We start from the raw sequence: 72089 nt of genomic DNA, 5'->3' as shown, positions 1-72089 counted from the left end.
GTTTACCCAATATCTATCCACAAACGCAGCCCTACAAAGGATAATAGGAGGAAAACACCAATACAAGGAGGGAAAATTCACCCTGGAAAAGGCAAGATAGTAACCTTTCATCAAACCCAAAAGAAGTTAAGCAATCAAATTTAAAAAATAACGTCAAAAATGATAGGAAGTAACAATCACTATTCCTTAATATCTCTTAACATTAATGGACTTAATGTCCCAATAAAAAGACACAGACTAACTGACTGGATACGTAAACAGGACCCTACATTTTGCTGCTTACAGGAAACACACCTCAGGGTCAAAGACAAACACTACCTTAGAGTAAAAGGCTGGAAGACAATTTTACAAGCAAATGGTCTCAGGAAACAAGCTGGAGTAGCCATTTTAATATCAGATAAAATTGATTTTCAACCCAAAGTCATCAAAAGAAACTCTGAGGGACACTTCTTGCTGGTCAAAGGAAAAATACAACAAGAAGAACTCTCAATCCTGAACATCTATGCTCCAAATGCAAGGGCACCCTCTTTCGTAAAAGAAACTTTATTAAAACTCAAAGCACACATTGCACCTAACACAATAATTGTGGGTGACTTCAACACTGCACTTTCCTCAATGGACCGATCAGGAAAACAGAAACTAAACAGGGACACAATGAAACTAATTGAAACTTTGGACCAATTAGATTTAACAGATATATATAGAACATTCTATCCTAAAGCAAAAGAATATACCTTTTTCTCAGCACCTCATGGTACCTTCTCCAAAATCAACCATATAATTGGTCACAAGACAGACCTCAACAAATATAAGAAGATGAAACTAATCCCATGCCTCCTATCAGATCACTATGGAGTAAAAGTGGTCTTCAATAGCAACAAAAACAACAGAAAACCCACATACACGTGGAAACTGAACAATATTCTACTCAATGATACCTTGGTCAAGGAAGAAATAAAGAAAGAAATTAAAGACTTTTTAGAACACAATGAAAATGAAGACACAACATACCCAAATCTATGGGACACAATGAAAGCAGTGCTAAGTGGAAAACTCATAGCCCTGAGTGTCTCCGAAAGAAAATGGAGAGAGCATACATTACCAGCTTAATGACACACCTGAAAGCCCTGGAACAAAAAGAAGCTATTTCACTCAGGAGGAGTAGAAGGCAGGAAATCATCAAACTCAGGGCTAAAATCAATCAAGTAGAAACAAAGAGAACCATACAAAGAATCAACAAAACCAGGAACTGGTTCTTTGAGAAAATCAACAAGATAGATAAACCCTTAGCCAGACTGACCAAAGGGCACAGAGAAAGTAAGGCACTGAGGAAATCCAAAAAATCATCAGATCCTACTACAAGAGCCTGTACTCAACACAACTGGAGAATCTGGAGGAAATGGACAATTTCCTTGACAGATACCAAATACCAAAATTAAATCAGGACCAACTAGACCATCTAAACAGTCCCATAACGCCTAAACAAATAGAAGGAGTCATAGAAGGTCTTCCAACCAAAAAAAGCACAGGACCAGATGGTTTCAGTGCAGAATTCTCTCAGGCCTTCAAAGAAGAGTTAACACCAATACTCTTCAAACTATTCCACAAAATAGAAACAGAAGGAACACTACCCAATTCCTTCTACGAAGCCACAATTACGCTGATACCAAAACCACACAAAGATCCAACAAAGAAAGAGAACTTCAGACCAATTTCCCTACTGAACATCGATTCAAAAATACTCAATAAAATTCTTGCCAACCAAATCAAAGAACACATCAAAACGATCATCCACCATGATCAAGTAGGCTTTACCCCGGGAATGCAGGGTTGGTTCAATATACGGAAAACCATCAATGCAATCCACTACATAAAGAAACTCAAAGAACAAAACCACATGGTCATTTCATTGGATGCTGAAAAAGTATTTCACAAAATTCAGCATCCTTTCATGCTTAAAGTCTTGGAGAGAACAGGAATTCAAGGCCCATACCTGAACATAGTAAAAGCAATATACAGCAAACCGGTGGCCAGCATCAAACTAAATGGAGAGAAACTTGAAGCAATCCCACTGAAATCAGGGACCAGACAAGGCTTCCCCCTTTCTCCGTATCTTTTCAATATTGTACTTGAGGTACTAGCTTGGGCAATTCGACAACATAAGGAGGTCAAAGGGATACAAACTGGAAAGGAAGAAGTCAAACTATCATTATTTGCAGACGACATGATAGTCTACCTAAATGACCCAAAAAACTCCACTAGAGAGCTCCTACAGCTGATAAACAACTTCAGCAAAGTGGCAGGTTATAAAATCAACTCAAGCAAATCAGTGGCCTTCCTATACTCAAAGGATAAGCAGGCTGGGAAAGAAATTAGGGAAATGACCCCCTTCACAATAGCCACAAACAGTATAAAGTATCTTGGAGAGACTCTTACCAAACATGTGAAAGATCTGTATGACAAGAACTTCAAGACTCTGAAGAAGGAAATGGAAGAAGACCTCAAAAAATGGGAAAACCTCCCATGCTCATGGATCGGTAGAATCAATATAGTTAAAATGGCCATTTTGCCAAAAGCAATATACAGATTCAATGCAAAATCCCAACTCAATTCTTCACAGAGTTAGAAAGAGCAACTATCAAATTCATCTGGAACAACAAAAAACCCAAGATAGCTAAAACTATTCTCAGCAACCAAAGAAAGTCTGGGGGAATCAGTATCCCTGACCTCAAGCAATACTACAGAGCAATAGTGTTAAAAACTGCATGGTATTGGTACAGTGACAGGCAGGAGGATCAATGGAACAGGATTGAAGATCCAGAAACGAACCCACACACCTATGGCCACTTGATCCTCGACAAAGAGGCTGAAAACATCCAATGGAAAAAAGATAGCCTTTTCAACAAATGGTGCTGGTTCAACTGGAGGTCAGCATGCAGAAGAATGCGAATTGATCCATCCTTGTCTCCTTGTACTAAGCTCAAATCCAAATGGATCAAGGACCTCCACATAAAGCCAGACACTCTAAAGCTAATAGAAAACAAACTGGGGAAGACCCTTGAGGACATCGGTACAGGGAGAAAGTTTCTGAACAGAACACCAATAGCATATGCTCTAAGAGCAAGAATTGACAAATGGGACCTCATAAAATTACAAAGTTTCTGTAAGGCAAAGGACACCATCAAGAGGACAAATTGGCAACCAACAAATTGGGAAAAGATCTTCACCAATCCTACATCAGACAGAGGGCTAATACCCAATATATATAAAGAACTCAAGAAGTTAGACTCCAGAAAACCAAACAACCCTACTAAAAAAAAAATGGGGTACAGAGGTAAACAACGAATTCTCACCTGAAGAACTTCGGATGGTGGAGAAGCATCTTAAAAAATGCTCAGCTTCATTAGTCATTAGGGAAATGCAAATCAAAACAACCCTGAGATTTCATCTTACACCAGTCAGAATGGCTAAGATTAAAAATTCAGGAGACAGCAGGTGTTGGAGAGGGTGTGGAGAAAGAGGAACACTCCTCCACTGCTGGTGGGGTTGCAAATTGGTACAACCACTCTGGAAATCAGTCTGGCGGTTCCTCCGAAATCTGGGCACCTCACTTCCAGAAGATCCTGCTATACCACTCCTGGGCATATACCCAGAGGATTCCCCACCATGTAATAAGGATACATGCTCTACTATGTTCATAGCAGCCCTATTTATAATTGCCAGATGCTGGAAAGAACCCAGGTATCCCTCAACAGAAGAGTGGATGCAAAAAATGTGGTATATCTACACAATATAGTAATTCAGCCATTAGAAACAATGAATTCATGAAATTCTTAGGCAAATGGATGGAGCTAGAGAACATCATACTAAGTGAGGTAACCCAGACTCAAAAGGTGAATCATGGTATGCACTCACTAATAAGTGGATATTAACCTAGAAAACTGGAATACCCAAAACATAATCCACACATCAAATGAGGTACAAGAAGAAAGGAGGAGTGGCCCCTGGTTCTGGAAAGACTCAGTGAAGCAGTATTCGGCAAAACCAGAATGGGGAAGTGGGAAGGGGTGGGTGGGAGGACAGGGGAAGAGAAGGGGGCTTACGGGACTTTCGGGGAGTGGGGGGCTAGAAAAGGGGAAATCATTTGAAATGTAAATAAAAAATTATATCGAATAAAAAAATAGTAGCCAATAAGGAGGAAATGCAAAAATCACTTAAAGAAATACAGGACAACTTTGATCAATAGGCAGAAGTCATGAAAGAGGAAACAGAAAAATCTCTTAAAGTATTACAAGAAAACCCAAACAAGCAAGTGAAGGAACTGAGCAAAAACATCCAGGATCTAAAAATAGAAGTAGAAACAACTAAGGAATCACAAAGGGAGACAACTTTGGAGACAGAAAACCTTGGGAAGAAATCTGGGGCCATAAGTACAAATATCAACAACAGAATACAAGAGATGGAAGAAAGAATCTCAGATGCTGAAGATACCATAGAAACCATGGACTCAATGGTCAAAGAAAATGCAAAATGTAAAAAGCTTGTAACCCAAAACATCCAGGAAATCCAGGACACAATGAGAAGGCCAAACCTATGGATTATAGGCATAGATGAGAGTGAAGATTTACAACTTAAAGATCCAGCAAATATCTTCAATAAAATTATGGAAGAAAACTTCCCTAACCTAAAGAGAGAGAGATGCCCATGAATATACAAGAAGCCTACAGAACTCCAAACAGACTGAACCAGAACAGAAATACCTCCCGTCACATAATAATCAAAACACCAAATGTACTAAACAAAGAAAGTATATTAAAGGCAGTAAGAGAAAAGGTCCAAGTAACATATAAAGGAAGACCTATCAGAATCACAGCAGACTTTTCAGCTGAGACTATGAAAGCTAGAAGATCCTGGGCAGATCTCATGCAGACTCTAAGAGAACACAAATGCCAGCCAAAACTACTATACCCAGCAAAACTCTCAATCACCATAGATGAAGAAACTAAGATATTCCATGACAAAACCAAGTTTACCCAATATCTATCCACAAACCCAGCCCTACAAAGGATAATAGGAGGAAAACACCAATACAAGGAGGGAAACTTCACCCTGGGAAAAGCAAATGGACCAGACAGAAAGGCACCTGAATTGCACCTGACTTCTCAATGGAGACATTAAAATCCAGAAAAAACTGAATATATATGGTAGTCTCTAAGAGAACATAGATGCCCATCCAGACTACTGCACCCAACAAAATTTTAATCATCATAGAGTAAAAAAAATAGGATATTCTGTGAAGACAGCAAATTTAAACAATATATGCCTACAAATACAGCCTTGAATAACATACTACAAGGAAAACTCCCAAACAAAAGAGATCAATTATAGCCATGAAAATATAGGGAATAAATAATCTCAGACCAGCAAAACCAAAAGAGGGAAACAGAGAGAAAGAGACAGACAGACAGACAGACAGAGACAGACACAGAGAGACACAGAGACAGAGAGATGGAGAGACAGATGCAAAGAAACAGAGACAGAGAGACAGACAGAGACAGAGGAGACCCTGTCCACTACCATCACTACCTCTAAAATAACAGAAACCAACAATCATTAGTCATTGATATTTCACAATATCAATTGTCTCAATTCCCAAATAAAAAGACAGAGACTAAAATGATGGATAAAAAGTAGGATCAATCCTTCTGCTGCATCAAAGAAATACATATCAACATCAAGGATATACATCAACTCACAGTGAAGGCTGAAAAAGTGATATTTCAAGAAAAAGCATCTAAGAAGTAAACTGGTGTAGCCATTTTAATGTCTTATAAAATAGACCTTCAACCAAAATTAATCAAAAGAGCTGGATAGAAAACGTTATATGCATTGAAGAAAAAAATTTACCAAGATGATATTTGAATCCTTAATATCTATGCCCTACATGCTAGGGTACCCACTTTTGTAAAAGAACCACTACAGCTTAAAACACATATTGATCTTGACACACTGATAGTGGCAGACTTCAATACTCTACTTTCATCAACAGACAGGACATTCAGACAAAAACTAAACAGATAAATGCTAGAGCTAAAAGATGTTATAAAGCAAATGAACCTAACATATTTAGAGAACAATTCACTCAAACGCAAAAGAATATACCTTCTTCTCAGCATATTATGTCACTTTCTCCAAGATTGAGCACATACTTGAACACAAAGCCAGTCCTGTATCTATCTACAAATTTACCCCGAAAAAGATACCAGAGAGAAAACTCAAACCAAAACAAGATAAATACAACTATGAAAACACAGGGAATAAATACTCTCATACCAGCAAGATACAGGCAAATTGAAACAACATCCTGGCATCCTATCAGACAACTAAGGATTAAAACTGAACATCAACAGCAGAAACAATAGAAAGCTTACAAATGCATCAAAATGGAACAACTCTCTACTGAATGCAAAATGGGTCAAAAAGAAATAAAGAAATTAAAGACTTTCTAGAATTCAATGAAAATGAATGCACAGCATATCCAAGTTTATGGAACACGATAAATGTGATGCTAAAAGGAAAGTTCATAGCAGTAAGTACCTACATAAAACAACAAAGAGATCTTCTAGTAACCTAACAGCATACCTTAAAAACTCTAAATTAAAAAAGAAGAAAAGTTACCATACCTAAGAGGAGTAGAGGCCAAGAAATAATCAAATGGAGGACTGAAATCAATAATACAGGAACAAAAAGAACAATTTGATAACTCAGTGAAGCAAGGAGCTGGTACATTGAAAAAGCCAACAAGATAGGTAAATCTTTATCTAAACTAATTAATAAATGAAGGGAGAATATCGAAACTAACAAAATCAGAAATGAAAAGGGGGCATAACAACAGACATAAAGGAAATCTAGAGAACTATAAGGATATACATTTAAAACATGGTACTTCACCAAATTAGAAAATGAAAAAGAAATGAATAATTCTCTCAATAGGTACCCCTTAACAAATTTAAATAAAGATCAAATATAGCCCCTTGTGAAATAAAAGCAGTCAGCAACACTCTTCCAAAGAAAAAAGCCTAGGGCTGGATAATTTTAGCATAAAATTCTACCAGACTTCAAAACTATATTTAATACAAATACTGCTCAAAATAGAAACATAAGGAACATGTGTGGAACAATACTCCACAAAATAAAAACAGAAAGAAATTTGCCAAATCCATTTTAAGAGGCTGCAGTGACATGGAGAGCAAAGTACAAAAAGATTCAAAAAAGAAAAGATTTATAGACTAATTTCTTTATGAATATAGATGCAAAATTGCTCAATAAAATACTTGCAAACCAAATCCAAGCACACAATTAAAAAAATCACTCAAATCATCTTAAATACTATTTTGAATAAATATGCAGAATGAGGACAATCTTGTATTATTCCTTATTTTAGTGGAATTGTTTGGGATTTTTAGTCATTGTATTTGATGTTGGCTATAAGCTTGTTGTAAGTTCCCTTTATTATGTTTATGTATGTTCCTTGTATCTCTAATCTCCTCAGGACTTTTACATGAAGGGGTGTTGGATTTTGTCAAAGCCATTTTATGTATCTAGTGCTATGATCATATTAAATTTACCCTCTTTTGTACATTGAACCATTCCTATGTCTGTAAGATGAAGCAGATGGTATGATAATATTCATAAGTGACCCTAAAATTTTTACCAGGGAACTCTTACAGCTGATAAACATTTTCTTTTTTTTTTTATTCGATATAATTTATTTACATTTCAAATGATTTCCCCTTTTCTAGCCCCCCACTCCCCGAAAGTCCCGTAAGCCCCCTTCTCTTCCCCTGTCCTCCCACCCACCCCCTCCCACTTCCCCGTTCTGGTTTTGCTGAATACTGTTTCACTGAGTCTTTCCAGAACCAGGGGCCACTCCTCCTTTCTTCTTGTACCTCATTTGATGTGTGGATTATGTTTTGGGTATTCCAGTTTTCTAGGTTAATATCCACTTATTAGTGAGTGCATACCATGATACACCTTTTGAGTCTGGGTTACCTCACTTAGTATGATATTCTCTAGCTCCATCCATTTGCCTAAGAATTTCATGAATTCATTGTTTCTAATGGCTGAATAGTACTCCATTGTGTATATATACCACATTTTTTGCATCCACTCTTCTGTTGAGGGATACCTGGGTTCTTTCCAGCATCTGGCAATTATAAATTAAAATGGCCATTTTGCCTAAAGCACTATACAGATTCAATGCAATACCCATCAAAATCCCAACTCAATTCTTCACAGAGTTAGAAAGAGCAATTATCAAATTCATCTGGAACAACAAAAAAACCAGGATAGCTAAAACTATTCTCAGCAACAAAAGAAAATCTGGGGGAATCAGTATCCCTAACCTCAAGCAATACTACAGAGCAATAGTGTTAAAAACTGCATGGTATTGGTACAGTGACAGGCAGGAGGATCAATGGAACAGGATTGAAGATCCAGAAACGAACCCACACACCTATGGCCACTTGATCCTCGACAAAGAGGCTGAAAACATCCAATGGAAAAAAGATAGCCTTTTCAACAAATGGTGCTGGTTCAACTGGAGGTCAGCATGCAGAAGAATGCGAATTGATCCATCCTTGTCTCCTTGTACTAAGCTCAAATCCAAATGGATCAAGGACCTCCACATAAAGCCAGACACTCTAAAGCTAATAGAAAAGAAACTGGGGAAGACCCTTGAGGACATCGGTACAGGGAGAAAGTTTCTGAACAGAACACCAATAGCGTATGCTCTAAGAGCAAGAATTGACAAATGGGACCTCATAAAATTACAAAGTTTCTGTAAGGCAAAGGACACCATCAAGAGGACAAATCGGCAACCAACAAATTGGGAAAAGATCTTCACCAATCCTACATCAGATAGAGGGCTAATATCCAATATATATAAAGAACTCAAGAAGTTAGACTCCAGAAAACCAAACAACCCTATTAAAAAATGGGGTACAGAGTTAAACAAAGAATTCACACCTGAAGAACTTCGGATGGCGGAGAAGCATCTTAAAAAATGCTCAACTTCATTAGTCATTAGGGAAATGCAAATCAAAACAACCCTAAGATTTCATCTTACACCAGTCAGAATGGCTAAGATTAAAAATTCAGGAGACAGCAGGTGTTGGAGAGGGTGTGGAGAAAGAGGAACACTCCTCCACTGCTGGTGGGGTTGCAAATTGGTACAACCACTCTGGAAATCAGTCTGGCGGTTCCTCCGAAAACTGGGCACCTCACTTCCAGAAGATCCTGCTATATCACTCCTGGGCATATACCCAGAAGACTCCCCACCATGTAATAAGGATACATGTTCTACTATGTTCATAGCAGCCCTATTTATAATTGATAAACATTTTCATTCAAGTAGCTGGATACAAGATTAACTCAAAAAATCAGTATACAAAATAAATGTACAAAAAAAATCAGTATACAAAAAAAATCCTATATACAAATGACAAATGGACTAAAATCAGGAAAATAACAATTTTCCCAGTAGTTTCAAATAGCATAAAATATCACAGAGTAACTCTAAGTAACAAGTCTTTAAAGAAAGAGAACTGAATATGGTATCAGAATATGGAGAAGTATCCTATACTCATGGATTGGTAGGATTAACATAGTAAAAGTGGTTATCCTACCAAAAAAATTCTCTACAGACTCAATGCAAACTCCATCAAAATTCTAAAACAATTCTTTGCAGACCTTGTAAGGACAAGTCTCAACTTGAAATGGATAAACCAAAGATACAGGATAGCTAAAACAATCCTGAACAGTAAAATAACTGCTGGATGTATCACCAACCATGAATTCAAGTTGTATTACAGAACTATAGTAGTAAAAACGACATGGTATTGGCATAGAAATAGATACGTCAACCAATGAAATTGAATTGAAGACCTAGTCATAAATCTTTATATCTGTGGACACCTGATTTTTCATAAAGCCAGAAATACACACTGGAAATCATACAGCATCTTCAAAAACTGGTACTCATCAACTGACTGGCTGCATATAGAGGAATGCAAATACATCCATACTTATCACCCTGAAGAATATGCAAGTTCACCAAAGACCTCAGCATAATGCCAGATACACAGAACCTGATAGATGTGGTAGTGGGAAATGGCCTTAAATGCTAACCTTTTTTTTAAATTAGATATATTTTTTATTTACATTTCAAATGATTTCCCCTTTCCTAGCCCCCCCACTCCCAGAAAGTCCTGTAAGCCCCCTTCTCTCCCCCTGTCCTCCCACCCACCCCTTCCCACTTCCCCATTCTGGTTTTGCTGAATACTGCTTCATTGAGTCTTTCCAGAACAAGGGGCCACTCTTCCTTTCTTCTTGTACCTCATTTGATGTGTGGATTATGTTTTGGGTAATCCAGGTTTCTAGGTTAATATCCACTTATTAGTGAGTGCATACCATGATTCATCTTTTGGGTCTGGATTACCTCACTTAGTATGATGTTCTCGAGCTCCATCCATTTGCCTAAGAATTTCATGAATTCATTGTTTCTAATGGCTGAATAGTACTCCATTGTGTAGATATACCACATTTTTTGCATCCACTCTTCTGTTGAGGGATACCTGGGTTCTTTCCAGCATCTGGCAATTATAAATAGGGCTGCTATGAACATAGTAGAGCATGTATCCTTATTACATGGTGGGGAATCCTCTGGGTATATGCCCAGGAGTGGTATAGCAGGATCTTCTGGAAGTGAGGTGCCCAGTTTTCGGAGGAACCTCCAGACTGCTTAAATGCTAACCTTAAATGCACTGGCAGAGATGAAGACTTTCTGAATGGAACACTGATAGTGTAGGCACTACGGTCAACTATGTGTAAATGGGAACCCATGAAACTGAAAATCTTCTGTAAGGCAAAGGACACTGAATATTAGACAAAAGACACTTTCAACCAGACAAAGTGGAAGCCTACAGAATGGCAAGAGATGTTTTCCAACTCCGCTTATGATAGATGACTGGCATCTAAAATACATAAAACCTCAAGAAGCTATATATCAAATAAAAACAATCCAATTAAATTATGGGATGCAGATTCAAATAAAATTCTCAATAATTTCAAATGACTGAGAAACAAAGAAATTTTCAACATTCTTAACCATCAGGGAAATGCAAATCAAAACTTCTTTGAGATTCCACCTTACAACTGTCAGATGGCCAAGATCAATAACACAAGAGACAGTTCATATAATCAAGAATGTGGAACAGGGGGAAGACTCCTCAATTGCTATTGGGAATGCAAGTTTGTACAGACATGATCAAAATCAGTATGTTAGTTCCACAGAAAATAGGGTATCCATCTGCCTCCAAACCACTCCTTGGCATATACCCAAATATTACACCATCCTACCACAAAGACATTCACTCAACTATGCTCACTAGTTTTATTCATAATCCCCAGAATCAGAAAATCTAGGTATTCCTCAACCAAAGAATGTTTTAAAAAAACAAATCATGAAATTTACATACAAATAGGTATAACTAGAAAAATATCATCCTGAATGAGAAATATGTCCCATACAAATATGGTATATAATCATCTAAAAGTGCGTAATACCAATTAAGTAATTGATAACCAAGTGATAAGCAAAAGACTCAGAGAGGATAGGTAAAGAGGGAGGTCTATGGAGGACACATGGATCTCCCTTGTAAGGCAAATAGAATAAATTTGTGTGTGGATTGAGGGAGGGAGATGGGGATGAGAGTGGGAAGGATCAGGTGTGGGAGGGAGACACACTGGAGGGAGAGAGCTTGGAGAAAGTGGTTGGTGTTTGTGAGCATTTGGGGGATGGTGTGGAAACCTAGTGCAGTAGAAACTTCCTGGATGATGTTAGTGAGGAGTCATAGTAACTGGGGATATGGAGTATGAAATAGCCATCTCTTGTAGCCTGGCAAGGCTCCCAGTGGCAGTGCTGGGTTGCACTCATTTGCATTGTTGGCTGAAAGGGTCCCATGAGATCTCCAAGCAAACCAGATGCTAGAACAGTATGGCCACAAGGACAATATCCTCACAAATCATTGAACAGGAAGAGGTAAATCTGGTGCCTGCATGGAGCCTTCACCTCTAAGTTATACTCTCCTTGGTGCAGAGAGGTACTCTGGAGGCTACCAAAAGAGAGACATAGACACCAAGACAGACCCAAAACTTATGGCCTACTATCTGTCCTGCCTACAAAATGTACTGGAGCAGTCTAAATTGGAAGACTCTATTGGCTTCCTCTCCTAGGAATCCCACTGACAAGGGGGCATAAAGATTATAGGAGTCAGAGCCAATGGAGTGTACCAAGAAAATACAGTCCACTGAGTCAACTAAGTAGGGCACATATGGGCTCACTGGGACTGAAGCAATAGATATGAAGCACACGGCATGCAGGGATCTACACCAGATCTGTATCTATGTTGTGGCTGCTAGCTTGGCTTTCTGTGGTGCTGCTACTTGTGGAAGCAGGTTCATCTTTCACTCATTTGCCAGCTCTTGGGACTCCTTTCCTCTTGTTAGGTTGCCTTGTTCAGCCTTGGTATGAGAACTTTGCCTTGTCTTATTGTATTTTGTTTTGTTATGTTTGGCTGTTCCCTTAGAGGCCTACTCTTTTCTGAAGGGAGATGGAAGAGGAGTGGATGCAGGGGAGATGGGAGGAGTAGAAGGAAGGGAATGCATGAGAGAAGAATCTATTTTCAAAAATTTACAAAAGATGTACTGGGTGAGGAAAGAATAAACTTTCAATAAAACAGGATGGAAAAAATGGGAAAAAAAGTTTGCTATTTATGCTCTAGTATTTTCAAACCCATGTTATAAGTGAAGGAATTATGATATTTTACATAATGATCCATCTACTAATAAAAGCATTATATTTAATTATAAATAACCTATTCATGTATAATATAAATGAGTACAATTATTTTGCATGATTTAAGATATTAAACATATCTGTTAGGCTTAAAAGCATAAACAAATCCTTGCAAAGCTTTCAAAACAGATGAATTTATGGCTATATATCAATTCAAAGATAATGTTAAATCAGAATATCTAATGCTTTGTAGGAAGCATTCTGAAGTTCTCTTTCACATATCCTTGTTGGCTATATGTCCTGAGCGTTATGAGACAAGAGAGCAGTATGCTCTGTGTGCACAAGCTTAGTGTGACACAAATTAGCACAGCACCAGGAGCCATCTAACAAATCTCCTGCCAAGTGTCAAGTCTTTACAGAGGCCCTTAAAGCACACTGTTCACATGACTAGATGAACACCTCAGTCCAAGAGGTATTTTTTTTTTTTGTATTTCAAATTACACAGAGAACTTTTCTTTAGAAACAGAAAAGGAACTAGACATAAAGTGGGCAGATGAATTTTTGAGACAATTTCCTTAGGGGAAGAATGAAACGTGTGTTAGGTGCTCACTGGCTATTTCTAGGAGGTTTCCAGCTCAGTAGACCAATTGTACATTTTAAGTAAATTCCCAAGTATTACTTATATACAGTATATTTTTCAATATACAAGATAAGTACTGATAAATCATATACAAAAAATTTATTTAAATAATCTACCTATTGTTTTTTTTTCTTGACTTTGAGTGACCTTTGGTTCTTTTGTACCTATAGAATGTTAACTTGACCTAGATGCTAAATTGAAAACTGGTAAGAGTTTTCTTGTGAGAATTCTAAACATGGAAAGTAAACAAGATAAAGTATTTTAAAAAATGGAAACACACACAAAAAAATGAGAACAAAGAAGGTTTGGGAGTACCTGGAAATACTGCTGGGAAAAGTGCTCAGCATAACATTTTTATAAAGTTCTATGCATGTTTTATGACAGTGTGCTGTGTATACCTCCAGAAAAGACATGAATTGCATGTGTATACTGCACTGTATTCAGAGAGATTTGGGCATATGTTAATTAGTTGATTGTGTATTCTTTTTATGCTGAGACTCTGTAATGGCAAAATATTTCCCCAAATTCTTCCCCTGAATCTTGTTTTAGGCAAAGTAGAAGAATAATAAAACCTAAGAGACAGAGAAGGTAACTTTCTGCCTGGAGAGTGCCTTGTAGTGCTTATAAGCATCCTAGCCTCCTGAATAAGTTGGAGCCAATGACAGACACAATGAAATCAATTTGTACCAGGGAAGAAATCTGATCCTCAACCTTCATTTCCACTCAGGCCCTAGCATTTCCTCTGACATTCTTGTGTTCTGTAATGACTAGTTCCTCTGTCTTTCTTTTTCCTCTCATCTGTTCTCTGTCCTTCCAATCCCATTCATATTTTGTGTCAGAGATAAACCTCGGACATTACATTCCATAATCAATCTCTGATTTTCTTTACTCCTTCTATATTCCTGAACAATTGTTGGGAAAGAAATTAGAAAAAAATAAAAAGAACAAACTTCATAAAAACAGTGAATAGATCTTACTCATCCTCCATAGCAAAAAAGAATCCTGCATATATGCAAAATAAACACAGTCCAGTTTGGTCTGTTACTGGATGTGGATATTTCTTATCAGGATCCTGGTAATCATCTGTCCACATAGGCTTGGTTGCTCAAACCATGAACACCAACCTTATAGTCCATCACCTCTTTAATGCCTGTTTGGAACTAAGATGATAGTGCTGATATTTAAGTACAAGCCTGATACTTAGGAAAATATTTTAAGTTTTAAATGGAACTATTTATACATTAAGACTAAGAACATTTCTTGACCATCCTACACCCCAAATTACTGCACATTGTTTGATGCTCAGGTCATACTCTAGAAAAAAAGGATATGAGAATGGAGACAAGAAAATATAAATAGTGATATTTGATAGCTCTCATGTGTAGTTGTGTATTATTTCCTGAACCAGATAATAGGATGTGGGTTCAGTGTCAACGTCTACTGAACTCTGAGGGGGTGCATTTTAATAATTATTCTGATTTATTATCTACTAGAATAATACTAAGAAAATAGCTGCTCAGAAGAGCTGTAAGAAATATCTAGTAGGCGGCAGCGGCAGTGGCAGCAGCTGGTCCAGCAAAAGGGCTATCAGCAGTGGAACCAAGGTGACAGGGTACAGGCAGGCCTTGCACCCGCTACCACTGACCTTCACTGGCCAGCCGGGCTGCAAGTGGTGGCAGATTTACAGCGTCTTTCACCCCACAGAAGCCACATCAGAACTCTGCCTCCTGCCAGTCAGTTACCAGAGTCTCTCCGCCATCTTGGATCTCTGGCGCCAGAGAAATCAGACAGACTGAGGTTTGTAAATATAACCCAAAGCCAACACTGCTGGGGTCTAAGCCCGACAGGCTTTGGCCTGCACCCAGGCCCAGGGCTGCTCGGGGGGCCATCGGTGTGCAAACCCAGCCAGGAGTTGTTTGCCCAGCCGGGGGGGGGGGGGGGGAGTGTTGTTAGCCTAGCAGACTCTCCAGGCACTTTTAGGGAGCATGCGTACACTCCAACATCCTGGCCACCTGACAGAACCAATTAATACTCATAGCCTGGGGGGAACTTTGCTCAGGCCTTAGCCTGCCAGACTTTTGGCTAGACTCAGGGCCTCAGCAGCTAGGCTAGCCTTGTGTGCACCAACCTGGTTGGGAGATCGCTGCCCAGCAGAGTGACCAGCACTCGGAAAAGGTCCCGCAGCATAGACCATCAGCACTCACTGAAGGAGCAAACAGGCACCGCCTGGCTCACACAGATAACCTGGGGCAAGGCACACTAGGGCTCCAAGGGTACCCAAGAGGAGGACAGAACATCAACAATCTGTAACAGGGAAAACCCAGCCATCAAGTGTTGCAGAAATAGCACTACAGCCTCACAGTAGGCACAAATACCAGGCAGAGACAAGACCAACTAACGCCAGAAAAAAACAAGATGGCAAAGGGCAAATGCAGGAACGCTACTAACAGAAATCTAGGCAATATGGCAGCGTCTGAACTAAAGTCTCCAACATCAGCAAGTCCTGGCTACACAAACACACCAGAAAAACAAGATTTGGATTTAAAATCACTGTTCATGATGCTGCTAGAAGAACAGAAAAAGGGCATAAATGAATCTCTTAAAGAAATACAGGGGAACATGAGTAAGCTAGAAACTCGTATAATGGAAACACAAAAATCACTTAAAGAAATTCAGGAGAATAAGACTCAAGAGATAGAAGCCAATAAAGAAGAAACACACACAAAAAAAAAAAAAACTTAAAGAAATGCAGGAGAAATTGAGTCAAACAGCAGAAGTCATGAAAGAGGAAACACAAAAATCTCTTAAAGAATTACAGGAAAACACAAACAAGCAAGTGAAGGAGCTAAGCAAAACCATCCAGGATCTAAAATCAGAAGTAGAAACAACTAAGAAAACTCAAAGGGAGACAACTTTGGAGATAGAAAACCTTGAGAAGAAATCAGGGGCCATAGATGCAAATATCAACAACAGAATACAAGAGATGGAAGAAAGAATCTCAGATGCCGAAGATACCATAGAAACCATTGACTCAACAGTCAAAGAAAATGCAAAACGCAAAAGCTTGTATCCCAGAACATCCAGGAAATCCAGGACACAATGAGAAGATCAAACCTAAGGATTATAGGTATAGATGAGAGTGAAGATTTACAACTTAAATGGACAGCAAATATCTTCAACAAAATTATGGAAGAAAACTTTCCCAACTTAAAGAGAGAGATGCCCATGAATATACAAGAAGCCTACAGAACTCCAAACAGACTGGACCAGAACAGAAATACCTCCTGTGACATAATACTCAAAACCCCAAATGTACTATTCTCAACAACAAAAGAAATTCTGGGGGAATCAGTATCACTGACCTCAAGCAATATTACAGAGCAATAGTGTTAAAAACTGCATGGTATTGGTACAGTGACAGGCAGGCAGATCAATGGAACAGGATTGAAGATCCAGAAATAAACCCACACACCTATGGCCACTTGATCCTCAACAAAGGGGCTGAAAACATTCAATGGAAAAAAAGATAGCCTTTTCATAAAATGATGCTGGTTCAACTGGAGATCAGCATGCAGAAGAATTCGAATTGATCCATCCTTGTCTCCTTGTACTAAACTCAACACCAAATGGATCAAGGGCCTCCACATAAAGCCAGATACTCTGAAGCTAATAGAAAAGAAACTGGGGAAGACCCTTGAGGACATCGGTACAGGGGAAAAGTTCCTGAACAGAAGATCAAGAATTGACAAATGGGACCTCATAAAATTACAAAGTTTCTGTAAAGCAAAGGACACCATCCAAAGGACAAATTGGCAACCAACAAATTGGGAAAAGATCTTCACCAACTCTACATCAGATAGAGGGCTAATATCCAATATATTCAAAAAACTCAAGAAGTTAGACCCCAGAAAACCAAATAACCCTATTAAAAAATGGGGTACAGAGTTAAACAAAGAATTCTCACCTGAAGAACTTCGGATGGCAGAGAAACATCTTAAAAAATGCTCAACTTCATTAGTCATCAGGGAAATGCAAATGAAAACAACCCTGAGATTTCACCTTACACCAGTCAGAATGGCTAAGATTTAAAAACTCAGGAGACAGCAGGTGTTGGCGAGGATGTGGAGAAAGAGGAACACTCCTCCACTGCTGGTGGGGTTGCAAACTGGTACAACCACTCTGGAAATCAGTCTGGCGGCTCCTCAGAAAACTGGGCACCTCACTTCCAAAAGATCTTGCTATACCACTCCTGGGCATATACCCAGAGGATTCCCCAGCATGCAATAAGGATATATACTCCACTTTGTTCATAGAAGCCCTATTTATAATAGCCAGAAGCTGGAAAGAACCCAGGTATCCCTCAACAGCAGAATATTTGTGTTCTCTTGGGGGTCCATATGACATCTGCCCAGGATCTTCTAGCTTTCATAGTCTATGGTAAGAAATCTGGTAATTCTGATAGGCCTATCTTTATATGTTACTTGACCTTTTGCCCTAACTGCTTTTAATATTCTCTCTTTGTTTAGTGTATTTGGATTTTGATTATTATGTGACAGGAGGAATTTCTTTTCTGGTCCAATCTATTTGGAATTATGTAGGCTTCTTTTATTTTCATGGGCATCTCTTTCTTTAGATTAGTGATGTTTTCTTCTATAATTTTGTTGACGATATTTACTGGCCCTTTAAGTCGGGAATCTTTTCTCTCTTCTATACCTATAATCTTTAGGTTTTGTCTTCTCATTGTGTCCTGGATTTCCTGGATGTTTTGGGTTAGGAGATTTTTGCTTTTTGTGTTTTCTTTGACTGTTGTGTCAGTGTTTTTTATGGTATCTTCTGCACCTGAGATTCTTCTACCTCTTCTGTTGGTGATGCTTGCATCTATGACTCCTGATCTGTTAGGTTTTCTATCTCCAGAATTGTCTTCCTATGTGATTTTTTTATTGATTCTATTTCCAGTTTTAGATCCTGGATGGTTTTGTTTAATTTTTTTACCTGTTTGGTTGTATTTTTCTGTAATTTTAAAGGGATTTTTGTGTTTCCTCTTTAAGGGCTTCTACCTGTTTACCTGTGTTCTCTTGTATTTCTTTAAGGAAGTTATTTATATCCTTTTCAAAGTCCTCTAATAGCATCATAAGATGTGATTTTAATTCAGAGTCTTGCTTTTTGGGTGTGTTGGGGTATCTACGGCTTACTCTAGTGGGGAAAACTGGTTTCTGATGATGCCAAGTACCCTTGATTTCTGTTGCTTATGCTCTTGCCCTTGCTTCTCACCAGCTGGTTATCTCTTATGTTAACTGGTCTTGCTATCTCTGACTGTGGCTTGTCCCTCCTGCAAGCCTGTATGTCAGTACTCCTGGAAGACCAGTTCTCTCCTGGTGGTATTTGGGTAAAGAATGCTGTGGCACAGGATCAGCTCCCAGGGTGCAGGCAGAAATAGGAAGGATCCGGTCCCCAGCTGTTCCTTGTTTCCTGTGTCCTGCTGGCTCAGAACAAGTCCCTCTTGTGCCAGTAATTTGAGCAGAAGTAGTGGTCTGACCTTTGCTCACAGATGAGTCAGCACTCCTGGGAGACCAGCTCTCTCCTGGTGGTATTTGGGTAAGGAGTACTGTGGCACAGTTTCAACTCCAGGCACAGATAGAAACTGGAAAGATCCTGTCCCAGGCTGCTCCTTAGTTCCTGTGTCCTTTGGGTTCTGGGCAGGTCCCTCTGAGCAGAAGTGGTGGTCTTACCTGTGCTCACAGGTGTGAGAACACCCCTGGGAGACACACTCTCCCCCCCCCCCCCCCCGAGGTATTTGGGTATGGAGTACTGCGGTACAGGATCAGCTCCAGGCACAGATGGAAACAGGAACTGATTGTAATGTTTTGCAGTATAACTTAGTATCTGATAAGGCAGTTTTTTCTCTTTAGTTCTGTAAGGTGATTTTATATATTATCATATAAATTTCAAAAATCCAATTGGGATATTTAGAGTAATTTTGATGAATTTATGAATTATCTTAGAGGTTTGAGGGCTGAAGAAATTACTCTATTGGTTTCTGTCAAGTATAAAGACCTGGATCCAAGGCTGGAGAGATGGCTCAACAGTTAAGAGCATAGACTGTTCTTCCTGAGGTCCTGAGTTCAATTCCCCTCAAAACATAGAAATTTAATCTTAATGTATGCTGGTGTTTGCATATAGTGTGAGAAAAGGACCCAGTTCTTTTTTTCTGTATATTAGTGTCTCTTTTGTCCAAAACCATTTGTAAATAATGATAATAATAATAATAATAATAATAATAATAATAATTTTCTCATTGAATGTTCTTAGAAAGTTTACTGAAAAGCATTTGGTCACAGATTTATTTACTGGGATTCCCAGGCTGTTCCACATGACTGCGTATCTATTTACATGCCCATTACTTTATTTGACACTAAAAAATATCTAGGGGCCATCATAAGAAGTATGAGATGCAGCACTATTTGCATACCATGTCACAGAGACAGACACCATTGGAATTTTAGTTGAAAGGAAAGCTTTATTCCAAAATCAGACAAATGCTCAGTTACAAGCAAGTTCAGTAACATCCAGAAAGCTTTAGTTCACTTGATTTATGAATTAAACAAGGCATTTCAGTATTACCAAGAACACACTTTATGTGTAATATTTAAAAACATATAATAAATGAGTTAGAAGCTATGTGATATCTGCTGACAGTTTATGAAACACTAATAATAAGAAAATAAATAAAAGATGTATTTCTCAATGTAAGAACTTCAAATTGGAAGTGGAGATCATGTTACAATAAAGACATCATCAAGAAGTAAAAAATCAAAAGGTCATCATAATAATTGTCTATGTCAAAACACAAAGCACTTAAAACTCAGTGTGCAAAGGTTCCCAGGATCAATTACTTGGTGTGTACCTGGTTTTGGTGACCAAACCATTGTCTTTACATTGATGAGTACATATAGGACCAGACTGGGAATTTGATACTTTGAATTTTTTTTAATTTGTAAAACTTTGAGTTTTATATTGAAAGCATTAGTGAGAGAACAAAATAGAGAAGCGTATATGATTGTTGCCAGTGGTTTGTTCTAGGACGAACAACTATGATTGTAGATATTCATTCTTTCTAGGACAAATATATTCTGTTTTTACTTTGAGATATGTTTACTACAATGTTCTTATTTGTATGATAATAGAAAATTTAAGTTATAGTTCACTTTAGGTTATGTTTGGGGTAAATGGAATACTTCTACTTGGAATAGTTATAAACAGTAAAGAAAAAAAAATAAATAAGATTGCTATTCAGCTCCAGTATATGCTTCCAAATTTAGTTGCATTTATTTAAATGAAGAAATATCATATATCTTTTATATAGTTAAATATGCTTCAAGGACCTCCCTTTGGGACCAGCCTTTCCCTACCAAGGATGCTCTAGTCTATCTACCTGTCATAAAGACATGAAGTAGAAGTTTCTGATTTCTTTGGAGACTCAATGTGTCATGTGATATTTTTCTAGAAACTATCTCATGAGAGGATGTTTTTGCTGAAGCAGACCCACAGGAGAATGTTTTGCTGAGAACAGACATACGGTATTTTTATGGGAGGGCATGTGATGTTTAGCTTGAGAGAACATATGATGTTTAGAAAGATATTAATATAATCCAACAGATAGTTGACGACACTGTGTGCCATTGGTTTGCTTTGCCACTCTTTGCTGGTCTTCAATAGGCTTTGCTTATGCTGGTCTTCACTGACAATGCTGTGGCATTGGTTTGCCTTGCCTTCTTCACTGATGCTTGTTTGTTGTTTGTAAAGAGAGACACACCAAAGAACTTCTGGTGGTGTTCCGGTGGCTTCTTGCCACTTCCATAGACTCAGGATGATTGGCAAAGCCTCATGGTCTCTTCTGGATCAAACTGCCATTGCTGATTCATGAATGGTGTTTGCAAGTGGATTGAGCTATTGCTGCTGATTGTGTGAACTGAACTGCTGCTATCCTGAAAACAAAAATTGCAATTGCCCCCAAGAAACTATTTCTAAACAGGTCCACATCCTCTTTTGCCCTATTTACCTTTCCTTTTCACTCCCTCTGGTTTATGGTGAGCTAGAAGGGAGGTTAAAGTATTTAAATACCCTTACTAAACTAAGTTTTAAAAATATAAGCCTACAAAGACAAATGTAAAGTTCTTGTTTTTCCAGACACAAACCCCAGTCCCATCCCACTCCAGTGTCTTGACAATTACACCTCCTTTTAAGACATTCTAGATCCTTTGTTCCTCTCACAAAGGCCTCTCCAGCTGTAAACTTTGCCTGCAGATCCAGGACACTCACTTGATTCATGACTCACAGAAGCCCTACCAACTGCCTGCCAGCCCCCCTACCATTGTTCTCCTGAACCTGAGATCCAAGACCAGTCCAGCTACTAGTGAGACTTTATTGCAAACTCTGACCAAAAATATCCAAAAGCATATGACTGCAGCAGAGAATCAGAATACCTGGTGTGGATTCTGTATCACAAGCAAATTCCCCTCCCTGTTTGTACTCGCTCTCCTTTGCCCAAACTCTTGCTCCTGGCCCGGCCAGAGATCTCCGTGGAAAGCCTCCTCCATTACACAGGCCCACACTTAGGGACAAGACTTTCTATTTACCCTCTAGGAGCCTGTTAGCTTTTAGTTTGGATATAGTTCTAGAGACAACTTCGACTGGGACTTCAATTTTGCTGTAATTCATCCAACCTCTTTTCCTATCTTTTGATTCTATAATTGAGAGAGTATGAACCCATCAACTAGTCAGTGTCATTTAGGTGGGGAACTGGAGGTATTATTATATATGACTATATTTTTAATAGACCCCAGAATAGTGCCTTTGCCTTTATATATGTTTGACGTTGTCTTTGCAAAATGAATGTACTATACAACTTGATCTTAGCAAGAAGTCAAAGGTGTAATTATCAACAATATTGGAGAAAATTTTATTTGTATAACTATAATGCATTTTGTAATTTGATGGCTTCTGACACTTTAATACACAATTGTGTCATGTGACATGCCAACAGAGGGGGATTACAGTCATTCTCTAATGTGCTTAGCACATGGTCTTTCTGTAGAGTGCTTTGAAAGGCTGAGTTCTAAAGACCACACTGTGGGAAACAACAGTACAGTGAGCGGCTATTATGGGATTTGACCATGGGCTATGCTCAGAATTTGTCATTGCCATTAACTAGCTGTAGAAACAAAAATTACTAAACAAATCCTATGAAAGGCCTAAACAGATTCCTAACATATGTTATAGTAATGATAATAATAGCTACACATTGTTTTGTTGTAAAAACTCAATATACCTGTTTATTGAAATGACTAAATGACTAATGGCTATTTTCTACTAAGGAACTGCTCAACGCCCCTCTTTTTGGAAAACCCATATTTTCTCCACAAATTTGGGTTATCTATATATTTATTTATTTATCTATCTATCTATTTCTGTACATTTGTAATTTTGGTTAAGCCAAATTAAATGGAAATAGGGAAATTTAAAAATACCCTTTGGGAAAGTCTGTTCTGTAAACATTCTGCATAGTATGTCTATTCTTCTCTAGGTCATCAACCACATTGAGCTACTCTCCGTATAGAACTGTTTGGTTACATTTCTTGACCATAATTTGACTCATTAACTTAGATTTGATTCTTGAAAAAAACACTGTCAAAAGACAATACTGTTTAAAAATGTTAGCTTAGCTCTTCTGAGAGCTGTCTTCACACTTATAGAAGGTTTGGGGAAAATGCTTTTTTCCCCTAGCTATTTTCAGAAACCTACTTTCATTTCAAAGATAATGCTGTTTAATTTTGGTCTTTTGTGCAATAGCAGGTTTAATTCAATCTAGAAATAGCTTTCCTTTACTATGTTATCAACTACAGCCAGACGGAAGGCCTATTGTCTGCCAATGGATGTCTTACTAAATGTTCATGCTGCCTTATTCCAATTCTATCTGCTGTGTAGTTATACCTTACCTTCTTCTCATGTGGAATATGACAAATACAGCAGGGCCTTAATCAAAGAAGAACCACACAAGCATGCCTAAACAAAGGTTATACTGTGAACTCAAAGACTCAAAAGTAATCAGCAGAGAAAAATGAAAATATACATAGAGTTTTCTCTTCTCTACAGAATTCATTTTGCTCTCTCCTCATCATAGCCCTATTCTGAAATGATGCAATGCCTTCCCATCGACTTAGGAACTCCACGTCTATGGCAAAGTGGAGGCAAGTAATTCCAATAAAGAAAATAATGACAGAATACACTTCAGCAGCTGAATACAAGGCTTTTAAGGAATGAGTGGAAGGCACTGGCAATATAGAAATATGTTTCTAGTATTATTTCTTGTTCTCAAGATCATTTGACATTGAGGTTTTTTCATTACAATCAACATATTTATGAGACAAAATTGCATTAAGAAGAACTATTCTGAGAAGCAAAGAAATAGATTTTAATCCCAGATGTGGCAGCTGAAGGATCATTTAATAGAATGAAGCAACAATCTGTCTAGTTAATGCTTATTAGCCTAGGAAACCAAATATTTTTTTCTCCTACAAGCCACTTGCAAATGCTCACAAGCAAAGGACCTTTGCATGATGTTATTATATTCAAGAAGAAAAATAAAAGAGTAGATTGTACCTTGTTGCTAGTTAGGGCACTGGAAACTGTTCACATATTCTAGTTTCAAAGACTTTAGACCTGCACCTTGAACATATTCAGGGAGTAGCATTCAAACATCTTTGCAACTGGTGCATTATCTAGTAAATAGGAATAAGCTAACATGGCATACATACTAGTGAACTTAAGATAAAATGTTGATTGATTCTAGACATGTGTTGAGTATCGAATAAATGCTGGAAACACAGTTTGGTCAGTTGTACTCAAATCAGTACTTGACAAGTTTGCATAGATTTATTGGTCTATACCATAATCATGTAGTTATAAAATCTACTCAGTATTCGTGAATACTTGAAGATTTCAAAGTATATAACAGAACCTGAACAGAAACAAATATAAAATTTCAGTAATACCCTAGTTTCCAGGTTTGATCCTTACATTCAGGGAAACGGAGAAATGTTAAGCTTAACTTTATTGTAAAATATTCAACTTCTGGGATATTGGTCATTCTATGATTATTATCAATGTGGCAAGGTAAAAATGATTGCCAGTTGTGGTATCTTCTGTGGTCTCTTGTCTCCACAGTGTTGAGGATTATCTCCTTCTATTCATCATGAGCACTGAAGTCTGAACAGGCCCACTTTAATGGAGGAGTTATTGCCAACATCACTATTATAAAAACCCAGAAAGATAATTTCAGCTGTAATTTTCTAAGAATAGTACCCAGTTCCTGTTGATGTAAACATGCCATCTGAGGATGATTATCTACAAATGTTTTTTTCTCCATGTCACATGTATTCTTTTACCCAGGCATGGTTGGACGTGTCTTTAATCCCAGCACTCAGGAGGCAGAGGCAGGCGGGTCTCTGTGAGTTTGAGACCAGCTTGGTCTTCAGAGTGATTTCCAGAACAACCAAAAATAAAATCAAGTAGCTATGTATGATCTAAAACTTTCATTATTTGATTTTGGGGTTTGCTTGAGACAATGGTCTCCAGCACCACCTATTTTTCTGCAAAAGCAATGATTTTATTTTTATCTGTGGCTGAGTAAGATCCCATTGTTTCACGTACCAGTTTCCTCATCCATGAATCTGTCAATTCATACTTTAGGTAGTTCTGTATCTTGGATATTCTGAGTAATCTGAGAAAAAGCATGGTTATGCCTATATCTCTGTGGTTGCAGTTGTACAGCATACTCATACAGTCCCTCTGTTTCTTTAAGACTTAAGGAACCTCCACCAGTCAGTTCTATCTCCCCATTGTTGGGCATTTCGGCTAATGCCATCCCCACTGAGTCCTGGAAGCCTCTCACATCCCAGGTCTCTGGGACTTTCTAGAGGTTCCCCCTACCCCCTAACCCCTACTGACCCATACTTTGATTCATTCTCCTGGCCTTCTTGGCATCCCTCCTGTCTCTCCCCATACCCGATCCTGTCCCTCCTTTTCTCCCCCTCCCCTCTCCCACCCAGATACTCCCTCCCTCAACCTCCCATGATTATTTTGTTCCCCTTCTGGATTTTAAGCCAGGCGGTGGTGGCACACGCCTGTAATCCCAGCACTCTGGGAGGCAAAGGCAGGTGGATTTCTGAGTTCGAGGCCCAAGGCTATACAGAGAAACCCTGTCTCGAAAAAAAAAAAAATCTAAGTGGGTTTCAGGTATCCACACTTGGGTCAGAATAGTTCCTGTCTAAAGGAACTGCAAGGACAAAAATGGAGCAGAGACCAAAAGAGAGGCCACCCAGTCACTTGCCCAACTTGGGATCCATCCCAGGCATGCATTCACACCAAATCCTGACACTATTACTGAGCGTGATATTGTTCATGAAGACAGGAGTCTGGCATGGCTATCCTCAGAGAGGCTTTGCCAGCAAATAACTGAGATAAATGCAGATTCTTACAGCCAACCTCTGAATTGAGGTCAGGGACCTTTATGGAAGAGTTAAGGGAAGGATTTAAGGAACTGAAGAGTATTGCATCCCCATAGGAAGAACAACAGTGCCTACTAACCTGGACTCCTCAGAGCTCCCAGAGACTAAGCCAAAACCAAGGAGCATACATGAGCTGTTCATAGCCCCAGGCACATGTGTAGCAGAGGACTGCCTGGTATGACCTTAGTAGGAGAGGATGTGCTTAATCCTGTGGAAACTTGATGCTCAAGAGGGATGCTGGTAGGAGTGAGGTGGAAAAACGTCCTCTCAGAGTAGGGGGATGGGGTGAAGAATTCTGGGAGAAAGGAACATGAAGGGGGACAACTTTTGGAATGTAAATAAATAGAATAATTTAATAAAGATTGAAAAAAAGAAGGAAGGAAAGAAAGGAAGAAAGGAAGGGAGGGAAGAGGGGGGAAGGGAGGGAGGAAGGAAGAAAGGAAAAGAAACCTCCACAATGATTTCCACAACCACTATAATAGTGCCATACTTCAACACGCAATAGTGCACAATCAACAGTGAATGAGATTTCTTTTCCCCACGCCCTTACTAGGTTTTTGAGGAGTTTTGTTTTGTTTTGTTTTGTTGTTTTGTTTTGTGTTTTGTGTTTTGTTTTTTGTTTGTTTGTATTTTGCTTTTTGTTTTTTTTTTGTTTGGTTTGGTTTTGCTTTTGTTCTTTTTGTTTGATTTGGGTGTTTAGATTTTCTTTTTCTTATATATTTTATGTATAAGTCCCCATCTAGGGTGCAGTTGGCGAAGATTTTTCTGACAGTGTCCTTTGATACAGAGTTTTTTGGATATTTTTTAAATTTGACATACATAATCCCATTTATTACCATTTTTTCTTATTGATTGATTGAGTGATTTTAAATAAAGTCACATTATTCTAATAAACTAACAAGCAAAAACATTAGACCTATTGACAGACTTATAGAAGTTCTCTTGAGATTATTTCCTATGCAACTAAAGAAAATGTTTGCAGGGGACTCTTGCCTTTGCTTGTTTCTTAAAGTCTTTCCCTATGACAGTTATTGGAGTCATGGTGTTTTGGGGTTTATAACAAGGTCTTTGATTCATTTTGAGTTTACTCTTGATCAAGGTAAGAGAAGTGAATCTAGTGTCATTTTTTTCTGCAGTGGAGATACAGTAGCACTATTGTTGAAGAAGTTGTTGTCATTCTAATGAATGTTCTTAAATCTGAAGTTCACTGAAGTTCATTCTGGATTCTCTAATTGTCTTTCCATTGGTTTAAGTTTTTTTGTGACTTCCATGTTATATTTGAATATATGTATGTGATACCTTCAGCACTGATATTTCTACATAGGAATATTTTTGTTTCACTGAGGTTGTATTGTCTAATGAATTGTAATAAAAGCAACATACTTTGTGTTTATCTTGAAATGTTATCATTTTCTCCATCAATTGTAAGATAATTTTGTCAGGTATAGCAATCTTCAGTCACTTTCAGTGCTTGACAGTTACCATTTTATGCTTTCTTGATTTTTCAGGATTACTAAAGAAAGAACTGATATTACTCTATTGTTTCTTCCATTAATTTGGAGTTGATGTTTCCTCCTCCAAACTTTTATTGTTGTTTCTTTGACTTATATTTTTGATATCTCAACAATGATCATCAATGTAAAGGAACCCTCCTCATGGCTAGTTGAGGTCCAAATGCCTCTTATGGAGATGTCCATTTCTTTGCTTCTGGATTTTTGTTTTGTTATAATTTTATAAAACATTATGACTTTAAATTTTATCTCAGTTTTTTCCACTGCTTCATGAATTCTTATATCTTTTCTATTGACTGTGCCTAAAAGTTCCTGCACATTTGAAGCATGCTTTTTATTTGTTTTCATATATATCTGAACATTTCTTAAACATTTTTACCTATCCCTGAAATACATTCTTCATTCTTATGTTTGATATTGTATATTGGTGATGTTTTCTACTTTTTTTACTAGTTGACTTTTTTCCAGTATTTTTCCATTGTTTCTGTTTGGTTCTAATTAAAAATCTCAACTTCCTTACTGTATATGTTTTCCACACTCTTGAATTCCTTACAAGACCCATTGTTCATTTTGTCCAGTTTCTTTACTTTTTGTGTTGTTCCTAAATTGATTGTTATACTAATTTATCTGCTTATTCAAGTCCTCTTTATGCTAATTCATTTGTTTAATAGTATTACTCTAAAATCATTTTCCACATTTTACCAAATATTACTGTTATTTTAATCATTAGGAAATTGTGAGCTCATAAATATGGCAGTATACTATTGCCTCTTATTTTTATGGTTGTTGTTTTTTCTACATTTCTTTGGGTAGAGATATCATCCAATTTCTTTTTTCCTTATTTTTGATAATATTTTGATAATATTTTTGATAATAGTTTGCTGATTTGTATGAAATTTTTCACTTGGACATTTATTTCCAAGTGATACTTAAGAGAGAAACTAATTGCTATTAAAACAAACAGACAGCCTTCTGTGATCAGTGGAACAGCTGGGATGGAAGTCGTCCTGCCACCATTGGCACCAGGGAGCCAGGAGACTCCACAGCCTTCTGTGCACAGCCCACCAGGAGCACACAGGTCATAAGATAAGTGGAGCAGCTGGGACTGAAGTCTTCCCACCAACATTTGTACTAGGAAGCCAGGAAACTCCACAGACTTCTGTGCACAGCCCTCCAGGAGAGAGTGATCTCCCAGGAGAGCTTTCTGGGCGCAGAGGAGTAAGAATACAGGCTTACAAGCTCACAGGAGGAACATATCCAGCCAGAGACAACAATACTAACTAGCACCAGAAATAAACAGATGGCGAAAGGCAAGCACAAGAACCCTACCAACAGAAACCAAGGCCACATGGCAACATCAAAACCCAGTTCTCCCACCACAGCAAGTCCTGGATAACAAAACATACCAGAAAAGCAAGAGTTGGATTTAAAATCATATCTCATGATGATGATAGAGGACTTCATGAAAGACTTAAATAACTCCCTTAAAGAAATACGGAAGACCAGGGGTCACTCCTTCCTTCTTCTTGGGCATCATTTGATATGTGAATTGTGTCTTGGGTATTCCAAGCTTCTAGGTAGGAGAATACCAGAACAGGGAAGTGGGAAGGGGTGGATTGGGGAACAGGGAGAGGGAAGAGGACTTATGAGACTTTCGGGGAGGAGAGATCGAGGTAAGGGGAAATCATTTGAAATGTAAATAAAGAATATAACAAATAAAGAATTTAAAATTTAAAAAAAGGAGCAGGGCAGTAGTGGTGCACACTTTAATCCCAGCACTTGGGAGGCAGAGGCAAGCATATCTCTGAGTTAGAAGCCAGCCTGGTCTACAGAGTAAGTTCCAGGACAGCCAGAGCTACACAGAGAAATCCTGCCTCAAAAAAAAGGGGGGGGGGTGGAATACAGGAGAACATCGGTCAACAGGTAAAAGCCCTTAAAGATGAAACACAAAAAACCCTTAAAGAAACAAAGGACATCATGGGTCAATAGACAGAAGCCCTTAAAGAAGAAACACCAAAAAAAAAAAAAAAAAAAAAAAAAAAAATCCCTTAAAGAATTACAGGAAAACACAAACAATCAAGTGAAAGAACTGAACAAAACCATCCAGGATCTAAAAGTGGAAGTAGAAACAATAAAGAAATCACAAAATTAGACATCTCTGAAGATAGAAAACCTTGTAAAGAATTCAGGAGTCATAGATGCAAGCATCAACAATATAATACAAGAGATAGAAGAAAGAACCTCAGGTGCTGAAGATAACATAGAAAGCATTGACTCAACAGTCAAAGAAAATGCAAAATGCATAAAGCTGGTAACACAAAACATCCAGGAACTCCAGGACACAATGAGAAGACCAAACCCAAGGATTACAGGTATAGATGAGTGCCAGGAGCCATCCTCACTTAGATACTGATACCAAGAGATATCAATATCCCCACCTAGATCTCAATGCCAGGAGATCTCGATACCAGGAGTCATTCTCACTTAGATCTCAATGCCAAGAGTCATTCTTACTTAGATCTCAAAACCCCCTCATTTCGAAGCTCATCTGTGGATAGGTTACTATAGCAACTCCTTTCCATTTCACCTCCTCATGACCCCCTTTATCATGCCAAGATTCCAGCAGCAATACCTAGCTTTACCCAGAAACTCTGATAAACTGTTCCTAAGAAGTGATGCCAGCCCCTGTAAATATTCCCCCTTTACCCCTCTCTACAGCTTCTTTGCTTCCCTTTAAATTGCCTTGTGTAAAAAACAAATTTTGACAGCTTGATCAGAATACTGTCTTGCTGTCCATCTCTCACATCTCTTGTCTCTCACCTTCTCTTAGGTGGTCCGGGGACCCTGTTGACTGTCCAGCGGGTCGGGACACTCTGGCGCCCAACTGTGAGGCCCCCGTGGAGTCATCAAGGAAAAGGAGGCCATAGGACCCGAGGAAGAGCTCTTCAGGTGCAGCTCCAGGAGCAGATAGGTCGAGGCATGGTTGACCCACTGGCACTCCGCGCTCGGCCAGGGAATAATCTCCATGGCGACAACGTCTCAGAAGGTGAGACATGGGACAAGCATTTATTCAGCCTGTTTTAAGGCTTGAGGAATCTCTCAAGACTCGAGGGGCTAGGTTAAAAAAAAAGTCAGACAAATTTGTCCCTAGTTCCTAGAGGAAGGAACCATAGATAAGAAAACATGGACTAGAGTAGGTGATTATTTTAGAGATTACTATGCAACCTTTGGTCTGAAAAAATTCCTGTTACTGCCTTTAACTACTGGTCTCTGATTAATGATATTATTCAGAATTCCTCCTGCTTCCAGGATCTAGTTTCTGAGGGAGAGCATTTTCTGAAAAAGTACTCATCCAGATACTGTCTCTGTGCTCTCTTTATCCCTCCTGCCTCTGCTGTGACTGATATGGAGGAGAGACATTTAAAACGGTCTCTGTCTATGTCTACTCTTTTTCCTAATTTCTCAAAAAGACCAAAGTCTATCCTTCTCTACAAACTCTGAAATCTAGTCATAATCCAGGAGCTGACACTATCACCCAGGGAGGAAGACAACTTGGAGGAGAAAGCTGCCTGCAGGAGAGCCACTGAAGACATTTCTTCTCTCTGCCAAATGGTAGAGAGCCGCAGGGAGCAAGTAGCCCTCTTAAAGGTGCTGCGAGATTTAGAGGAACAGATGACTCTAACTTCAGGATTTATTTCAAAGACAAATACCCAGAAAAAGTCAGAGCCAAAACAAGCACCTTGACTTTAAAACTTTAGAAAAATTAAAGTCCATAATCACAGCCTATGGGTGGACTGCTCCCTTCACTTCAGCACTTAGAATCTTCCACTGAGGGCCAGCTCATAGCCCAAGTTGAGCTCTCTGGGGGAGAATTTGTTCTTTGGAAGTCACAGGCAGCTGAAAGAGCCAGAGAAATCAAAAGTAAAAACCACTCACTCACAGGCAGAGTGTAAGTCCTGGACTGCAAAGAAACTCTTGGGCTCTCCTCCGCTCCCACCTCTCTCCACATGGTCATGGCTGGTCTCTACTTCTCTACACACTCTTTCTCTGCCTTTCTCAGTCTCCACTACCCCATTAACTTTCATCCTCCATTCTAAATAAACTCTATTCTATACCATGTCTGAGTGTGTCCGCCTATTCACCCCCTTCCCCCACACCACTGTATACCGCATTCTCTAAACCTCTTTCCTTTTTTATGAACCCAACACAGGTTAAAAAGGCAGGGAGCTGGGGAGCAACTATCAGTGGCTGCCACTGTGCCTCCTCTCCCTTCTCTGGCAGAATTCCCAGAAGAAAAAGAATATAAGGAGTTAAATCTTAAACAAGAGAGAGAAAAAAGCAGGTTTCAGAAAAGTAGTTTTTCCATATGCAGGACGTTGTATCAAAAAAATAGTTAAAAGCTATTTCAAAACTCTCCTGGGGAGAAGAGGAAAGCAGGAGATGTCCTGCTTCCTTTCTCGATCCTACTAGAGATATCTTTAATTCTGGTTAAGATATTTGGATCATCATATTTGGGACATCAAGTACCTCTCTGTCTATTGTCTGTCTTTGGTGCACCAAAGCCTGTCCACATGTGTGTCAATTTATGTTTGTCCTTGTTGTTTAGATGATTGTTTAATGTTTAATGTTAAAAAAAAATGGTAAAAAAAAAAAAAAAAAAAAAAAAAAAAAAAAAAGGTTATCTGCTGGCAGTCCTGCCGGTTGCAGTTTACACAGAGGAAGCTGATTTAAGGTGCCTCACATTCTTAACTAGGAGTCAAACACAGCTAGAGAAAAAGTTGCTTCTTAAAGAGCCAGCAGTTCTGGGACAAGTGGATTAATGGATATTTCTCCTAAAAAATGTGTTTGGTTTGAATTTATGAGATTCGTGTAATTGCTTCATCTCTATTTTTAATTGGTCTTAAAGGTACAAATGTTTTACATGTCTTGACTATAGAATATTGGCTCATAAGTTATTATATGCAATTTAAAAGGTATAATGATGGTAACAAAAGGTAAGTTTAAAACTGATAATTCAGGGTTATGAGGGTAATCAGTGCTATCTTAAGGAGCACATGGCATGACAGAACCCAAGAAAAATAGGCCTCTAAGATATTTCAAAATTGGCATAATGTTTTATGTGGTTCTTATCCTAGAAATCAAACTTATAAGAAATAATATTTAAAATAATGTCTCTTCAATAAGTTACACTGTCATACATTCAAACATAAGAACTAATAGACAAACTTTGCAGTTTGAAAGTAATGTGTTTGCCATTAATTTTAAGGAGAAAAGATTGTTTAAAAGTGGGTTTTGCTTTCATAAATTGTAGTTATGCTTTAATATTACAGGTTCCTTTTGTTATTTGACCTTCATACAATGGGGTCTGGCTACAGGCTATACTTTGCAGGACCAGTGGGTGTAGGTCTGGCCTTAGTGATAATAGACTCAGATCAAAAGTTTTACATTTGAGTTAATACAAAGCTCTGAGCTGCCTCAGCAGAGGCTTTAGAGATACAGCTTCCATCTTTCAGGCTTCACCTAGAGAGTTTCTGGCCAAAAGAACATTTTAACAGATTCATACAGGTGTGGTTCAAAATAAAGTTCAACTTAGATCTGTAAAAGATCAATAAGACTATGTCAAAATTATAAAGGCATTAAAATTTGTCCTGCCTACTACATATAAAATTATTATATATTTAAAGGGTTATATTTTATTTTGTGGATCCTGATAATTATAAAAGCATTTACTTCTAACCTTAAAAGAGCTAACTTTAAAAAACAAATAAAATAATTTCATTTAAAAAAGTTTTTCCTCAAGAAATGGCTACTAGCCTTACCTTATAATATATATATGTTGTCTCTGTTTCAATACAAAAAGCTAAGATCTTAAATTTTTCAATATATATATATATATATATATATATATATATATATTGTTTATAAATTTTTATTACAGACCTTTGCTCTTAACAATGGACTTTTAAAATCTTTAAGTAAATAATTTTCAAACGGTATTAAGATAAACTATTTGGCTAAGACACTGCTTTAAGCTTGCCACAAGAAGATTTAAGCCTCTGATGTTCTCAAGGTAAATGCAAAATAAATACGAAGAGACATAACTTAGAGAAAGTTACCATAAGCATTTTCAACAGTTTATGATATGTGTTCACTTCCATTCCTTAACAAAGAGAACAATTCTGCCTGTACAACCAGCTCCCACTAAAAATCTTGTCCTCTCTTTAGTTAATCAGACTTTTCTTGCCCTAAATAAAACTTCCCCTGAACTTGTTGAAGATTGCTGATTGTGCTACCATTCCCAACCACCCTTTTATGAAGGAATTGCCATTCTTGGTGATCCCCTCCATGCTAATGATCCACTGCACGGCCTCTGGCAAAAGGGTGCTTGGCCAGGTCTTTCATTAGCCCAAATATCTGGCCTGGGACTTTGTGTGATCTCTAGTGGAACAAATGTCCCCTCAGTTTATGCTCACTTGTGTAATGAAATATATTTCACCCTCCTGGCAATTATTTTATTCTCTGCCCAGATGGAACCTGGTGAGGGTCTTCATGGCCTCATACCTTGCCTCTCCGCCTCAGTTTTTCAAAATCGAAAGCATGGAGAAAGCCCTGAGTTTTCCATCCTTATTAAGATGATTCCTCATTTAGTTTATTATCACTCTGAAGAATTTTTTCACCTGTGGGATCAATCCACATCCGCTGGAGACTCCACCTCTCTGAGCTGCTCCTGCAGAGAAACTATCTCTGCTGTTACTGTCTCTGTCCTACTTGACCTCGCCGGAGCTATGGGAGTGGGAACAGATATTTCTTCCCTTGTTCTTTCCAACTCTAGGTAAATAGGTCTAAGTGCCACCATCAATCAAGATGTCCAAGGCCTTCAGCAAGGGATAATTGATCTCTCCGACTCCATTGACTCCCTAGCTGAGGTTGTCCTCCAAAATAGGTGGGGACTTAATCTCCTATTGCTGTTTCTATACTAGTAAAGCAGAAGTTGTAAAAGATATCATGAAAATAGTCATACAAGGACTAGAAAAACATAAGAGGGAAAGAGAACAAGAAGGAAGTTGGTATAAAAATTGGTTTTCCACCTCTCCATGGCTCACTACACTTTTACCCAGTATCCTAGGGCCCCTTGTAGGACTATTATTGTTATGGTCTTTTGGACCATGAGCTTTTAAATGCCTCACTGCCCTAATTAAAAGGCAGGTAGATGACTTGGCAGCCAAGGCCATTCAGGTACATTACCATCGTTTGGTTATGGAGGATTGAGAGATGGCTACCCAAACCCCCAGGGCAGAACAGCCCAAACAGCACATTTGAGTACTCTGGCAGAGAGAGCATTCCTGTCACAGCCATTCGAGACAGGATTCCAGAAGGAGCCCACAAGCTGAAGGCAACAAGCCAAGGCAGGGTACCTTACCAGGGCCACTCCCACCTAAGACAGGAATCTCTGGAGGCTGGCAGAGACATCCATATGGGAACGAGATGATGGATGACCAGGATGATCCTAAAACAGGCGCTGCCCCATTATCTTGGTGCCTCATCTGCTTTCCATCAATGGCTGTCTGATCTCTGCTCTCTACTCTACAGAGAAGGGAGAAATGCTAGGAGCCATCCTCACTTAGATCTTGATGCCAAGAGATCTCAATACCAGGAGCCATCCCCACCAAGATCTCAATGCCAGGAGATCTCGATACCAGGAGTCATTCTCACTTAGATCTCAATGCCAGGAGTCATTCCTACTTAGATCTCAAACCCCCCTCCTCTCAAAGCTCATCTGTGGATAGCTTACTATAGAAACCCCTTTCCACTTCACCTCCTCATGAGCCCCTTTATTATGCCAAGATTCCAGAAGCAATAACTAGCTTTACCCAGAAACTCTGATAAACTATTTCTAAGAAATGATGCCAGCCGCTGTAAATCTTCCCCCTTCGCCCCTCCCTACAGCTTCTTTGCTTCCCTTTAAATTGCCTTGGGTAAAAAATAAAATTTGACAGCTTGATCAGAATACTGTCTTGCTGTCCATCTCTTGCGTCTCTTGTCTCTTGCCTTCTCCTAAGTGGTCCGGAGACCCTGTTGACTGTCCTGTGGGTTGGGACAGACGAGACCAAAGATTTCCAACATAAAGGGCCAGAAAGTATCTTCAAAAAAATTATAGAAGAAAACTTCCCTAACCTAGAGAAAGAGATGCCCATGAACATACAAAAAGCCTTCAGAACTCCAAACAGACTGGACCAGAACAGAAAGTCCTCCCAGCACATAATAATCAAAACACCAAATTCACTAAACAAAGAAAGAATATTAAAAGCAGTAAGGGGGAAAAGGGCAAGTGACTTATAAAGGCAGACCTATTAGAATTAGACCAGACTTCTCAGCAGAGACGATGAAAGCTAGAAGATCCTGGGCAGACCTCATACAGACCCTAAGAGAAGACAAATGCCAGCTCAGGCTACTATACCCAGCAAAACTCTCAATCACCATAGATGGAGAAACCAAGATATTCCATGATAAAACCAAATTTACACAATATCTGCCCACAAATCCAGCCCTACAAAAGATAATAGGTGGAAAATGCCAACACAAGGAGGGAAACTACACCCTAGAAAAAGCAAGAAAGTAATCTTCCAACAAACCCAAAAAAAGATACCCACACAAACATAAAAATAACATCAAAAAATAACAGGATGCAACAATCACTATTCCTTAATATCTCTTAACAACAATGAACTCAACTCGCCAATATAAAGACATAGACTAACAGAAATATTTCTCATGTAAATCTTCAATTTTATCAGAAAATGTTTGTAATTCCCCTTTTAATTAATTTAGTAATGTTTTTATGTCTACATTTTATCTGCATTATTTTTCATGATAATCTTCAATTTTAATGTCTTTCTATATATTTCCTCTATTTTATCAGAAATGTTTTCAATGTAAATCTTTGACTTTATCACAAATGTTTCTAATTCCACCTTCAATTAATTTAGAAAGAGTTTTTATATCTACCATTTTATATGTAAAATTTTCCATGATATAGTCAATTTCAATGTGTTTGTCTATATATTTCTTGAATTTACCAGAAATAGTGTCCATGTAAATCTTCAATTTTATCTGAAAATGTTTATAATTCCACCTTCAATCAACTTAGAATTATCTTTATGCCTATCATTTTATCTGTATAATTTCCATGATAATCTTTAATTTTAACATGTTTTTCTATATATTTCTTCAATTTTATCAGAAATATTTTCCATGTAAATCTTCAAGTTTATCAGAAAGTGTTTATAATTCCACTTTCCATCAACTTAGGAATACTTTTATGCCTACCATTATTATATCTATATAAAATTATCCATGATAATCTTCAATTCTAACATGTTTTTCTATATTTTACTACAATTTTATGACAAATATTTTCCATGTAAATCTTCAATTCTATCATAAAATATTTCTATTTCATATTTCAATTAATTTAGCAATGTTTTACATGTCTACCACTTTACTCTTTAATTTTCCATGAAAATTGTCAATTTTAATGTGTTTTTCTATGTATCTCTTCAATTTTATCTGAAATATTTTCCATGTAAATTTTTAATTTTATCATAAAGTGTTTTTACTTCCCTTTTCAGTAAAAAAAAAAGAAAATATCTAATAAAAAAGACAAAAACAAACAAACAAACAACATAAGGATTTTGTTGCTGACCTTGTGGTAAATATTACTTGGCAACAATTGTGCATTTCAATTGTGTCCCTTAAAAAATCCAGAGATTCTATAATTTGAAAAACTTTATGAGTAAATATTGAAATAAGAAGAAAACAAAATTGGGAGAAAGATAACATAGAAGTGAAAAAATGGTAATAAATATTTTTTTCTTTTATTGGATATTTTATTTATTTACATTTAAAATGTTATCCCTTTTCCAGGTCTTGCCCCTGGAGCTCCCTATCCCATAACCCTTCCCTCTGCCTCTATGAGAGTACTACACACACACACACACACACACACACACACACACACTCACACACCTTCCTGCCCTAGCATTCCCCTATACTGGGGCATTGAACACACTCAGGGCCAATGGCCATTGCTCCCACTTACGTCCAACAAAGACATCCTCTGCCACATATGCAGCAGGAGCCATGGGTCCCTCCATGTGCACTCTTTGGTTTGTGGTCCAGTCCCCAGGAGCTCTGGGAAGTCTGGACAGTTGACACTTTTGCTCCCTCCATGGGGCTGCAAACTCTATCAGCTCCTTCTGTTCCTTCTTCAACTCCTCCATTGGGGACCCTGCAATCAGCACAATGGTTGGCTGTGAACATCCACCTCTATTTGTCAGGCTCTGGCAGAGCCTCTCAGGAGATATCAGGCTGCTGTCTGCAAGCACTTCCCTGGGTTTGGCTACTGTATTTGGGGATGGATCATGAGGTTGGGCAATCTCTGGATGGCCTTTCCTTCAGTCTCTGCTCCACATTTTATCTCCTCCTGTGAGTATTTTGTTCCCCCTTCTAAGAAGCACTGAAGTATCCACACTTTGGTCTTCCTTCTTCTTAAGCTTCATATGGTCTGTGAATTGTATCTTGGTTATTCCATACTTTTGGACTAATATCCACTTATTAGGGAGTGCATGCCATGTGTGTTCTTTTCTTACTGGGTTACCTGACTCAGAATGATATTTTCAAGTTCCATCCACCTGTCTAAGAATTTAATGAAGTCATTGTTTTTAATAGCCGAGTAGTACTCCATTATGTAAATGTATCCCGTTTTCTTTATCCATTCCTCTGTTAAAGGACATCTGAGTTCTTTTCAGCTTCTGGCTATTATAAATAAGGCTTCTATAAACATAGTGGAGCATGTATCCTTGTACATTTTGGGGAAAATTCTGGGTACATGCCCAAAAGTGGTATAGCTGGGTCGTCAGGTAGTACTATGTCCAATTTTCTGAGGAACTGCAAGACTGATTTATGAGGAACTGCAATCCCACCAGCAATGAAAAAGTGTTGCTCTTTATTCACAACTTTGATAGCATCTGTGTCCCTTGAGTTTTTGATCTTAGCCATTCTGACTAGTGTGAGATGGAATCTCAGGGTTGTTTGGTTTGCATTTTCTTTATGACTAAGAACTTTGAACATTTCTTTAGGGGTTTCTCATTCAATATTCTTCAGTTGAGAATTCTTTAATGCTGTACCCCATTTTTAATAGGGTTATTTGGTTCTCTGGAGTCTAACTTCTTGAGTTCTTTGTGTATAGAGAATACTAGCCCTCTATCAGATGTAGGGTTGGTAAAGATCTTTCCCAATCTGTTGATTGCCGTTTTGCCCTATTAACAGTGTCCTTTGCCTTACAGTTTTGTAATTTTATGAGGTTTCATTTGTCAATTCTTGATCTTAGAGCAAAAACCATTGGTGTTCTGTTTGTGGAATTTTCCCCTGTGACCATGTGTTCAGGGCTCTACCCCACTTTCTCTTTTATTAGTTTCAGTGTATCTGTTTTCTGTGGAGGTCCTTGATCCACGTGGACTTGAGCTTTATTCAAGGAGATGAGAATGGATCAATTTGCATTCTTCTACATGCTGACCTCCACTTAAACCAGCACCTTTGTTGAAAATGCTGTCTTTATCCACTGGATGATTATAGCTCCTTTGTCAAATATCAAGTGACCATAGGTGTGTGGATTCATTTCTGGGTCTTCAATTCTATTCCATTGATCTACCTACCCATCTCTGTACCAATACCATGAAGTTTTTATCACTATTGATCTGTATTACAGCTTGAGGTCACCAACTGTGATTCCCCCAGAAGTTCTTTTATTGTAGAGAATAGTTTTTGCTATCCTGAGTTTTTGTTGTTGTTGTTGTTCCAAATGAATTTGAAATCACTCTTTCTAACTCTATGAAGAATTAAGTTGGAATTTTAATGGGGATTGCATTGAATCTGTAGATTGCTTTTGGCAAGATGGTCATTTATACTATATTAATCCTTCCAATCCTTGAGCATGGGAGATCGTTCCATCTTCTGAGATCTTCAACTTCTTTCTTCAGAGACTTGCTGTTCTTGTCATACAGATCTTTCACTTGTTTGTTAGAGTCACACCAAGGTATTTTATATTATTTATGACTATTGTGAAGGGGTTCTTTCCCTAATTTCTTTCTCAGTCTGTCTTAGTTAGGGTTTCACTGCTGTGAACAGACACCATGACCAATGAAAGTTTTATAAAAGATAACATTTAATTGCGGCTGGCTTACAAGCTCAGAGGTTCAGTCCATTGTCATCAATGCAGAAACATGGCAGCATCCAGACAGATATGGTACAGGAGGAGCTGAGAGTTCTACATCTTCATCTGAAGGCTGCTAGTTGAAGACTGACTTCCAGGCAACTAGGGTGAGGGTCTTAAGCCCACACCCACAGTGACACACCTACTCCAACAAGGCCACACCTCCTAATAGGGTCACTTCGTGGGCCAATTACAAGCCATCACACAGTCTGTTAATCCTTTGAGTAGAGGAAGGCTATCTATTTGTTAGAATTAATTTTATATCCAACCACTTGCTGAAGTTGGTTATCAGATTTAGGAGTTCTCTGGTGGAATTTTTGGGGTCACCAAAGTATACTATCATATCGTTTTCAAATAGTGATATTTTGACTTCTTCCTTTCCGATTTGTATACCTTTGACCTCTTTTGTTGTCTGATTGCTCTGGCTAGGACTTCAAGTACTATATTGAATAGATAGGGAAAGAGTGGACTGTCTTTGTCTAGTCCCTGATTTTAGTGGGATTGCTTCAAGTTTCTCTCCATTTAGTTTGATGTTAGCTACTGGTTTGCTATATATTGCTTTTACTATGTTTAGGGATGGGCCTTGCCTTGAATTTCTGATCTTTCCAAGACTTTTAACACGAAGAGATGCTGAATTTTGTCAAATGCTTTTTCAGTATCTTATGAAATGATCATGTGGGGTTTTTTTCCTTTGAGTTTGTTTATGTAGTGGATTACATTGATGGATTTCCATATATTGAACCATCTCTACATCTCTGGAATGAAGCCTACTTGATCATGGTGAATGATCATTTTGATGTGTTCTTGGATTTGGTTTGTGAGAATTTTATTGAGTATTTTTGCATTGATATTCATAATGGAAATTGGTCTTAAGTTCTCTTTCTCTGTTAGGTCTTAGTGTGGTTTTGGTATCAGTGTAAGTGTGGTTTCATAGAACAAATTGGGTAGTGTTCCTTCTGTTGCTATTATGTGGAATAGTTTGAAGAGTGTTGATATTAGGTCTTCTTTGAAGGTCTGATAGAATTCTGCACTAAACCTATCTAGCCATGGATTTTTTGGTTGGAAGATTTTTAATGACTGCTTCTATTTCTTTAGGGGTTATGGGACTGCTTAGAAGGTTTATCTGATTTAACTTTCATACCTGGTATCTGTCTAAAAAATTGTCCATTTCATCTAGATTTTTGAGTTTCGTGAGATATAGGCTTTTGTAGTAGGATCTGATGATGTTTTTTAATTTCTTCCACAGTTTCTCTTCTTATATCTCCCTTTTCATTTCCTTTTTTTCCTTTTCTTTTTTTTAATATTTTTATTCGATATATATTTTATTTACATTTCAACTGGTTTCCCCTTTTCGGGCCCCCCACAACCTGAAAGTCCCATAAGCCCTCTTCCTTCCCCCTGTTCTCTCATCTCCCTTGTTCTGGTTTTGCCCTATACTGCTACACTGAGTCTTTCCAGAACCAGGCCACTCCTCCGTCCTTCTTGTACATCATTTGATGTGTGGATTATGTTTTGGGTATTCCAATTTTATAGGCTAATATCCACTTAATAGTGAGTGCATACCATGATTAATCCTTTGAGACTGGGTTACCTCACTTAGTATGATACTCTCCAGCTTCATCCATTTGTCTAAAAATTTCGTGAATTCATTGTTTCTGATGGCTGAATAGTACTCCACTGTGTATATATACCACATTTTTTGCATCCATTCTTCCCTTGAGAGATACCTGGGTTCTTTCCAGCTTCTAGCTATTATAAATAGGGCTGCTATGAACATAGTGGAGCACATATCCTTATTACCTGCTGGGGAATCCTCTGGGTATATGCCCAGGAGTGGTATAGCAGGATCCTCTGGAAGTGACATGCCCAGTTTTCTAAGGAACAGCCAGACTGATTTCCAGAGTGGTTGTACCAATTTGTAACCCCACCAGCAGTGGAGGAGTGTTCCTCTTTCTCCACATCCTCGGCCAACACCTGCTGTCTCCTGAGTTTTTACTCTTAGCCATTATGACTGGTGTAAGGTGAAATCTCAGGGTTGTTTTGATTTGCATTTCCCTAATGAATAATGAAGTTGAGCATTTTTTAAGATACTTCTCAGCCATCCAAAATTCTACAGGTGAAAATTATTTATTTGGCTCTGTACCCCAGCTTTCTGGGGTCTAACTTCTTGACTTCTTTGTATATATTGGATATTAGTCCTCTATCTGATGTAGGGTTGGTGAAGATCTTTTCCCAATTTTTTGGTTGCTGATTTGTCCTTTTGATGGTGTCCTTTGCCTTACAGAAACTTTGTAATTTTATGAGATCCATTTGTCAATTCTTGATCTTAGAGCATACGCTATTGGTGTTCTACTCAGGAACTTTGCCCCTGTACCGATGTTCTCAAGGATATTCCCCAGTTTCTTTTCTATTAGCTTCAGAGTGTCTGGCTTTATGTGGAGGTCCTTGATCCATTTGGAGTTGAGCTTAGTACAAGGAGATAAGGATGGATCAATTTGCATTCTTCTGCATGCTGACCTCCAGTTGAACCAGCACCATTTGTTGAAAAGGCTATCTTTTTTCCATTTGATGTTTTCAGCCCCTTTGTCAAGGATCAAGTGGCCATAGTTGTGTGGGTTCATTTCTGGATCTTCAATCCTATTCCATTGATCTGCCTGCCTGTCACTGTACCAATACCATGCAGTTTTTAACACTATTGCTCTGTAGTATTGCTTGAGGTCCAGGATACTGATTCCCCCAGAATTTCTTTTATTGTTGAGAATAGTTTTAGCTATCCTGGGTTTTTTGTTATGCCAAATGAATTTGAGAATTTCTCTTTCTAACTCTATGAAGAACTGAGTTGGGATTTTGATGGGGATTGCATTGAATCTGTATATTGCTTTTGGCAAAATGGCCATTTTAACTATATTAATCCTGCCAATCCATGAGCTTGGGAGATTTTTCCAATTTTTGAGGTCTTCTTCCATTTCCTTCTTCAGAGTATTGAAGTTATTATCATACAGATCTTTCACATGTTTGGTAAGAGTCACCTCGAGGTACTTTATACTGTTTGTGGCTATTCTGAAGGGTGTCATTTCCCTAATTTCTTTCTCAGCCTGCTTATCCATTGAGTACAGGAAGGCTACTGATTTGCTTGCGTTGATTTTATAACCTGTCACTTTGCTGAAGCTGTTTATCAGCTGTAGGAATTCTCTAGTGGAGGTTTTGGGTCACTCAGGTAGACTATCATATCAACTACAAATAATGATAGTTTGACTTCTTTCTTTCCAATTTGTATCCCTTTGACCTCCTTATGTTGTCTAATTGCCCGAGCTAGTACCTCAAGTACAATATTGAAAAGATAAGGAGAAAGGGGGGCAGCCCTGTCAGTCTCTGATTTTAGTGGCATTGCTTCAAGTTTCTCTCTATTTAGTTTGATGCTAGCTACCGGTTTGCGGTGTATTGCTTTTACTATGTTTAGGTATGGGCCTTGAATTCCTGTTCTTTCCAAGACTTTAAGCATGAAAGGATGCTGAATTTTGTCAAATGCTTTTTCAGCATCCAATGAAATAACCATGTGGTTTTTTTTCTTTGAGTTTGTTTATGTAGTGGATTGCATTGATGGATTTCCATATATTGAACCAACCCTGCATCCCTGGGATAAAGCCTACTTGATCATGGTGGATGATCATTTTTATATGTTCTTGGATTCGGTTGGCAAGAATTTATTAAGTATTTTTGTATGATGTTCATAAGGGAAATTGGTCTGAAGTTCTTTTTCTTTGTTGGATCTTTGTGTGGTTTTGGTGTCAGTGTAATTGTGACTTCATAGAAGGAGTTGGGTAGTGTTCCTTCCATTTCTATTTTATGGAATAGTTTGAAGAGTATTGGTTTTAGGTCTTCTTTGAAGGTCTGATAGAATTCTGTACTGAAACCATCTGGTCCTGTGCGTTTTTTGGTTGGAAGACTTTCTATGACTCCTTTTATTTCTTTAGGGGTTATGGGACTGTTTAGATGGTCTAGTTGGTCCTGATTTAATTTTGGTATTTGGTATCTGTCTAGGAAATTGTCCATTTCCTCCAGATTCTCCAGTTGTGTTGAGTATAGACTTTTGTAGTAGGATCTGATGATTTTTTGAATTTCCTCAGTTTCTGTTGTTATATCCCCCTTTTCATTTCCAATTTTGTTAATTTGGATACTTTCTCTGTGCCCGTTGGTCAGTCTGGCTAAGGGTTTATCTATCATGTTCATTTTCTCCAAGAACCAGCTCCTGGATTTGTTGATTCTTTGTATGGTTCTCTTTGTTTCCACTTGATTGATTTCAGCCCTGACTTTGATGATTTCCTGTCTTTGATTGATTCACTCCTCTTGGGTGAATTAGCTTTGTTTTGTTCCAGATCTTTCACATGTGCCATTAAGCTGCTAGTGTATGCTCTCTCCAGTTTCTTTTTGGAGGCATTCAGGGCTATTAGTTTTCCTCTTAGCACTGCTTTCATTGTGTCCCAAAGATTTGGGTATGTTGTGCCTTCATTTTCATTAAATTCTAAAAAGTCTCTGAATTCTTTATTTCTTCTTTGGCCAAGGTGTCATTGAGTAGAGTATTGTTCAGCCTCCGTGTGTATGTGGGCTTTCTGTTGTTTTTGTTGCTATTGAAGACCACTCTTACTCCATAGTGTTCTGATAGGAGGGATGGGATTAGTTCGATCTTCTTATATTTGTTGAGGTCTCTCTTGTGACCAATTATATGGTCGATTTTGGAGAAGGTACCATGAGGTGCTGAGAAAAAGGTATATTCTTTTGCTTTAGGGTGAAATGTTCTATAAATATCAGTCAAATCAAATTGGTCCAAAGCTTAAATTAGTTTTACTGTATCCCTGTTTAGTTTCTGTTTTCCTGATCGGTCCATTGAGGATAGTGGAGTGTTGAAGTCACCCACAATTATTGTGTTAGGAGCTATGTGTGCTTTGAGCTTTAGTAAAGCTTCTTTTACGAATGAGGGTGCCCTTGCATTTGGTGCATAGATGTTCAGAATTGAGAGTTCTTCTTGGTGGATTTTTCCTTTGATCAGCAAGAAGTGTCCTTCCGTGTCTCTTTTGATGACGTTAGGTTGAAAGTCAATTCTATCTGATATTAGAATGGCTACTCTGAATCGTTTCCTAAGACCATTGGCTTGTAAAATTGTCTTCCAGCCTGTTACTCTAAGGTACTTTTTTGTCTTTGACACTGAGGTGTGTTTCCTGTATGCAGCAAAATATAGGGTCCTGTTTCCTTATCCACTCTGTTAGTCTATGTCGTTTTATTGGGGAATTGAGTCCATTGATGTTAAGAGTTATTAAGAAATAGTGATTATTACTTCCTGTCATTTTTTTATATTATTGTTATATTTGAGTGGTTATCTTCTTTTGGGTTTGATGAAAGAAGGTTACTATCTTGCTTTTTCCAGGGTATAGTTTCCCTCCTTGTATTGGAGTTTTCCTCCTATTATTCTTTGTAGGGCTGGGTTTGTGGAAAGGTATTGTGTAAATTTGGTTTTTTTCATGGAATATCTTGTTTTCGCCATCTATGGTGATTGAGAGTCTTGCTGAGTATAGTAATCTTGGCTGACATTTGTGTTCTCTTAGAGTCTGCATGAGATCTGCCCAGGATCTTCTAGCTTTCATGGTCTCTGGTAAGAAGTCTGGTGTGATTCTGATAGGTCTTCCTTTATATGTTACTTGCCCTTTTTCTCTTACTGCCTTTAATATTCTTTCTTTGTTTAGTACATTTGGAGTTTTGATTATTATGTGACAAGTGGTATTTCTGCTCAGGTCCAGTCTGTTTGGAGTTCTGTAGGCTTCTTGTATATTCATTGGCATCTCTCTCTCTTTAAGTTGGGAAAGTTTTCTTCCATAATTTTGTTGAAGATATTTGCTGGCCCTTTCAGTTGTAAATCTTCACTCTCATCTATACCTATAATCCTTAGGTTTGGTCTTCTCATTGTGTCCTGGATTTCCTGGATGTTCTGGGATACAAGCTTTTTGCATTTTGCATTTTGCATTTTCTTTGACTCTTGAGTCAATGGTTTCTATGGTATCTTCGGCATCTGAGATTCTTTCTTCCATCTCTTGTATTCTGTTGTTGATATTTACATCTATGGCCCCTGATTTCTTCCCAAGGTTTTCTATCTCCAAAGTTGTCTCCATTTGTGATTTCTTAGTTGTTTCTACTTCTGTCTTTAGATTCAGGATGGTTTTGCTCAGTTCCTTCATTTGTTTGTTTGTGTTTTCCTTTAATTCTTTAAGAGATTTTTGTGTTTCCTCTTTCATGACTTCTGCCATTTGACTCACTTTCTCCTGCATTTCTTTAAGGGTTTTTTTTATTTTGTTTTTTGTTTTTTGTTTTTTGTTTTTGTTTTTGTTTTTGTTTTTGTTTTTGTTTTGTTTTGTTTTGTTTTGCATTTCTTCTTTATTGGCTTCTATCTCTTGAGTCTTATTCTCCTGAATTTCTTTAAGTGATTTTTGTGTTTCCATTATACAGGTTTCTAGCTTATTCATGTTCCCCTGTATCTCTTTAAGAGATTCACTTATGTCCTCTTTGTGTTCCTCTAGCATCAGCATGACCAGTGATTTTTAAATCCAAATCTTGTTTTTTTCTGGTATATTGGGGTATCCAGGACTTGCTGTTGTTGGAGAGTTTGGTTCAGACGCTGCCAGATTGCCTAGATTTCTGTTGGTAGCATTCTTACATTTGCCTTTTGCCATCTTGTTATCTCTGGTGTTAGTTGGTCTTGCCTCTGGCTGGTGTTTGAGCCTCCTGTGAGGCTGTAAGGCTATTTTCGCAACACTGGATGGCTGGTTTTCCCCTATCACAGATTGTTGATGTGCTGCCCTCCTCTTGGGTGCCCTTGGAGCCCTAGTGTGCCTTGCCCCAGATTGTCTCTGTGAACCAGGTAATGCCGTTTTTTCCTTCAGGGAGTGCTGATGGTGTATGCTGCAGAGACCTTTTCTGAGGGCTGATCACTCTGCCGGGCAGCCATCCCCCAACTGAGTTGGTGCACACAAGGCTAGCCTAGCTGCTCAGGCCCTGAGTCCAGGCAAAAGCCTGACAGGCTTAGGCCCGAGCAATGTTCGCCTCGGGCTATGACTACTAACTTCTTCTGTCAGGTATCCAAAATGGCGGCGCTTGCTTCCTTTAAGTGCCGGGACAGACTGCTGGGCTGACAACCTCCTGGCTGGGTTGGCACACAGATGGCCCACCAGACAGCCCAGGCCTGGGTGCAGGCCAACACCTGTCGGGCATAGACCCCCGTGATATTGGCCTCGGGCTATGACTGTTAGCTGGCTTTGCCTGCTAGAACTCTCTGGAGTCCTGTAGCCATAATGGCAGTGCGCACTTCCTTTAAGTGCTGGGACAGACTGCCGGGCAAACAACTTCCTGGCCGGGTTGGCGCACCAGTGCACCGATGGCCCCTCAAACAGCTCATGGCCTGGGTGCAGGCCAATGCCTGTCGGGCTTAGACCCCAGCGATGTTGGCCTCAGGCTAAGTCTGCATACCTCAGGCTGTCAGTTCTCTCTGGTGTCTGAGAGCCAAGATAGTGGAGATCCTCTCATAACTGACTTTTTTTTTTTCTCATTTCTGTTAATCCCAGGCTCCCTTTCACTGTCTCCAGGCTTCGTCCACCACAGACTAGAATCCTTTTCCCCACGGTGTCTCAGCAATGCCAGCTGAGCAGCTTCCCTCCAGCTCTTGGCTTTCTGTTGAAGGATGCTGCCTTGTTGAATGGCCACATGTGTGGTTAGCGAAGAGCTCACCTCAGTGGATAAGCCACGGGCTTGGTTCTCAAGAGATTCCTCCTCCTTTTCATTTCTGATTTCATTAATTTGGATATTGTCTCTGTGCCTTCTGGTTAGTTTGGCTAAGGGTTTATCTATCTTGATTTTCTCAAAGAACCGCTCCTGGTTTAGTTGATTCTTTGTGTAGTTCTTTTTGTTTCTACTTGGTTTATTTCAGCCCTGTCTGATTAATTCCTATCATCTACTCCTCTTGTATATACTTGCTTCTTTTTGTTCTAGAGCTTTCAAGTGTGCTGCCTAGATGCTAAAGTCTGCTCTCTCCAGTTTCTTTTTGTAGGCACTCAGAGTTTTTCTCTTAGCACTGCTTTCATTGTGTTTCATAAGTTTAGGTATGTTGTGCTTTCATTTTCATTAAATTCTAAAAAGTCTTTAATTTCTTTATTTCTTCCTTGACCAAGTTATTGAGTGTTGTTCAGCTTCCATGTGTATGTGGGCTTTCCGTTTTTGTTATTGTTGTTGTTGTTGTTGTTTTGTTATTGAAACCCAGCCTTAATCTGTGATGATCTCATAGGATACATGGAATTATTTCAATCTTCTTTTATATGTTGAGACCTGTTTTGTGACCAATTATATGGTCAGTTTTGGAGAAGGTTATATGACTTACTTAGAAGAAGGTATATTCTTTTGTTTTAGGATGAAATGTTCTATAGATATCTGGTAAATCTATTTGGTCCATAAGTTCTGTAAGTTTCACTGTGTCTCTGTTTGTGTTTTCGTATTCTGTCCATTGATGAGTGTGGGGTGTTGAAATCTCCTACCATTATTGTGTGAGGTGCAGTGTGTGCTTTGCGCTTTAGTAAAGTTTCTTTTATAAATGTGAGTGCCCTTGCATTTGAAGCATAGATGTTCAGAACTGAGAGTTGTTCTTGGTAGATTTTTTTTTGATGAGTATGAAATGTCCTTCCGTATCTTTTTTGATAACATTTGGTTGAAAGCCTACTTTATTTGATATTAGAATGGCTACTTCAGCTTGTTTCTTAGGACCATTGGCTTGGAAAACGTTTGTTCAGCCATTTACCCTGGCATAGTTTCAGTCTTTGACACTGAAGTGTGTTTTCCTTTATGCAGCAAAATGCTGGATCCTGTTTATGTAACCAGTCTGTTAGTCTATGTCTTTTTATTGGGGGATTGAGTCCATTGATGATAAGAGATATTAAGGAATAGTGATTGTTGCTTCCTGCTATTTTTGTTGTTGGAGGTGGAATTATGTTTGTGTAGCTATCTTCTTTTGGGTCTGTTGAAAGAAAATTACTTTCTTGCTTTTTCTAGGGTTTAGTTTCCCTCCTAATGTTGGTGTTCTCCATCTGTTTTCCTTTATAGGGCTGGATTTGTAGAAAGATATTGTGTAATTGGTTTTGTCATGAAATATCTTGGTTTCTCCATCTATGGTGACTGAGAGTTTCACTGGGTTACATTTTGTGTTCTCTTAGGGTCTGTATGACCTTTGCCCAGGATCTTCTAGCTCTCATAGTCTCTGGTGAGAAGTCTGGTGTAATTCTGATAGGTCTGACTTTTTATGTTACTTGACATTTTTCCCTTACTGCTTTTAATATTGTTTGTGTTGGCATTTGGTGTTTTGATTATTATGTAACAGGAGGAATTTCTTTTCTGGTCCAATCTACTTGGAGTTCAGTAGGCATCTTTTATGTTTATGGGCATCTCTTCCTCTAGATTAGGGAAGTTTTCTTTTATAATTCTTTGAAGATATTTACTAGCCCTTTAAGTTGCGAATCTTCGCTCTATTTAGTTTGTGTTTCCATGATCTGTCCATTGATTTGGGGTGTTGACCAACTCTATTATTTTTAGGTTTGGTCTTCTAATTGTGTCCTGGATTTCTTGGATGTTTGGGGTTAGGAGCTTTTTGCATTTGACATTTTGACTGTTGTGTCAATGTTTTCTATGCTATCGACTACACCTGAGTTTCTCTCTTCTATCTCTTGTATTCTGTTGGTGACATTTTCATCTATGACTCCTGGTCTGTTTCCTAGGTTTTCTATCTCCGGGGTTGTCTCACTTTGTGACACAAGGATCTTGTCCCTGTCTGTTCCTTGGTTTCTGTGTCCTGATGGCTCTAGGTGGGTCTCTCTTTAGCCAGGGATTTGAGCAGAAGTGGTGGTCTTACCTGTGCTCATGGGTGTGTTGGCACTCCTAGGAGACAAGCTCTCTTCTGGAGATATTTTGGTATGGAGAGCTGTGGCACAGGATCCATGGTGTTAACTCTTAACTATAAATTTGAAATCTATACTTTCCTGGGAGAAGAACATGCTTATGTAGCCAGAGGATTATTTTGATCAAATTGACTGAAGTGGGAAATTCTGACAATTCTACATGGCACAATTCCTTAAATTTTGGTACTATGCTGAATAAAAAGAAGAGTACTAGCTGAGCACCAGCAATTAATCTCTTCTTCCAGACTGTGGATATAATGGAACAGTTGCCTGAAGTTCTTGCTACTAGGACTCCCTTGTCTTATTGTTGTACTGTACCTTTATAAGTGGTTGTTGCCAGGGTATTTTATCAAAGCAACAAGAAAATTAAGACAGGAACCATTTAAATTAAATAAATAAAGTACATCACATTTGAGATAGAAAGGGTATATGGACAAATTTAATCAACCACCCAAAAACACAAACCTTTCTCTAGCAAAACAAAAGTTAAAATACAATCACCAAGTAATTAAATTATGAAAAGGTACACACTTCAAAAAATTAAAATAAAATAAAGTTTTAGAAAGCTATAAAATGAAATAAAAGATATTATGACACCACTCAGAATTTTTTCCTGGTTTTAAAGATATGGTTGTTTCCCTTTTTTTTGAAAGTCATTTGTGATAGTCTATATAGGTTGTCAGGGAAGGGGATGCTACTAGTGACAAATTCAGTCACTGTGATCTTTGGGTAAAGTTCCTTTTACCTTATGCCAAAATTTTCTAGTGTTTGTCCTTCTGTCTACTAACTTCAATCTTTCCTTCTGTTGTTTTAGAGATCAGTCTATCTGTAAATAGTAGTTCTCGAATAGAATGGGACTCTAGTGGGGTTTTGAAGCTGTACCTCATCTGTGTTTAACTTTTAGGATTTTTTAAATGCACACTTCCTATTGCCTCCTATACATCATCCACACTATGTCAGACATGGGTAGTGTAGAGGGGCATACCCTAAGAATTTCTCAGATTCAGGTACTTTTACCAAATGTCTGTTTTATGTATACATTAGCCTTCTCTCTGCATATATACCAGTTATATCCTTTCTTGGTCTCTCAGTGTCTGTCTGTCCCTCTCTCTGTTTCTCTTTTTCTTTCTCTCTGTCTCTGTCTCTGTCTGTCTCTGCCTCTTTCTGTCTCTCTGTCTCTCTGTCTCTCTCTCTCTGTCTCTCTCTCTCTGTCTCTCTCTCTCTGTCTCTCTCTCTCTGTCTCTCTCTCTCTGTCTCTCTCTCTGTCTCTCTCTCTCTCTCTCTGTCTCTCTCTCTCCCTCCCTATCTTCCTCCCTCTTTTCCTGAACATACTTCCTGTCCAGATGCAGTTAGAAGAACAAGACAAGGAGGGATTAGGCATATGTATAATCTTTGAATGCCCATAGTGACATGTTGCCTATATAGACATTACCTCCTAAAGTTTCTACCAGCTCCCAATTTGAGACTAAGTCTTTAGTATGTGAGCTTAATTGAAACAAGGACAGTTATATTTAGGACATTTTAGATATCAAAGGAGATTTTTCCCCATTTCCTCCTGGAAGCTCCTTATCATTCCACACACCAATTTTATTTTCTCTACAATATATCTCATTTAAATTTAACAAACTACCTCAGACATAGAGAAGAAAAGGTTATAGTTCATTATCTATATAAATGGGTAAAAAATAAATTATTTTATTATTTTCTTCAGTTATTGTGAATCCCCCCCCCCAAAAAAAAGATAGAAAACCACACTAAAAAATAAATTCTAGTTCTTGGTTGAGTGCCTCAGTTTATTTGTATGTTAGCCACAAACTACATTATAATTTCAGAGTGACTATATAAATGGTCAAAAAAAAAGTTATTTTATTATTTTCTTCCATTATTTGTGAATCCCCCCCCTAATAAAAGAAGACAGAAAACCATACTAAAAATAAATTCTAATTCTTGGTTCAGTGCCTCACAGTTTATCTGTATGTTAGCAACAAACTGCATTATAATTTCAGAGTGACTAGGATATGTCAGGATATCGCCCAGGTCATCAGTTGTTACATCAATAGGTTTACTGAGGCTGACTCACACAAGACCAAAAGTTGAAAATTGAGGTTATTCATGGAAGTAGTAAAAATTTGCAGAGAATAAGAGGTAAAATTGTTGTATCTGTGGCTCGGCACTGCATTCCTAGACTTCCCTGGAGCACACTCCAATAAGTAGTCTTGACATTGCATTTTACAAATTTGCTTGCAAAGCACCCAAAAATTCTCTTGCACCTCCTCCTTTATCAACATCCAAGACAAATCAGAAGCACTTTAGAAGTTCATATTCCGTAGTAAGTTGGTTTTATTTTGTTCTGTACATAAAGTTTTCTTTCATTCGTAGTAGGATTTACTTTCTCCTCAACTAAGTAATTTGCCATGGTTCACTAATAGTACAAATTACTCACTACTGTCAAGTAAATATAAAAGATGGAGAGTTTTCAAATTCATTGATGCTGGAGATAAGAGGCTATTTTCCATTCACTATTCTGCCAAGTTTTCTCAGGAAGAATGTTCTTTGTTAAGCTGCCACATTACACTTGACCAGTTTCTCTATTTCCTGAGGTCTGTTTCTTTAGATAGAATTGCAACTTGCTCTGTTACTCCAGAGCTTCAAAGTAGAAACTATTAGTGTTATAAACTGCTTAAGAAGTTTTTTTCCATCAAAGAAGAGTGCAGCTATGTATTGATTTAAGTTCATTCATTTCTCTTGGGTGAAGTATGCTGTTAACTTGAATACATTAATCATTTTATGACTCTTCCTTCATATTGGCTGACTTTTACAAATTGCCTTGAAAGAATTATTTAATATACTCTTAATGTTAATCAACTTCCAGAGATTTTAAACACAATTATTTTTCAATTTTTATTCAAAACCAAATTAAAACCATTCTCTCTGAAATATTGATTTTTTTTATCTTGTTTGGTTTATTTGACTGCTCATACTCACAAAACTCACAACAATATGGCCTCTTGAACTTTGGATGGCTGCGAAGCACCTTAAGAAATGTTCAACATCATTAATCATTAGGGAAATGCAAATCAAAACAACCCTGAGATTTCACCTCATACCAGTCAGAATGGCTAAGGTTAAAAACTCAGGACACGGGGGCGGGGGGGGGGGGGGGGGTGGCGGCGGCGGCGGCGGCAGTGCAGCAGTGGCTGGTCCAGCTGAAAGGCCAGCAGCAGTGGAACCAAGGCAACACAGGGTCCAGTTAGGCCCTGCGCCCACAACCACTGACCTTCGCTGACCAGCCTGGCTATAAGCAGCTGCGGTTTTGCGGCACCTTTTGCTGCATGGAAGCCACTTCAGAACTCGGCCTCCCGCCAGTCAGGAGAGGCTCACCTCCATCTTGGTTTCAGACTCCAGAGATATCGGACAGACTGAGGTACACAAACATAATCTGAGGCCAACACCGCGGGGGTCTGAGCCCGATGGGCATTGGCCTGCACCCAGGCCCTAGGCTGCTCGGGGAGCCATCGGGGTGCCAACCCAGTCAGGAGGTGTTTTGCCCTGGCCTGCGTGCGCACCGCCATTTTGCCTACAGGACAACAGAGAGCTCTGGCGAGCAGAACCATAACAGGCATAGCCTGAGGCTAACAAAGCAGGGGTCTAGGCCCCAAAAAGCCCAGGACCGACCCCAAGACCTGGGCGGCTTGGTGGGCCATCTGTGAGTCAACCCGCCCAGGAGGTTGTTAGCACAGCAGACTCTCCTGGAGCTTTCGGGGAGCGCGAGCAGGCACGCCCACCATCCTGGTCACCTGGCAGACCCAATTAACAGTCATAGCCCTAGGGGAACTTTGCTTGGACCTTCGCCTCCCAGGCTTTTGCCTGGAATCAGGGCCTGGGCAACCAGGCTAACCTTGTGTGCTCCAGCCGGGTTGGGGGATCTGCTGCCCAGCAGAGTGATCAGAACACAGGGGAGGTCCCGGCAGCATACACCGTCGGCGCTCCCTGGGGGTACACATGGCTCCATCTTGTCCACAGACACAATCTGGGGCAAGGCCTCAGGCAGGAGCCCTCAGCTCAACTCTCTCCGCTTCCAGATCCAGATCAACCTGGGCGGCAGCACCACATCTCCAGGTCCTGCAAGAGACTAGAGGGGCTTCCGGGCGGCCAGCTGGGAGAAGTCAGTGTGCTCCGGTGAATCCAGCGGTCCCCAGCAGGAGCCTTCGGGTGCCTGCATCGGGATCTGAACAGCCTGAGCAGCAGCACCCTGTCTACAGGCAGTGCAGGAGGTAAGCTGTGCAGCAGAGGCCAACTGGGAAGGGGCAGCTTGCACTGGTGAGTCCAGCACTGACAAGACAAACTAACACCAGTGAGAACTAGATGGCAAAAGGCAAACGCAGGAACGTCACTAACAGAAATCAAGGCAATATGGCAACATCTGAACCCAATTCTCCTCTACCAGCATGTCCTGGATACCACATCACACCAGTAAAACAAGATTTGGATTTAAAATCACTGGTCATGATGCTGGTACAGGAACACATGAAGGACATACTTAAAGAAATTCAGGAGAAAATGGATCAAAAGTTAGAAGCCCTTGCAAGGGAAAGACAAAAATCATTGAAAGAAATCCAGGAGAATACAAAAGCCAACAAGGAGGAAACGCAAAAACACTTAAAGAAATACAGGAGAACTTTGATCAACAGGCTGAGGTCATGAAAGAGGAAACACAAAAATCTCTTAAAGAATTACAGGAAAGCACAAACAAGCAAGTGAAGGAGCTAAGCAAAACCATCCAGGATCTAAAATCAGAAGTAGAAACAACTAAGAAAACTCAAAGGGAGACAACTTTGGAGATAGAAAGCCTTGGGAAGAAATCAGGGGACACAGATGCAAATATCAACAACAGAATACAAGAGATAGAAGAAAGAATCTCAGATGCTGAAGATTCCATAGAAACCATGGACTCAACAGTTAAAGAAAATGCAAAATGCAAAAAGCTTGTAACCCAAAATATCCAGGAAATCCAGAACACAATGAGAAGACCAAACCTAAGGATTATAGGCATAGATGAGAGTGAAGATTTACAACTTAAAGGGCCAGCAAATATCTTCAATAAAATTATGGAAGAAAACTTCCCTAACCTAAAGAGAGAGATGCCCATGAATATACAAGAAGCCTACAGAACTCCAAACAGACTGGACCAGAACAGAAATACTTCCCATCACATAATAATCAAAACACCAAATGTTCTAAACAAAGAAAGAATATTAAAGGCAGTAAGAGAAAAAGGCCAAGTAACATATAAAGGAAGACCCATCAGAATCACAGCAGACTTTTCACCTGAGACTATGAAGGCTAGAAGGTCCTGGGCAGATCTCATGCAGACTCTAAGAGAACACAAATGCCAACCAAAACTACTATATCCAGCAAAACTCTCAATCACCGTAGATGGAGAAACTAAGATATTTCATAACAAAACCAAGTTTACCCAATATCTATCCACAAACCCAGACCTACAAAGGATAATAGGAGGAAAACACCAATACAAGGAGGGAAACTTCACCCTGGAAAAAGCAAGATAGTAACCTTTCATCAAACCCAAAAGAAGTTAAGCAATCAAATTTAAAAAAATAACGTCAAAAATGATAGGAAGTAACAATCACTATTCCTTAATATCTCTTAACATCAATGGACTTAATGCCCCCAATAAAAAGACACAGACTAACTGAATGGATACGTAAACAGGACCCTACATTTTGCTGCTTACAGGAAACACACCTCAGGGTCAAAGACAAACACTACCTTAGAGTAAAAGGCTGGAAGACAATTTTACAAGCAAATGGTCTCAGGAAACAAGCTGGAGTAGCCATTTTAATATCAGATAAAATTGACTTTCAACCCAAAGTCATCAAAAGAGACTCTGAGGGACACTTCTTGCTGGTCAAAGGAAAAATACAACAAGAAGAACTCTCAATCCTGAACATCTATGCTCCAAATGCAAGGGCACCCTCTTTCGTAAAAGAAACTTTATTAAAACTCAAAGCACACATTGCACCTAACACAATAATTGTGGGTGATTTCAACACTGCACTTTCCTCAATGGACCGATCAGGAAAACAGAAACTAAACAGGGACACAATGAAACTAATTGAAGCTTTGGACCAATTAGATTTAACAGATATATATAGAACATTCTATCCTAAAACAAAAGAATATACCTTTTTCTTAGCACCTCATGGTACCTTCTCCAAAATCGACTGCTGATGGGATTGCAAGATGGTACAACCACTTTGGAAATCAGTCTGGTGGTTCCTCAGAAATCTGGCATGATACTTCCAAAGGACCCTGCTATACCACCAGGGGTATGCCTGCATCCAGGACCTGGGTAGATAGGTGGTTCATCTGTGTGCCAGCTGGTCATGGGTCCTGTGCCCTACGGAGTGCTCAGCATTTGGAGGGACTCCCCACCACCATCTTCACTCCATGACAGAGCAGTTGAGGAGCACCAGGTTCACTGAGACAACACAAGTATAACACTGATTGGGGCAAGACACAGCAGGGTTTCAATGGCACACTAGAGGAAGGCAGCACATCAGCAATCTGTGTCAGGGGAAAGCCAGTCATCCAGTGTCATGGAAATAACCTTACAGGTTCACAGGGGGTTGAAGCACCAGCCAGTGAGAACTAGATGGCTAAAGGCAAATGTAAGAACTTTACTAACAGAAACCAAGGCAATATGGCAGCATTTGAACCCAATTCTCCAATAACAGCAAGTCCTGGATATCCCAACACACCAGAAAAAAAATATTTAGATTTAAAATCACTGATCATGATGCTATTAGAGGAACACATGAAGGACATAAATAAATCTCTTAAAGAAATTCAGGAGAAAAATGATCAAAAGTTAGAAGCCCTTACAAGGGAAACACAAAAACCATTGAAAGAAATTCAGGAGAATATAGGTCAAAAAATAGAAGCCAATAAGGAAAAAATGCAAAAATCACTTAAAGAAATACAGGAGAACTTTGGTCAACAGGCAGAAGTCATGAAAGAGGAAACACAAAAATCTCTTAAAGATTTACAGGAAAACACAAACAAGCAAGTGAAGGAGCTGAGCAAAACAATCCAGGATCTAAAAACAGAAGTAGAAACAACTAAGAAATCACAAAGGGAGACAACTTTGGAGATAGAAAACCTTGGGAAGAAATCAGGGGCCATAGATGCAAATATCAACAACAGAATACAAGAGATAGAAGAAAGAATCTCAGATAACGAAGATAACATAAAAACCATGGACTCAGCAGTTAAAGAAAATGCAAAATGCAAAATGCAAAAAGCTGGTAACCCAAAACATCCAAGAAATCCAGAATACAATGAGAAGACCAAACCTAAGGATTATAGGCATAGATGAGAGTGAAGATTTATGACTTAAAGGGCCAGTAAATATCTTCAACAAGAAAACATCCCTAACCTAAAGAGAGAGATGCCCATGAATATACAAGAAGCCTACAGAACTCCAAACAGACTGGACCAGAACAGAAATAGCTCCCGTCACATAATAATCAAAACCCCAAATGTACTAAACAAAGAAAGAATACTAAAGGCAGTAACAGAAAAAGGCCAAGTAACATATAAAGGAAGACCTATCAGAATTACACCAGACTTCTCACCAGAGACCATGAAAGCCAGAAGATCCTGGGCAGATCTTATCCAGACTCTAAGAGAATACAAATGGCAGCCAAGACTACTATTACCCAGCAAAACTCTCAATCGCAGTAGATGGAGAAATCAAGATATTACATGACAAAACCAAATTTACATATTATCTTTCCACAAACCCAGCCCTCCAAAGGACAATAGAGGGAAAACACCAATACAAGGAGAGAAACTATACCCTGGAAAAAGGCAAGATAATAACCTTTCAGCAAATTCAAAAGAAGATGACCACTCAAATATAAAATTAACATCAAAAATGATAGGAAGCAATAATCACTATTCCTTAATATCTCATAACATCAATGGACTCAATTCCCCAATAAAAAGACATAGACTAACGGACTGGATACATAAACAGGACCCTACATTTTGCTGCATACAGGAAACACACACAGGAGACTACTATACCAAGCAAAACTCTCAATTACTATAAATGGAGAAACCAAGATATTCCATGACAAACCCAAATTTATGCAATATCTTTCTACAAACACAGTCCTACAAAGGATAATAGGGGGAAAACACCATTACAACGAGGGAAAATATACCCTGGGAAAAGCAGGATATTAAGTTTCTTTCATCAAATCAAAAGAAGATAACCACGCACATATAAAATTAAAATCAAAAATGATAGGAAGCAATAACCACTACTCCTTAATATCTCATAACATCAATGGACTCAATTCCCCAATAAAAAGACATAGACTAATGGACTGGATACATAAACAGGACCCTACATTTTGCTGCATACAGGAAACACACACAGGAGACTACTATACCAAGCAAAACTCTCAATTACTATAAATGGAGAAACCAAGGTATTCCGTGACAAACCCAAATTTATGCAATATCTTTCTACAAACACAGTCCTACAAAGGATAATAGGGGGAAAACACCATTACAACGAGGGAAAATATACCCTGGAAAAAGCAGGATATTAAGTTTCTTTCATCAAATCAAAAGAAGATAACCACGCACATATAAAATTAAAATCAAAAATGATAGGAAGCAATAACCACTACTCCTTAATATCTCTTAACATCAATGGACTCAATTCCCCAATAAAAAGACATAGACTAACGGACTGGATACATAAACAGGACCCTACATTTTGCTGCATACAGGAAACACACACAGGAGACTACTATACCAAGCAAAACTCTCAATTACTATAAATGGAGAAACCAAGGTATTCCATGACAAACCCAAATTTATGCAATATCTTTCTACAAACACAGTCCTACAAAGGATAATAGGGGGAAAACACCATTACAACGAGGGAAAATATACCCTGGGAAAAGCAGGATATTAAGTTTCTTTCATCAAATCAAAAGAAGATAACCACACACATATAAAATTAAAATCAAAAATGATAGGAAGCAATAACCACTACTCCTTAATATCTCTTAACATCAATGGACTCAATTCCCCAAGAATTGACTAACATAGACTAACAGACTGGTTACGTAAACAGGACCCTACATTTTACTGCATACAGGAAACACACCTCAGTGTCTACCTTAGAGTAAAAGGCTGGAAGACAATTCTATAAGCAAATGGTCCCAGGAAACAAGCCGGTGTTGCAATTCTAATTTTAGATAAAATTGACTTCAACCTAATGTCATCAAAAGAGACATAGAAGGTCACTACTTGCTGGTCAAAGGAAAAATCCAACAAGAAGAACTCTCAATCCTGAACATCTATGCCCCAAATACAAGGGTGCCCTCATTCATAAAAGAAACTTTACTAAAGCTCAAAGTACACATTGCACCTAACACAATAATTGTGGGTGACTTCAACATTCCACTTTCACCAGTGGACCGATCAGGAAAACAGAAACTAAACAGGAAGACAGTGAAACTAATTGAAGCTTTGAACCAATTGGAGTTAACAGATATATATAGAACTTTTCATCCCAAAGCAAAAGAATATACCTTTTTCTCAGCACCTCATGGTACCTTCTCCAAAATAGATCATATAGTTGGTCACAAAACAGACCTCAACAAATATAAGAAGATTGAAATAATCCCATGCCTCCTATCAGATCACTATGGAGTAAAAGTGGTCTTTAGTAACAGTAAAAACAACAGAAAGACCACTTATACATGGAAACTGAACAATACTCTATGCAATGATACTTTGGTCAAGGAAGAAATAAAGAAAGAAATCAAAGATTTCTTAGCATTTAATGAAAATGAAGGCACAACATACACAAATCTATGGGAAACAATGAAAGCAGTGCTAAGAGGAAAACTCATGCTTTGAGTGCCTCCAAAATGAAATTCGAGAGAGCATACACTAGAAGATTAACGGAACAACTGAAAGCCCTGGAACAAGAAGAAGCTAATTCACCCAGAAAGAGGAGAAGACAGGAAATCATCAAACTCAGGGCTGAAATCAATCAAGTAGAAACCAAGAGAACCATACAAAGAATCAACAAAACCAAAAGCTGGTTCTTTGAAAAAATCAACAAGATAGATAAACCCTTAGCCAGACCAACTAAAGGGCACAGAGACAGTATCTAAATTAACAAAATTAGAAATGAAAACGGAGATATTACAACAGAAACTGAGGAAATTCAAAAAATCATCAGATCCTTCTACAAAAACCTGTACTCAACACAACTGGAGAATCTGGAGGAAATGGACATTTTCTTAGACAGATACCAATTACCAAAATTAAACCAGGATCAAATAGACCATCTAAACAGACCCATAACCCCTAAAGAAATAGAAGGGGTCATAGATAGGCTTCCGACCAAAAAAAGCACAGGACCAGATGGTTTAGGTGCAGAATTCTATCAGACCTTCAAAGAAGACTTAACACCAATACTCTTCAAACTATTCCACAAGATAGAAACAGAAGGAACACTACCCAACTCCTTCTTCGAAGCCACTATTACGCTGATACCAAAACCACACAAAGATCCAACTAAGAAAGAGAATTTCAGGCCAAATTCCCTCATGAATATCAATAAAAAAAATACTAAATAAAATTCTTGCCTACCGAATCCAAGAACACATCAAAACAATCATCCATCATGATCAAGTAGGCTTCATCCCAGGGAGGCAGGGATGGTTCAATATAAGGAAATCCATAAATGCTATCCAATACATAAAAAAAAATCAAAGAAAAAAAACCACATGATCATTTCATTAGATGCTGAAAAAGCATTTGACAAAATTCAGCATCCTTTCATGCTAAAAGTCTTGAAAAGGACAGGAATTCAAGGCCCATATCTAAACACAGTAAAAGCAATACACAGCAAACCGGTAGCTAACATCAAACTAAATGGAGAGAAACTTGAAGCAATCCCACTAAAATCAGGGACTAGACAAGGCTACCCCCTCTTTCCATATCTCTTCAATATAGTTCTTGAAGTCCTAGTTAGAGCAATTAGACAACATAAGGAAGTCAAAGGGATACAAATTGGAAAGGAAGAAGTCAAACTATCCCTATTTGCAGATGATATGACAGTATACATAAGTGACCCTAAAAACTCTACTAGGGAACTCCTACAGCTGATAAACAACTTCAGCAAAGTGGCTGGCTACAAAATCAACTCAAGCAAATCAGTAGCCTTTATATATTCAAAGGATAAGCAGACTGAGAAAGAAATTAGGGAAATGACTCCCTTCACAATAGCTACAAACAGCATAAAGTATCTTGGGGTGACTCTAACCAAACAAGTGAAAGACCTATATGACAAGAACTTCAGATCTCTGAAGAAGGAAATCAAAGAAGATCTCAGAAAATGGAAAAATCTTCCATGCTCATGGATTGGCAGGATTAATATAGTTAAAATGGCCATCTTGCCAAAGGCAATCTACAGATTCAATGCTATCCCCATAAAAATCCCAACCTAGTTCTTCATAGAGCTAGAAAGAGCAATTCTTAAGTTCATCTGGAATAACAAAAAACCCAGGATAGCTAAAACTATTCTCAACAGTAAAAGAACTTCAGGTGGATTCAGTATCCCAGACTTTAAACTTTACTACAGTTCAATAGTGATAAAAACTGCATGGTATTAGAACAACATCAGGCATGTGGATCATTGGAATAGGATTGAAGACCCAGAAATGAACCAATACACCTATGGTCACTTGATCTTTGACAAAGAAGCTGAAAGCATCCAGTGGAAAAAAGATAGGCTTTTCAACAAATGGTGCTGGTTCAATTGGAGGTCAACATGCAGAAGAATGTGAATTGATCCATTCTTATCTCCTTGTACTAAGCTCAACTCCAAACAGATCAAGGACCTCCACATAAAACCTGACACACTGAAACTAATCGAAAAGAAACAGGGGAAGACCCTGGAGGACATGGGCACAGGGGGAAAGTTCCTGAATAGAACACCAATAGCTTATGCTCTAAGATCAAGAATTGACAAATGGAACCTCATAAAACTACAAAGTTTCTGTAAGGCAAAGGACACTGTCAAAAAGACAAAATGTCAACCAACAGATTGGGAAAGGATCTTCACCAACCCTAAATCCAACAGAGGGCTAATATCTAATATATACAAAGAACTCAAGAAGGTAGAACCGAGAGAACCAAATAACCCCATTAAAAAGTGGGGTATGGAGCTAAACCAAGAATTTTCACATGAAGAACTTCAGAGAGCTGAGAAACACCTTAAGAAATGTTCAACATCATTAATCATTAGGGAAATGCAAATCAAAACAACCCTGAGATTTCACCTCACACCAGTCAGAATGGCTAAGTTCAAAAACTCAGGAGACAGCAGGTGTTGGCAAGGATGTGCAGAAAGAGGAGCACTCCTTCACTGCTGATGGGATTGCAAGATGGTGCAACCACTTTGGAAATCAGTCTGGCGGTTCCTCAGAAAACTGGGCATTATACTTTCTGAGGACCCGGTTATACCACTCCTGGGCATATATCCAGAGGATTCTTCAGCATGCAATAAGGGCACATGCTCCACTATGTTCATAGCAGCCCTATTTGTAGTAGCCAGAAGCTGGAAAGAACCCAGGTGTCCTTCAATGGAGGAATGGATACAAAAAATATGGTATATTTACACAATGGAATACTATTCAGCCATTAGAAACAATGAATTCATGAAATTCTTAGACAAATGGATGCAGCTGGAGAACATCATACTAAGTGAGGTAACCCAGTCTCAAAAGATCAGTCATGCTGTGCACTCACTGATAAGTGGACATTAGCCTAGAAACTTTGAATACCCAAGACATAATCCACAAATTAAATGATGTCCAAAAAGAATGGAGGAGTGGCCCCTGGTTCTGGAAATACTCAGTGCAAGAGTATAGGGGAATTCCAGAACAGGGAAGCAGGAAGGAGTAGATGGAGGAACAGATGGAGGGAAGAGGGCTTATGGGACTTGCGAGGAGTGGGGACCCAGAAAAGGGGAAATCATTTGAAATGTAAATAAAAATATATCAATAAAAAAATCTTTAAAAAAAAGACAGTCCTCAGCAAATATAAGAAGATGGAAATAATCCCACGCCTCCTATCAGGTCACTATGGAGTAAAAGTGGTCTTCAATAGCAACAAAAACAACAGAAAGTCCACTTACACATGGAAACTGAACAATACTCTACTCAATGATATCTTGGTCAAGGAAGAAATAGAGAAAGAAATCAAATCCTTTTTAGAATTTAACAAAAAGGAAGGCACAACATACCCAAATCTATGGGATACAATGAAAGCAGTGCTAAGAGGAAAATTCATAGCCCTGAGTGCCTCCAAAAAGAAAATGGAGAGAGCATACAATAGAAGCTTAACAGCACAGCTGAAAGCCCTGGAACAAAAAGAAGTTAATTCACCCAGGAGGAGGAGAAGACAGGAAATCATCAAACTCAGGGCTGAAATCAATCAAGTAGACACAAAGAGAACCATACAAAGAATCAACAAAACCAGGAGCTGGTTCTTTGAAAAAATCAACAAGATAGATAAACCCTTAGCCAGACTAACCAAAGGGCACAGAGACAGTATCAAAATTAACAAAATTAGAAATGAAAAGGGAGATATAACAACAGAAACTGAGGAAATTTAAAAAATTATCAGACCCTACTACAAAAGCCTGTACTCAACACAACTGGAGAATCTGGAGGAAATGGACATTTTCTTAGACAGATACCAAATACCAAAATTAAATCAGGATCAAATAGATCATCTAAACAGTCCCATAACCCCTAAAGAAATGGAAGGGGTCATAGAAAGCCTTCCAACCAAAAAAAGCACAGGACCAGATGGTTTTAGTGCAGAATTCTATCAGAACTTCAAAGAAGACTTAACACTAATACTCTTCAAACTATTCCACAAGATAGAAACAGAAGGAACACTACCCAACTCGTTCTACGAAGTCACAATTACACTGATACCAAAACCTCACAAAGATCCAACAAAGATAGAGAACTTCAGGCCGATTTCCCTTATGAATATCGATGCAAAAATACTCAATAAAATTCTTGCCAACTGAATCCAAGATCACATCAAAACGATCATCCACTATGATCAACTAGGCTTTATCTCAGGGATGCAGGGATGGTTCAATATATCCATCAATGCAATCCACTACATAAACAAACTCAAAGGAAAAAAAACACATTTCATTACATGCTGAAAAAGCATTTGACAAAATTCAGCATCCTTTCATGCTAAAAGTCTTGGAAAGAACAGGAATTCAAGGCCCATATCTAAACATAGTAAAAGCAATATACAGCAAACCAGTAGCCAATATCAAACTAAATGGAGAGAAACTTGAAGCAATTCCACTAAAATCATGGACTAGACAAGACTGCCCCCTCTCTCCATATCTTTTCAATATAGTTCTTGAAGTCCTAGCGAGAGCAATTAGATAACATAAGGAGGTCAAAGGGATACAAATTGGAAAAGAAGAAGTCAAACTATCACTATTTGCAGATGATATGATAGTATACTTAAGTGACCCAAAAGAGAACTCCAACAGCTGATAAACAACTTCAGCAAAGTGGCTGGTTACAAAATCAACTCAAGCAAATCAGTAGCCTTTATATACTCAAAGGATAATCAGACTGAGAAAGAAACTAGGGAAATAACACCCTTCACAATTGCCACAAACAGCATAAAGTATCTTGGGGTGACTCTAACCAAACAAGTGAAAGACCTATACGACAAAAACTTCAGATCTCTGAAGAAGGAAATTGAAGAAGACCTCAGAAAATGTAAAAATCTTTCATGCGCATGGATTGGCAGGATTAATATAGTTAAAATGGCCATCTTGCCAGAAGCAATCTACAGATTCAACGCAATCCCCATCAAGATCCCAACTCAGTTCTTCATAGAGTTAGAAAGAGCAACTCTCAAATTCATCTGGAATAACAAAAAACCCAGGAGAGCTAAAACTATTCTCAACAGTAAAAGACCTTCTGGGGGAATCAGTATCCCTGACCTCAAACATTACTACAGAGCAATAGTGATAAAAAAAAAAAAACTGCATAGTATTGGTACAACGACAGGCAAGTGGATCAATGGAATAGGATTGAAGACCCAGAAATGAACCCACATACCTATGGTCACTTGATCTTTGACAAAGGAGCTGAAAACATCCAGTGGAAAAAAAGATAGTCTTTTCAACAAATGGTGCTGGTTTAATTGGAGGTCAGCATGCAGAAGAATGCAAATTGATCCATTCTTATTTCCTTGTACTAAGCTCAACTCCAAGTGAATCAAGGACTTCCATGTAAAACCAGACACACTGAAACTAATAGAAAAGAAACTGGGGAAGACTGTTGAGGACATGGGCACAGGAGAAAAGTTCCTGAACAGAACACCAATAGTGTATGCTCTAAGATCAAGAACTGACAAATGGGACCTCATAAAATTACAAAGTTTCTGTAATGCAACAGACAAAACGGCAACCAACAGATTGAAAAAGGATCTTTACCAACCCTAAATCCGACAGAGGGCTAATATCCAATATATACAAAGAACTCAAGAAGTTAGATGTCAGAGAAGCAAATAATCATATTAAAAAATGGGGTACAGAGCTAAACAAAGAATTTTCACCTGAAGAACTTCGGATGGCTGAGAAGCACCTTAAGAAATATTCAGCATCATTAGTCATTAGGGAAATGCAAATCAAAACAACCCTGAGATTTCACCTCATACCAGTCAGAACAGCTAAGGTTAAAAAATCAGGAGACAGCAGGTGTTGTCAAGGATGTGGAGAAAGAGGAACACTCCTTCACTGCTGGTGAGATTGTAAGATGGTACAACCACTATGGAAATAAGTCTGGCGGTTCCTAAGAAAACTGGACATGATACTTCCAGAGGACCCTGCTATACCTCTCCTGGGCATATACCCAGAGGATTCCCCACCATGCAATAAGGTCACATGCTCTACTATGTTCATAGCAGCCTTATTTATAATAGCCAGAAGCTGGAAAGAAGCCAGGTACCTCTCAATACAGAAATGGATACAGAAAATGTGGTATATTTACACAATGGAGTACTACTCAGCAATTAAAAACAATGAATTTATGAAATTCTTAGGCAAATGGTTGGAATTGGAAAATATCATCCTAAGTGAGGTAACCCAATCACAAAAAAATACACATGGAATACAATCACTGATAAGTGGATATTAATTAGGCCAGAAGCTCTGAATTTTCAAGACACAGTTAGCATATCAAATGATACCCAAAAAGAGGGAGAGGGCCCTGGTTCTGAAAAGAGTTGATCCAGCATTGTAGGGGAACACCAGGACAGGGAAATGGGAGGGGGGGGTGATTGGGAAAAGGGCGGAGGGAAGAGGGCCTATGAGACTGATGGGGAGGGAGGAACTGGGAAAGGGGAAAGCATTCAGAATGTGAACAAAGAATATAGAAAATAAAAAATTTTAAAAAAATAGTATTATAAGCCCTGGGCATTAGTCCATCCTATTGGGCACATTTCTATAGATCAATGAGGATGCACTGTCTTGTAGTGATGCTATAAAGACAAATAGATGATTTCTTAATTTTTAATGATGATTCAATAGGAATTCCTCCAATTATAATAGTAATTGTTAACTCCTTTATAATATGACTGGCAGCTATTAAAGCCCTCTATAATATGAAAACTTTAATTAGAACTCAGTTAGTTGACCTGTACACAGGAGTTGGGCAGCGCCACAGCCATCTGTCCACCTATCCTGCCAGGGGACATCTGTCCTACAAGCAGTCCTGCATTTAGAGGTGAGGCCACCATCTTCATTCTTGTAACTGAGCAGGCTGTTACTGACTCAGTCCACCAGGGTCCCACCTGTACCCAGGAACTTGGCAGCACCACAGATCTCTGTGCCAGGGGAGAGCCGGTCACCCAGAGGTACTGAGACAGGCTTGCAGGCACACAAGAGAGACAAGCACCAGACAGAGATAGCAGGACCATCTAACACCACAGATAACCAGATGGCCAAAGACAAATGTAGGAACATTACTAACAGAAATCAATGCAACATGATACCATCTAAACCCAGTTCTCCCACAACAGCAAGTCCTGGATACCCCAACACACCAGAAAAGCAAGATTTGAATTTAAAATTCACAGCTCATGATGCTGATAGAGGGCTTCAAGAAGGACATAAATAAGTCACTTAAAGAGAAAACAAGTAAACAGGAAGAAGCCCTTAAAGAACTACAGGAAAACACAACAAAACAGGTGAAGGAATTGAAGAAAACCATCCAGGATCTAAAAAGGGAGGTAGAAACAATAAAGAAATCACAAAGGGATATGACTCTGGACATAGAAAATCAAGGAAAGAAGTCAGGAGTCATGGACACAAGCATCAACAACAGAATACAAGAGAAAGAAGAGAGAATCTCAGATGCAGAAGATACCATAGAAAGTATTGACAAAATGCAAAAAGCTCCTGAAGTAAAACATCCAAGAAGTCCAGGACAAAATGAGAAGACTAAACCTAAGTATTATAGGTAGAGAAGAGAGTGAAGATTTCCAACTGAAAGGGCCAGTAAATGTCTTCAGTAAAATTATAGAAAAAAACTTCCCTGACCAAGAAAGAGATGTCCATGAAGCCTACAGAACTCCAAATAGATTTGACCAGAAAAGAAATTCCTCCCATCACATAATAATTAAAATGCCAAATGCACTAAACAAAGATTATTAAAAAGCAGTAAGGGAAAGTAACATATAAAGGTAGACATATCAGAATTGCACCAAACTTCTCACCAGAGACTATGAAAGCCAGAAGAGTCTGGGCAGAGGTCATACAGACCCTAAGGGAACACAAATGCCAACCCAGACTGCTATATCCAGCAAATCTCTCAATTACCATAGATGAAGAAGCCAAGGTATTTCATGACAAAACAAATTTATACAGTATCTTTCTACAAATTCAGCCCTTCAAAGGATAATGGATGGAAAACACTGACAAAAGGACAGAAACTACACCCTAGAACAAGCAAGAAAGTAATCTTCTTACAACAAACCCAAAAGAAGATAACCACACAAACATAAAAATTACATCAGAAATAGCAGTAATCAACAATCACTATTCCTTAATATCTCTTAACATCAATGGACTCAATTCCCCAATAAAAAGACATAGACTAACAGACTGGATATGTAAACAGAACCCAGCACTTTGCTGAATACAGGAAATGCACCTCAGTGTCAAAGACAAACAGAACCTCAGAGTAAAAGTCTGCTCCTTACCAAGGGATGGAACAAGTTTTTTCTTTTTTTATTAAATATTTTCTTTTTTACATTTCAAATGTTATCCTGTTTCACAGTTTACCCTCCAAGAACACCCTATCCCATCCTCCCTTTCCCTACTCACCAAACCACTCACTCCCTCTACCCGGTCCTGGCATTCCCCTATACTGGGACATCCAGCCTTCTCAGGACCAAGGGCCTCTCCTCTGCTTGAGCTTTATGTGGTCTGTGAATTGTATCTTGGGTATTCCAAGCTTCTGGGCTAATATCCACTTATCAGTGAGTGTATACCATGTGTGTTCTTTTGTGATTGGGTTTCCTCACTCAGAATGATATTTTTCTAGTTCTATCCATTTGCTTAAGAATTTCATGATTTCATTGCTTTTAATAGCTGAGTAGTATTGCATTGTATAAATTATACCACATTTTCTGTATTCATTTCTCTGTTGAGGGACATCTGGGTTCTTTCCAGCTTGTGGCTATTATAAATAAGGCTGCTATGAACATAGTGGAACATGTATCTTTATTACATGTTGGAGAATCTTCTAGGTATATACCCAGGAATGATATAGCTGGGTCCTCTGGTAGTACAATGTCCAATTGTCTGATTGGACACTGATTTCAAACTGATTTCAACTGAGTGGTTGTACCAACTTGCAATCCCATCAGCAGTGGAGGAGTGTTCCTCTTTCTCCACATCTTTGCCAGCACCTGCTATCTCCTGAGTTCTTAATCTTAGCCGTTCTGACTGATGTGAGGTGAAATCTCAGCGTTGTTTTGATTTGCATTTTCCTGATGACTAAGGTTGTTGAAGATGTCTTTAGATGCTTCTGAGCCATTCTGTATTCCTCAGTTGAGAATTCTTTGTTTAGATCTGTACCCCATTTTTTTATTAATTTTTTATTCGATATAATTTATTTACATCTCAAATGATTTCCCCTTTTCTAGCCCCCCACTCCCCGAAAGTCCCGTATGCCCCCTTCTCTTCCCCTGTCCTCCCACCCACCCCTTCCCACTTCCCCGTTCTGGTTTTGCCGAATACTGCTTCACTGAGTCTTTCCAGAACAAGGGGCCACTCCTCCTTTCTTCTTGTACCTCATTTGATGTGTGGATTATGTTTTGGGTATTCCAGTTTTCTAGGTTAATATCCACTTATTAGTGAGTGCATACCATGATTCACCTTTTGAGTCTGGGTTACCTCACTTAGTATGATGTTCTCTAACTCCATCCATTTGCCTAAGAATTTCATGAATTCATTGTTTCTAATGGCTGAATAGTACTCCATTGTGTAGATATACCACATTTTTTGCATCCACTCTTCTGTTGAGGGATACCTGGGTTCTTTCCAGCATCTGGCAATTATAAATAGGGCTGTTATGAACATAGTAGAGCATGTATCCTTATTACATGGTAGGGAATCCTCTGGGTATATGCCCAGGAGTGGTATAGCAGGATCTTCTGGAAGTGAGGTGCCCAGTTTTCAGAGGAACCGCCAGACTGATTTCCAGAGTGGTTGTACCAATTTGCAACAACACCAGCAGTGGAGGAGTGTTCCTCTTTCTCCACATCCCTGCCAACACCTGCTGTCTCCTGAATTTTTAATCTTAGCCATTCTGACTGGTGTAAGGTGAAATCTCAGGGTTGTTTTGATTTGCATTTCCCTAATGACTAATGAAGTTGAGCATTTTTTAAGATGCTTCTCCGCCATCCGAAGTTCTTCAGGTGAGAATTCTTTGTTTAACTCTGTACCCCATTTTTTAATAGGGTTGTTCAGTTTTCTGGAGTCTAACTTCTTGAGTTCTTTATATATATTGGATATCAGCCCTCTATCTGATGTAGGATTGGTGAAGATCTTTTCCCAATTTGTTGGTTGCCGATTTGTCCTCTTGATGGTGTCCTTTGCCTTACAGAAACTTTGTAATTTTATGAGGTCCCATTTGTCAATTCTTGCTCTTAGAGCATACGCTATTGGTGTTCTGTTCAGAAACTTTCTCCCTGTACCGATGTCCTCAAGGGTCTTCCCCAGTTTCTTTTCTATTAGCTTCAGAGTGTCTGGCTTTATGTGGAGGTCCTTGATCCATTTGGATTTGAGCTTAGTACAAGGAGACAAGGATGGATCAATTCGCATTCTTCTGCATGCTGACCTCCAGTTGAACCAGCACCATTTGTTGAAAAGGCTATCTTTTTTCCATTGGATGTTTGTCAAGCTGTACCCCATTTTTAATAGGGTTATTTGGCTCTCCGGAGTCTAACTTCTTGAGTTATTTGTATAGATTGGATATTAGCCCTCTGTAGTATGTAGGGTTATTAAAGATATTTTCCCAATTTGTTGGTTGCCATTTTGTCATATTGACAGTGTCCTTCACCTTACAGAAACTTTGTAATTTTATGAGGTCCCATTTGTCAATTCTTGATCTTAGAGCATAAGCTATTGGTGGGGAAGAGCCTTGAGCACATAGGCACAGGAGAAAAATTCCTGAACAAGTTTTTTTCTTAACAGCAAGACAGGTTTAGTCTTACTAAAGAGGACAAAGCCTTTTTTCTTAAAGACTTGGGTTTAATCCATTTAGGAACAAAAGGGTAAGAGCTTTTCTTTCTCTGTGCAACAAGGGTTAAAGCTTATTTTTCATTCAGAATGAGTAAATTTTTTCTGTGCTGGCACTTGGGCTCTTGCTCCATATGCATTTGTATGTAAGCATAGGTATATCTGTTTAAGTATATAAGTTGATTAGACATTGTTAGGCCCAACAAATATGTATGTGATAATGAATGTGTGTATGAATGTATGCATGTTTATACTTATTTGCTTATGTAAAAGTTTTTCCACCTGCGAGAATGATGCTCGTCTCCTGTTTTAATAAAAGTTTATTGCTCCAACCATCCCTCCCACCTGACAAGCAAGAGTTGAGGGTCTAGGCAAGAGAGGAAAAAAAACTCTAGAAAATAATCCTTTACTTAATAGTCCTCTTTTAAGCAAAAGGTGTGATTTGCCAAAGCCAATGGTTTTTAATAACAGAATAAGCAAGAAACATTTTAGATATTTTTAAAAGCCATCAGCTTCAACATTCAGCTTAGTTGAAGAGATAGAAGGCCAGAGACCATCAGTCTTTAAAACTACATACAGAGAACACCAGTCTTTAAAGCTACCTCTACATCCAACACTGTGTCCCACTTCAACCCATCCCAGGCTGGGCAGACTCCCAGCAGACTGCTGAGTGACGGTCACCTTATGACAGATAGCTACTGTGTGAGGGCCATCATTAGATAGCCAGTGTGTTATGGTCACTGGGCAATGATCACTGTATATTAGACACAGTGTAATAGTCACTGGGCTATGATCATACTTTGTTAGTCATTGTGATGGTCTCTATGTAACAGAAACTATGTAATGTCCACTGTATGATGATAATTGTATGACATTTTCTATGCAATGACCAGCTGAGTGGTAGCCACAGCATGATGACATCAGTGTGCGTGAATCTGTGATATCCACTGTGTGATAATCACTCTGTGATGACCACTTAGTGATGGCCATTCTGATATCCACTCTGACACCAATGGTGTGATAACCATCATGTGATGGCAACCCTATATTATCAACTCTGAGTTAGCTACTCTTTGATGGCCACTGTGATTGTCTCTGTCTGATGAATACCCTGAATGGTCACTGTGTGATGGCCATAATGTGATGCCTACCTATATGATGGTCACAATTTGATAGTCATTTTGTGATATCTGCTGTGTGTTGATCACTGAGAAAGGCCACTCTATGATGGTCACTGTGTGAGAGCCATCATTTGATTCCCTTGTGTTCTAACCACTGTGCAATGATCACTGTATTAGACACTATGTGATGGACACTGTGTGATAGTCACTTTTGAATA

The sequence above is a fragment of the Apodemus sylvaticus genome, chromosome 5 (genome assembly GCF_947179515.1).
Source record: "Apodemus sylvaticus chromosome 5, mApoSyl1.1, whole genome shotgun sequence".
Lineage (NCBI taxonomy): Eukaryota > Metazoa > Chordata > Mammalia > Rodentia > Muridae > Apodemus > Apodemus sylvaticus.
This window is presented reverse-complemented; position numbering follows the sequence as displayed.